This window comes from Myzus persicae, unplaced genomic scaffold, assembly GCF_001856785.1.
Source record: "Myzus persicae strain clone G006 unplaced genomic scaffold, MPER_G0061.0, whole genome shotgun sequence".
Taxonomy (NCBI): Eukaryota; Metazoa; Arthropoda; class Insecta; order Hemiptera; family Aphididae; genus Myzus; species Myzus persicae.
Genome location: NW_019104095.1, coordinates 15,664 through 87,752, shown reverse-complemented (window position 1 = coordinate 87,752; position 72,089 = coordinate 15,664). Strand labels below are relative to the sequence as shown.

At 29.2% G+C, this 72,089-nt stretch overlaps 6 protein-coding genes and 1 long non-coding RNA gene across 10 annotated transcripts; 3 read left to right on the top strand and 4 right to left on the bottom strand.

Annotated features, from left to right (window-relative positions):
- Positions 1–1,716: 1,716 nt before the first annotated feature.
- LOC111038681 (homeodomain-only protein-like) lies at positions 1,717–7,079 on the bottom strand. Its single transcript, XM_022321883.1, has 3 exons — positions 6,533–7,079; positions 4,440–4,600; positions 1,717–1,899 (listed from the first exon to the last, which is right to left on the bottom strand). Exons 2-3 carry the CDS (start codon positions 4,593–4,595, stop codon positions 1,828–1,830), a joined length of 228 nt encoding a protein of 75 aa, XP_022177575.1. The 5' UTR covers positions 4,596–4,600; positions 6,533–7,079; the 3' UTR covers positions 1,717–1,827.
- Positions 7,080–17,383: 10,304 nt separating this feature from the next.
- LOC111038678 (probable prefoldin subunit 4) lies at positions 17,384–18,990 on the top strand. The gene is made up of 4 exons (XM_022321881.1): positions 17,384–17,616; positions 18,012–18,116; positions 18,403–18,525; positions 18,598–18,990. The coding sequence occupies exons 1-4, from the start codon at positions 17,578–17,580 to the stop codon at positions 18,745–18,747; spliced, it is 417 nt and encodes a 138-aa protein (XP_022177573.1). The 5' UTR covers positions 17,384–17,577; the 3' UTR covers positions 18,748–18,990.
- A 382-nt stretch (positions 18,991–19,372) lies between these two features.
- On the bottom strand, positions 19,373–22,340 carry LOC111038677 (zinc transporter ZIP9). Of its 2 annotated transcripts, none has more exons than XM_022321880.1 (5): positions 21,910–22,340; positions 21,723–21,837; positions 20,079–20,207; positions 19,680–19,969; positions 19,373–19,604 (listed from the first exon to the last, which is right to left on the bottom strand). In XM_022321880.1, exons 1-5 carry the CDS (start codon positions 22,003–22,005, stop codon positions 19,389–19,391), a joined length of 846 nt encoding a protein of 281 aa, XP_022177572.1. In that variant the 5' UTR covers positions 22,006–22,340; the 3' UTR covers positions 19,373–19,388. The 2 variants fall into 2 exon arrangements, with proteins under 2 accessions (XP_022177572.1, XP_022177571.1); XM_022321879.1 differs by having other exon boundaries at positions 19,680–19,975; positions 21,910–22,339.
- Positions 21,408–21,716, bottom strand: LOC111038679. The gene is made up of 2 exons (XR_002605002.1): positions 21,557–21,716; positions 21,408–21,500 (listed from the first exon to the last, which is right to left on the bottom strand). It is a non-coding gene; the product is annotated as an uncharacterized LOC111038679 (long non-coding RNA).
- A 260-nt stretch (positions 22,341–22,600) lies between the features above and the next one.
- On the top strand, positions 22,601–27,481 carry LOC111038676. Its single transcript, XM_022321877.1, has 8 exons — positions 22,601–22,883; positions 22,955–23,115; positions 24,246–24,406; positions 25,114–25,281; positions 26,512–26,571; positions 26,639–26,756; positions 26,829–26,956; positions 27,043–27,481. The coding sequence occupies exons 2-8, from the start codon at positions 22,987–22,989 to the stop codon at positions 27,140–27,142; spliced, it is 864 nt and encodes a 287-aa protein (XP_022177569.1). The 5' UTR covers positions 22,601–22,883; positions 22,955–22,986; the 3' UTR covers positions 27,143–27,481.
- A 4,289-nt stretch (positions 27,482–31,770) lies between these two features.
- On the top strand, positions 31,771–37,044 carry LOC111038684 (kelch-like protein 18). Of its 3 annotated transcripts, none has more exons than XM_022321885.1 (11): positions 31,771–31,978; positions 32,207–32,478; positions 32,555–32,685; positions 32,776–32,916; positions 33,724–33,919; positions 33,986–34,143; positions 34,547–34,683; positions 34,758–34,980; positions 35,118–35,334; positions 35,760–35,929; positions 35,995–37,044. In XM_022321885.1, exons 2-11 carry the CDS (start codon positions 32,263–32,265, stop codon positions 36,218–36,220), a joined length of 1,815 nt encoding a protein of 604 aa, XP_022177577.1. In that variant the 5' UTR covers positions 31,771–31,978; positions 32,207–32,262; the 3' UTR covers positions 36,221–37,044. The 3 variants fall into 3 exon arrangements, with proteins under 3 accessions (XP_022177577.1, XP_022177576.1, XP_022177578.1); XM_022321884.1 differs by having other exon boundaries at positions 31,771–31,912; positions 35,995–36,220; XM_022321886.1 differs by having other exon boundaries at positions 31,771–31,916; positions 35,995–36,220.
- Positions 37,045–47,051: 10,007 nt separating this feature from the next.
- Positions 47,052–51,102, bottom strand: LOC111038685 (tachykinins-like). The gene is made up of 2 exons (XM_022321887.1): positions 50,566–51,102; positions 47,052–47,403 (listed from the first exon to the last, which is right to left on the bottom strand). The coding sequence occupies exons 1-2, from the start codon at positions 51,077–51,079 to the stop codon at positions 47,354–47,356; spliced, it is 564 nt and encodes a 187-aa protein (XP_022177579.1). The 5' UTR covers positions 51,080–51,102; the 3' UTR covers positions 47,052–47,353.
- Between the last annotated feature and the right edge of the window lie 20,987 nt (positions 51,103–72,089).

The window sequence follows — 72,089 nt, the reverse complement described above, 5'->3', positions numbered from 1 at the left end:
TTATATTTCATTTTTATTTTATTTATTAATGAAATTCTTGAATGCGCTTTTTTTGTCGAAAACTACTGTTTCTAATTCCAACGAATATGTATCAACAATTATTGCGATTTTTCTTCTGAAAAAATACTCCGGCTCTTTGTAATATGTAAAACGGGACGATCGACCCGCATTTTAAACTATTGTAATTTAGATTGCAAGGAATGTTGTTATAATTTTTAAAATTTTAAACTTAAATATTTAATCAACTAACTAAAATCTCTAAAATTGCGCGATTGATCCCTCATAAATATTGTGGAAAATTAAAATAATTTTTCTAAATACAAATCGATGTTATCTTTGCGACGCATTATTTGAACCAGAGCCGTTAGTGTGTGTGAAAAATAAATATATTTTCTACACCACCAAATTATTATCTGACATGTGAGTGCGTGCGTGCGAGATACCTTCTCGCTACTACTATTCGGGTTATTATACTACTTACGATCATTCGCGACTAAATACAATTACAAGTCTAATTGTATTGCTGAATGTATAAGAAGTTGCATAGAAAATGTTTCTTAGAATCCAGTAGTAAGGAGGCCCCTTAATCGTTTTTTAAAATTAGTTTTGAGTTATTATTGATCAATTAATACAATTAATAAAAATAGTTTAAAAAAAAATCATTGGACTGTTTATCATTTTCATTATAGTTGTAATTGTTTAATTTTTATTTTTTTTTATTCTTCATCACATGTACGAATCTGCGAAACTTCTTTTGGGGACGAAATATTGGTTTGCAAATTATTACAACCACCTTGCTACAATCGTTGCTAATTGACTGCTAAATGTTGTCTTGAAAAATATATTAATATTTTGATTGGGGACACGTACGTCATTTTTACTCTGTGTAATTTTTCCGGCTCCATCGAGTGTCTATGTTTTGTTTACTTTAAACGTTCCAAACAACGATGGGAAGTGTGCAGTATGCGGTAACGAGAATAACTCTAGATCGTATAGTGCCCAAATAAATATTTGTGTTTGTTTTAATATACAACAATTTTACAAACCATTTACGTGCAAATGAAGATAATACAATGAAAATACCATGAAAAACTTAAAAAATAATTGTATTCAAACATTTTTTTGTGGATATTTTTAAATAATTGTATTGCACGTGCACGATAACAATATTATGGAATAAACTGATAAATACAGTAGTTTTGTAATATACAAATACTACCCAAATAAACCTTTTAAAACAAATTATCATTCGATCGCAGTTTTCCAATAATCTTCACAATAATCGTCATCCAAGACCTAATTCGATTGTTATAGTCAATTATAATTCTTATAATAAATTACGTATATTAAGTAAGTACTATGTAGTAAAAATAAATAAATACGACGATTAAACTCATAAATTAATATCACTTACTACATGGTTCGAACGCAATGCAGAATATCACAAATCACGGAAAATATTTTAAAAGTTGTGTGTCATCGCTTTTACACATTTATTGAACGACGTCGATTTCTATAACCACTATATTATTAAATGTGAACATGATCGAAATAAATAATAATAAATAATGTTTTGTTAATTTACATAATATATATTATTAGAAACACATCGATGATTTAAAATTCGGCGAGTATAAAATAATAATAATACTCATAACATAATAGTCAAAATAAAACAATGAGTGCTAGTAACAACTAAATAAATACAAAACAAAATGATATATAACTTTACCAAAATAGTAAAATCACTGTAATAATACATGCATAACAAACATCGACTTAAACAATATAGTAATTATTATAATTTTTAGTTAGTGTGTTTTAAATTCACAATTGCCCAAAACAATCTGAAAGTCCTTGGCTCCTTCTCCATGCCGCCAGACGATGAGTATACCACATCTAAAAAATATAAGAGTATTACAATTTACAATTGTGCAATAGAACCCAGCCAATAAAGGTGAATAATTATCAATACCAATACGAAAAAAAAAATTCACGAATTGACAGTTTATGCTTTCGAGACAACATGATTTTTAAAATATTGTTACTCACTGTTTGTGGAAAATGGGAAAACTATACAATGCTTGTGTATCTGCTTTTGCCATTCTGCAATGCTCTAATATAGGTAATATAACTAACGGAAACATAAATTTATAAAAATGATATGTTCATATGTTTAAGTCCATCGTTGATAACAATTTTTCAAATGATTTGTAATTTTGGTTAATCTAATATTATTATTTGGTTTTTAGTTGTTCGTGATTTTCAAATTAAATCTTCGGCAAAGTAAAACTATTTTGAACTTTTGTTAGTAACCTTTTACAGTTTTAATAGCAAATATCATGAATAAGCATCGTTGACTTTATTTCTGTTTATTTATAACCAAAAACAGGTACCTAATACCTAGTAAAAAACGTAGTTTAAAATTTTTAATACTGCAGGTTTAATATACTTAAATGCAAAATGCTAATTATAACTTAATATAAAATAATGTATTCGATAATAAACCGCAGCCGAATGATTTGAATATTTCGAAACAAGGAAGTATAAAAATATAAATTTCTAAGATTCATTAATAACATTGATAAATATTTCGTGTATCACAAGTATATTATCTGTTTATAGTTGAATTGTTAATTTACTAACAGCTGTCTACGAAATCGTACAATTAATATAATTTAAACAAGTTGTCAGGTTTTTACTTTCTAACAAATTAGTTATATTTGGGTATTCTACTATTTACAAAATATAATTGAAATCAAATGGTCACTAAAATAATTACTTATAAAAAATAAATAATAATATCCACATTCTAATGATCGATAATACGCATTATTGTCCTCGCAACTGATAAACAATAATTAAAAATTGTAATCAATGTTTGACGTATATAATGTTTACCATTTCTATATTATATTATTACATGGATTTCATATGAATTTGAGTATGTAAATATTAAACTGCAATACATGTTTACTATTTGTTGGAGAAACTGAAACTTAATAAAATAAAAATTTTTTATGTAATGCAGGTTATAATATATTAAAACATAGACCTACCAATTTTTTAAAAACTTCATTTCGTTTTGTAATTTGAATATTATGTTATACATTTTATTAACTAAAAATAAGTAAAAACGTAAACACGTACATACTATTGGCACCAAATTATTGGCTAGTCAACATTTTATTTTTAAACGTAAAATAAATATTAGAAAATTAAAAATTCCTTCTTAAAATGAAGTTCAAAATTGTAAAACTGAAACATCCACGCACAAGTCACAACACACACATTGAGCATCAGAAGTTTAAAGATTTTTATAATCAGATTGATGAGGTGATATATATATATATCTTATTTTTACCTTTTAATATACCATTGTAGTATAAACTGACTGATAACTGATAGACAATAGAAAATTAATTTGTACATAGCATTGAAAATTATTGGAATTCTTGTCCTAGTAATCAACATCAGAATTAATTTTGCTTCACTTGCTTAATATAATCATAGAGGATCACTACATCTGCGTTTAATAATTTATATATATATATATACATATTTATTTAAATCATTCTTACACTACAAAGGTTAAATCAAAATAGATACAAGTGTTTTATTTTTATAACCATATTATTATACATTCATTATATTATACACTTTTTCCTATGTGTATTGCATACATACCGTTAGTTTTAATGTTATAAATTTTATTACATTATCAAATTAGATAAATATCTGCAACTCCAGCCATATGTAACTAAAATTGTGAATGTCTTAAAAACTAAAAACTTAACTTCAAATTCTCATAAAACCTGTGGTTTTTGCTCAATTTTTCCTTGATCGTTCTGCTGAAGTCAGCTCTATAATAAACTTTTTATATAAATTTGCCTGTATTGTGTATTCGTATTACATGAAACACCGGTTATAGCTGTTTATTACTATAATAAAATCATAAATATATTATTTATTTATATTATTTATATGTACTTTAATGTATTATGTACCATTTCACCTATCTATATTTATTTAATAGAAGAGAAATTATGTGTAGTATAAATTTATTATTGTTGTCCTGCAACTTGCAAGGTTGTTACCTACGAAACGTCAAACAAAATGAACACTTGTTATTGAACAATATTGTTCTTAAAAACCCATAAAAATCGTGTTTAAGTCTATGATTGGTCCTAAGACTGATGGTCGCTTATTTTAATAATCTTTTGATTAGTCACAATTGCTTGTAATTAAAACAAAACACCATGTTACCCTAATGTAGGTTAATAGTACCTACAAAAATATTACAAGAATACAGCTGCAATGTGTGGTGTGACATATTTTTTAGTTAAATGCAATGTTATAATTTATTTAATTTTTTTACCAATTAGATTGCTGGAATAAATTGTCAAAGTATTACATTTTATATGATATATTGATATTACCTTAACATCATTATCTCTAACACCCAACTCGGCTGCAATAATCTCTAAATCTGTAGAATGAAGAGTTTTGACTTTATTAAATTGAGACTCGAGAACTTCTAAGACTTCGTCAGAGAGTGATATGTTGTTATTTCCAACTTTTTTAGAATAATCCATCGCAGCTAATGTAAAAAGAAAATACAAAAATTTATATTAAAAATATAATCTGATAAATACTTAAATTTTCTCCAGTAGGTACGTAAGTACTTACAGTTACATTATGTGAAATAAATATCTATTTTAATATACATTTTTTAAGACATAATATTATGATGTCCCAGTTTTAAGAACAATAAACAAAAAGTTAGTTGGATTAAGTTGATTGTCAGTATATTTATGTTAAAGTATGCTATAACTCTACAGTTTTCTCAAAATACATTATATGTGTCACGCATTAAACCTTGACCGCAGGCTTTAATAAGTTTTATAAAATTTTAGACACATTTATAAGATGTTATGAACTTATTTTTATACAGTCTATTATAGTAACTAATGGTAAAAAGAGTATGTAAAATTTTAAATAAACTCTTTTGTTGTTATTTTTTGTATACAAATAATTATCAATTTTTTTTAAACTGTTGAACTAGATTGAAAGGTGCTTTGAGTATCCGATAAAAATTTAATTGTCTACTCTCATTAACAGGTACACTATATGTACAAACGCTAACACATTTACAAAATGGTCCAAATTTATAATTTCATAATATATGGGCACATTATAATATCGTTGCCTTTATCATAATTCATATAATTATTATTCAAATGCCTTAATAGAGTTGTAAATGTAATCAAAAAGTGAATTTTGTCTTTTGACTATTTATCGATTTTGCAATAATATCTTTATATCGAGTATAGGCTAAATATCAGTATGAGAAATGACAAGATTGTTCATACAATAATTATGACGTTTTATATGTCAAATAAATTTTGTAATATAATATATATAATTATATAAAGTATAAATAATGTAATATATATATATGTCTTTTAAGTATAATTAATAATTTTATTGAATGGGGTAAAAATAAATTAATGCTTTGTAACTGCCTGATTAATTGTTTACAAAGTGCAAAATAACCGCGTTCCTCGCGGTAACCTCCAAATTTAAAACTGTTGGGTTAGGGTTTTCACGCCATTTTTATCAATTATTACTACTTACTATTTAGTAACTTTATACTACTAAATAGTATATATATTCATATATATATATTACTGAAAAGTAAATTTGAAATTTCCTATTATATTTATGTACATTGCACACGTTGTTTAGAAATTCATTTTTAAATCTAATGAAGTATAATAACGTTAAATGGTCAGATTGGCTTTTAATTACTAATAACAATACAATTACAAGGTAGGTGTGTCATATTTCTGATAAAATAAGGTGTTTAGTTGGCTTTCATAAATATTTTGTGTAAACATGTTTTTCACACTTTTGTGATCAATATAACACTTATCAATACAAAATCCACGTGGAACGTGCAGAATAAAGATAAGATATACCTACCTAATAATATATCTGTATTAGGTTTTAGCCATTAGGTATGTACTATGAATTGGTTATGTACTTATGTCCACTTATTATTATTATTATTATTCATTATTTTTTTAATGAACATAATCTTTGAAAAATTAAAATAATAATAATAATTGTGTGTATTACAACACGACAAAAAATAAAAATAAAGTCTTTAATTGCATATTAGTTTAAAAAAAAACTTTCACGCGCAGACTATACACACGGAATAATATGAAAAAAAAACATTTAATTAAGATTATTTCGGCAATCATCATGATTAATGTTATTATATATCATGGTTTTTGTGAAATCGTGCGATGCAGATGTGTTTTCTCCAAAAAAATATCAGCTGTACTTGTAATGCTATAACCTAACATAATAATATATCTAAATTATTATTTAATACTTTCGAGACGATATAGGTACTTTTGCATCCAAAAATTACAATATTATCGTCGTAAACCCAGATGCAGTCTATGCACGGATAAAAGGTTTATAAAACTGATGATTAAATATGATTATATGAATCACTTACGTCTATAATATTATATCCGTAGATCGAGAGACGTTTGGTCACGGCAATCTTCGGCTGGCGTAATAAAAACTTTACGAGAGCTGTTCCGAGCGGTCCCGACGACGGACGACGACGTACTGAGTTCGAAAAACAGAAACCGCGGGCAATTTTTCCTTCAATTTTCCGCTGCCACGCGATTGCGATAAATTATGATTTCGCAAACTATATTTATAATTATTATCAAAGCTCGCGCGCTCGAGAGTAAAATCGGAATGTGGGAAACGACAAACCGCGAAGTGTAATATTATAATAATTATTATAATTATTATGAGTGTTTTAATATTATCGTCGTCGTTGAAATTTGTACGGCGATCGTCAATTGCCCCGATCAATTCGGTCGGTGTGGATTTTTTTTCTGGCTCTCGAGCGCGGTCGAAAAATTTGGCAAGCCGACAGACTCGCGTACACGGACCGCTCTCGACGGACGGCTGCGGCGGTGTAAACCGTAAGGCAGGTACCTACATAATATTATTATGAACTATATTATGCACAAGTATCGTGGTCTGGGAACATAATGCGCGCGCGAGTATTTGTGTAATCCTATAGCCGGCCACCTCGGGAGTAGGTCGTACGTCTTCGGCCCCCACCGAGCAGACACCTTTTATTATTATTATTATTATTATTATTATTATTATTGTAACGCAGGACTTTTCTCTTCGTATTTTATCGTGTACCGCTCCAAGGTGTACGCGTACGACAAGTGACAACATATTAAAACACGTAATGCGCGTAGAAATATGATTCTTCGTCGATGTATTCATAGTAATTATTGGTTTATGATATTTTAATTGTATGAATTAGGTACGCGGCAGTTTTGCATCCGCGCGATGACAGCACGTCGGCACATTATACTGGTGGGACGAGGTGCTGGTAAAATCAGCTGGAGGAATAACGTAGTATATTAACGATTGTAATATTATTAAATTCAAATCTATCATTGTAATTTATTTTATAATTCGACGGGAAATGATTCGAAACATCACGATATTGCCTGCAGTATTTTAACGAGATAACAAATGCTCATAAGACAACGAAATGTGTTTATTGTTGAAAACAAAATAATAAAATAACTATTAAATCATATTATATTGCATGAATATATTTTTTTTCGAAGTCTTTTAATCTTTAAACGATCATTGCTAAAATAGATTGATTTATTGCTAAGTGTTAAATACCGATTTTATTGCAAGTCGGAAAATGTCTAGAAAATGTTTAATGATCTCTAGTCGAATACTAGTCCTTTCAAATCGTGGACGATACAACGATAGTGTAATAGTTATGGCTGCCTATAATATTGTCATATTTATATTATATGTAATATATTATCGCTCCCGAGTACCGAGTATACCTCCATAATATGACCATATGACCATATAGCACTATCTTTCTTCGGGGTGACATGGATCCAGCATAGGGGTGACATAATAATAAGTGTTTATTGAACCTTGAACTAAAATGTATGTATAATTATTACTCTTCTCGGGACTGTATTTTTATTTAAATTGTTTAATATATTTAATATTTATATTAGGGAGACAAAGTGTTGGATTCTAGTATCTAAGGGTGACATATAACAAAAAAGGTTGAGAACCACTGCCACATAGTGTTGACCATAATAAAACAAATATTAATAAAATATGCATATCGATCAAGGGTGGATCCGGGGGGGGGGTCTGGGGGAAAGTGCCGATCCAGTTTACAAAAAAAAATATAGGTAATATAATTTTTCATTAATCATTAAAAATCAACACATTAAAAATGTTTTTAGTTGAGGTGTCCCTCCGTACAGAGATTCTGGATTCGCCCTTGATATATCGACTGCGAATTAAAACGAACTCGCTTTAATAATATAACGCGCAGTTAAATGTTTTACTACATAGGTGGTAAATAATACGGCATAATAAATATGATTCAAGTCAGCGGTGGAAAAGAGAAAAAATTCACACGATATGCGTATTGTGTATCCTCTTTGTACCTTCCTGCCTGTACTTTTATATATTATGTGTATAAATGTATAATATAATATTATATAATATGCATTTTATTATGTACGGCTCCGCGAAAACTAGATCTATTGTGTTCAGAAAACCTGCACCCGCTCGACAGAAGTGTCACTATGTATACTGCACAGTGCACACGCAATAGTTTATATTAATAATATTATAGTGAACGTCGTAATACTATACATATTATCATATACATATAATACATACAGTATATAACTATATTTAGATTAGACATATATTATATATATATTATATTTATATGCGTTGTATACTTATATTTACACGTGATTTATGTATAGTATAATATATATTATTGCGCACACAATGCGCATGGGTATAAAAATACGTTACACATAATATTATTATACTATCATTATTTAGGTAGGTACGACTTTTTATAAGTGTGCGGTGTTATTACGATCGTGTTCGGATTTAGTCGGTATTTCGATACCGTACTCTGCATGTACGTTTGGTTTTATTTTTAATAGACAGAGAGACGTTTCGAGTTCAATACTGGCTTATATAGTTATATACCTCTGCATCAGCTGCAGCAATACTATTATAGCAGTATTATAGCTGTACCTATGTACACGAACGAGGCCGTACGAAATTCCAAGCTTAATATCCTTATTTAAATGTCAGAGCGGCCAAGACCGAAATGCTGCACACGCTGCTGCAGTTAAAGTTAAAGTTTTTGCGAACGACGACCACGGTCTGCATAATATTATGATATTATTATATTTCCAATTATATATTTTACGTCCATCATACGATGTATATCTATACCATAATATATTGCTCTTTATGCAACGCATAAAATATATTTTGTGAATACATTTTGATTTGATTTGATTTGTTCAAACGTTCGTCAATTTTTCATATTATATTCGTATACGAATTTGGCAAGGTTGCAGACGTAATAACTTGTTAAAAAGTTTAATAAGATACGCTACATTAAATTCTAGGCGTTTATGGCAGTTATATACATAATATAATGTTATAAATTTGTTTTTATTTGATCAGCAGCAGAAAGTAAAAATTAAAACAACAACATTAATAATTATTACTATTAATAGTATTCACAGTTTGGCTTTCGAAAGATTCAAGATTTATTTTTTCACATGTAAATCCTCATTCTAGAAGTATCGGATGATAAATTATCTAAAGTTAAAAATATTCGTAAGTCATTAAATCTTGCATAATAACACATATATTCATGTATTTTAATTTTTAATCTTATCATTTCGTACGAGATTAATTGCGTATTCGAGCACAAACAATCATTTGTACACTTCGTGAATGCTTCCATAATATTATAATAATATAATAAATTGAAAATTGAAAAAGTGCTACTGTAGGAAAAAAAAATGTTTTCAATTTATTAAACAACTTTAGTTTTGTACTGACAAGTGACAATACACATTTCGGATACTTATATAGATGGCATTAGTAGTTATAGTCCTACTATAACAATATTAAAAAATAAATAAATAAATCATTACAAAATCTTTCATTGTTAGGTACTATCTAATTGTAATACCTATAGAAGGTACATGGAAACATATTATAGTGTAGCGCGCCTATTATGTTATTTTAATATCGTGATACGCCCTCGAGCGTTGTCAAGTCTCCATGTGGTTCTATTTATATAGATAGCCTAATTTAATATCAATGCAAAATATTACGAAACATGTTAGACAACAATGATTTTAATGGAGTAATTTAATATCAATAGAATAAGGTAAGTGCTTATTGGACGAGAATTAATTTTTAATTTTATAATTTTATATACGTGCGCTTAGCTTAATCGCAGAATTCCTCGTTATTAATATATTTCGTCATATTATAAAATAATTTATAATATCGAATAAATATATAGGTGTAATATATCGTAATTTTAAAGTATAATATATTGGTCTAAACTTCTAAAGATGTAGATAATATATTTATGACTGCAGCAGACGAGAGTCTTATTTTTTTTTATTGTTATTATAATATATATTATTACGCGCTCGTACAAAAAATTTATAGTTATATCGTATTGGCGTCTTGTCCACAGAGTTAAATTCAATATAATAATGAATATAACTATATGAGATAATATAACACCATGCGTCCATACACGATACACATATTATGTTCATAATTCCTTTGTCCCGAGGACTGAACTCTTATCAAATATCATATTATAATGTATGTTAATATATTATTATATTATATAGGCTATTGCGCGAACTAGGCGTACCTGCTGTACGCGCCACGCGGTGGAAATTATTTTTGAAAGTTCAAACTACGTACATTTATTTCCATGAGAAATATTGCAACCTGTAGCGTGCACCGCTGCGTGTTTGGTGTATTATATAGGTATAATTTTACATATTGTGATCACAATACAATATAGTATGTACACAATGTACATGTATATTGAGTTACACGAGTGGCTTGTGTTTAAAAAGTTATACCTAATGCCGACACTGAGCTGTGCCGTTTTGCGAGCACACATATAATTAATATATTATATTATATCTATATTTCCATTATACGCAGTTGGCGATTTCTCCGACGAACCTTCAATGTTTCACTGTGTTTACTCAGATTTTTTTTCGAGTTGACATGACGTATCTATATTATATATAACGCGTCTGTCAAGTATACAGACCTAAAAATAGGTACTGTTATAATTTATTGTATAGCCTATACCTACGATAGTCAATTATAATTCTATACATGAGGAGCTTATATAGGTACCCATTAATCGGAAAAAATACGTTAATAACTATTGGTCATACTGTTCTACAATTAATTTTTAAAGCATAGGTATATTGTTAAAATATATTATAACTTATATATTATAGTCGTAAATATTTTTATAATGATATTATTTATAAATAAAGGATCTTAATACAAAATTAATTGGTTTAAGCACATTGAAAATAGCACCCAAACTGTTTTCTTACAACCACGCGATTTACAGAGTTAAACGTTTGTATTAAAAAATAATACATCACGACTTTCATGTGAATACAATTATATTTAATTTAGCAGGACGCTGTCAAATATTTTAAAAAACAATACTTCAAGTACCAGGAATTTAAGCCGTAACTATATCGTACAGTAAATAGATTTGTCTACCCATAATCGTGATAAAATGTATTACATTACATGTCAATATTAATTTACATTTTTTAAGTTATTGATACAGGTATAATGGGTAAATAGTCAGTAAATGTATTATAGTAAATATTATGTGATAAGTTCTGCAGGTATGCATTTTTAAACAGATAACAGATCGTTCGTTCGGTTTATGCAGATGAACCTAACCTAACCTTGATGATATGTTTAAATAATAATATGCCTACCTGCAATTAACGCACTAAAATGTGTAAAATGTACATGGAAACAAAAATGCGGCTGTTTTTCTAGGTCGAAGAAGGTTTAATGACAGCAAATTATTGTACCGGTCAAACGATTATGCTACCGCATCGACAATCTTGTATAGGTTAGCCGTTAGGCTTATATACGACATACGTATAGGTATAAGTCATTAAGTACTCTATAGCTGCGATTTCCAAAACCTTCATACCCTGGGACTAGGTAATAATATATTATACCGGGTGTGTCTTAGGTCACATTGAACGCGTTGCTTTTTTCGATTGTGGATCGATTATATGGGATTTCGAAAAAATAAAAAAGACTTGTTTCTTTAATTTTAACAGGTTACAATTTTTTATAATAATTTTAAAATTTTTGAACTCTCTGCAGTTGTACAAATAGCAAAATTCACTATATTTTTTTATATATGGTCACAATTGTATTTTTTAATGGATTCTGCAGGTACTGATTTTTTTTCTGGGAATTTTGACAGTCAAATCATTAGTTTTGGTTCACTAGTTTATTAACTATGGTCCTAAAAATAAAAAATCTCCACATGATAAATCGAGTGAATATTCAATGTTGTAAAAATTTCAACTTCAAAGTTCAAACGCTTATAAACATTTAATTTGAGACTTTCCCAAAGAAATTTTATTTTTTGATAAGGTGGACAAATTTATAAGGAATCTTGTATTAAATCTTTAAATCTTAGATATAAAAAGAAACATTTTTATGAATTTCTAACTCAAAATAATTTGATAATTTTCGTAATTTTTACGAATTTTGTCAAAATTCTAAATTCAAACTCTCATAAAATAGAACCTAAAAATCAATGCATTCATCGCTTCTCCCAGAATCTAAAATATAGTTTTTTTTTCAAAAGTATTGTTTTTGCTACGGAAAATTATGTAAAAAAAGTTTTCAAAAACATTTATACATTTGGAAATAATGAGTGTTTACCTTTAAAACAATTATCTTGTACATGGTATATCTAACTATACATCTAAATAGATGTTTGAGTACTGCAGTCCAAGAATATTACTCACGGTTTTATCCCTATTATATGATCTTTTCGAAATGGACTTACTACTACTAAGTAAGACGTAAGTAGGTATCTATAAGTACTTTAATAATTGCATCTTCTACTCGCGAATATTTGTCGTATACATATAGGTACACAAAGAAGTTTCCTTATGTATAAGCCAATATTCTGCAATCGATTAATAATATAATGTAGGTTGAACACGTCTTGTATACATACTACATATAGGCACATTCAAGGATGTTTAATAGGAAATAGGCGTATAATATTAGTTATAAAATATTGAAATAATTTCGTTGATTATATTAATTCACCAGTTGCGATTTGACTCTTATACAGAGTTATCATAATAATAATATAATATGTAATATGATTAATAACTTATTATACATAATATATTATTATGTAAGCTTCCGGTTCGGACACTTCGGTGATATATTATAGCAATAATAGTTATATAGACGGTCAGGTGGGTAATATAGGTACGCGTGTTATAATTTATAATAATGACCACAAAGCGTTAGTGCACTATGCCACTATAATATTATCAGAAACTATAAAAAGAGTTAGACCTGTAAACCTGTTACGTCTTTTGATTTTTGAGCATTATAATAATTTTAGGTAGGTACTTCTAAAAAAATAACGTAAAGTAGATTAATATAACAGTAATATTTACTATCAAACAAACATTGTTTTGTTTTAATTTGACCACGAGTTAAATATAATACATATAATTTTCTTTTTAAATTGAGACACTTACCTATTTATTTTTTTATGGAAGTATACTTATCAAGGATCCTTGTATTTTAAACAAACTCTTCGCTGTGTTATATCTGTAAAGTGTTTATAAAAAAAAGTTATATTTCTATGATAGATCTATAGCATATAAACATTATGTGTACACTGCTCTTAGACTTATTTAACAAGCAATAAGGCAGTACTCGCACCAGTATGTTGTATGTGATATACCACACCTTAAATGAAACTCTTTATTAAGTACAATTAAGCAATAATTAGATCGCCACTTTAATAGAAGGAAGAACAAATTACAAAAATATTACTCTATATGGCTCACTTCTTCGAATTTAATACAATTATACAGAAGAGCATTGTGCATTGACCCTTGTTGCGTGTAATATATAATTGTTTAAATTATAGAAATATTTTATAATATTTTTTTTAAACTTTGAGTATGACAATAATTATCATACAAAAAATATATAATTGTTAAATTTGAGATAATAACAATAACCAAATTACATATTAGAAATGTTATAAGCATAATATTATATTATTATACACCTATAATAAGCATATACCTATTTAGCTACAATTATTTAAATTTGCTAACCTATTCCTACCTATTTTAACATTACCTATACGGCTATACATATTCATAAATTATAAAAATTGATATTACAATTATTGATTAGGTACAGTTGTATATATTTTAATAAAAGACAAAATAATTTATTTATAAATAATATCATTGTATACAATATTATTTGATACAATGGAAAATCAAAATTAGCTAAGAGAAAAAATATCAAGTGGTTATTTCAAAGGTTGAATTAAATTGCATACCATGGAGTAAGTGAAGAACACTCAACATTTCAAATGCTGTAAACATTTTTAACATAATTTTAAGTTATTACACAAAACAACAATGTCACTATTATTTTTTAGTTTTTTAAAAGACATTATATTATAATTCATAATATATATTTTTAATTTCCTCATTTCAAAGCAGATTATATTCCAGAGTAATTGGATGTACCTATAAAAATCAAATTTTAGACTAGTATATATTATAAGTATATCATAAATAAGTATTTAAAGTTTAGATTATTGAAGTGGAGTGGCACATGGGTACCCAGCAAAATGTTTTTCATCTAAATTGCGAATAATAATAAAAAACTAACTATATTTGTTCAAAACTTGATTTTTATGTAACAAAATGATCCAAGTAATATTTTTTTTTAGGAATATGAAATTAAAAATGTATGTTATCATTCAAAGAAGTAATAACTTTAAAAAAAATATTTAAGAATGTTGTTTTGTAAGAACTTAAAATTATGTAAATAAAATATTTTCAAAAATGTTAATAGTTAAAATATTGAGTAACTGAATACTAATATAATTATCACCTATATAGCTAAATAAATTGGATTGAGATGAAATTATTTTTAGTTTTAATATTTAACAGCATTCCTCAACAACACATAACACTGTATGCACAGTTGTGACAATTTTTAGTTTTCATAATTTCAAATATAAAAAGCCAATAGGTATTAAAAAATGTTTAAATAAGAAAATAATATCATCAAGATATTCAAAAAAAGGCGTATTGAAAAAAAGGCGTATTCAAAAACCAAGGTACCTACAATAAATACCTACTAAAAATTTATTCATTTCGTTTTTTAACTTCAAAAGTTGTAAATACTAACACTTCTTAATTTTTATCATAGTAGATATATCATCTACGATAGGCTTATAAAATAATAATAATTAACAGTACATTTGTTTATTATGTTTATTGGTAGTTTGATGTATAAATATAAAGGTGCATGTTACAACTATATATATATGTATATATATATATATATATATAATATCATTAAAGAAAAACTGTATGTACATTCTGAAAATAAAAAAAACGAAGGAGAAAAAATCGAACATTTCAGTTCAAGGTTATTGTAAAAAGTTTCAAAATATTATTATTTTTCTAACAAATATTAACGTCGAGTATAACCAAATACCTAGTATATCGATATCTAATTTGATGGGTTTATTTACCTAATGAACAACTATATATTATAATTTATAACTATATAGATAGGTTATGAATAAACGAGCATTATCATTTGAAAGCGGATGCCTGCCAGCGCTTTGTAAATTATGCTAATGGTTCCAGAAATGAAAAACAACTATTTTAAAAACTAATTTTTGTTTGATTTCTCTTGTATTTATATACTGAACGAGCCGGATGCATGATAGGTAATTAGGTAGGTTTTATATAAATTCCAACTTCCAAGCCACGGAGCGGGGAAACTATAATATGTATTGGTTTTACGAAGGTATTAGTTGAGAATTATTATGTTCTTAGAAAATCTATACGTCTATTATTACCTTTGATGTTCTAAGAATATCTTCAATAATAGTTGTGTCTACACTCTACACATTGACCTATCAATCCAATTATGAATCATTGTGATTTTTAAGTAAGAACCCATAGCTACCTAACTTGCACTATATAGCCTCTGCAGCTATCGTGTAATGTGCAAGTGGCATGACGCGTACTTTGGTTTAAGATAACAAAAAAGGACAGTAGGTGTCTATGTCTATCTACTCCTGAGATGGAACATATCGAAGGTACCTAGGAATGCACAACTATACGTGACGTGATCTCGGACTCTCGGACGGAAATGAGATTATTTGATACCGACATACCGTCATACCGATATATATTATATAAAGTATTTGGATAGCTATATAATATGTTAGGCACCTATAGCTTATGGGTAGGCGGCCTATATAAGAATTACAATTTTTTTTTAAGTTCAAGTTTCTTACTCGAAGTCTAGAGTTCAATATTTATGGTACGCACATATTCGATATTGAATGTATAATATACTAAACCGTATATTGGAACTTAGAAGTCACTACTAAACTAATATAAGTATTAAAGTAAATACTTACCGCAATAACATTGATTACATATACTAAAAACTAAGAGCATTGAGTATTAAGTACATTTAATCAATGCTAATAAGTAATAACTAATGAGAAATTATATACTTATAGCACAGGGGGAGGGGGCGCAGGAGGACTCTGCCCCCCTACCTCTGGCGGCGGTTAAAAAGCGTCCCCTTTAACTAATTAGGATTTTATACATTAGACATTATGCATAAAATTATAAATGGAACGCTTAAAACTATATGGAACAATATTAGTCCCCTCTGGAATTTTTTCCCACTTTAGACCCTGCTAATATATGTTCCAATGGTGACCAGTGACCATTGGCTATACCTACTTGTTTCACGCAATTACATAGTTCTTTGATGAATGGCGAATGGTGCAAGATTTTCAAGAAGAAAAATTCGATACGTATCGATACGTAATAGTTTCGTACCACCTTGTATCGGAGTTCGAGTCCGATACGGGTCGGTACGTATCGCTTGTATATTGCACGTGTAACATCTTGAACGCTCAAAATTGACCCGATACGTACCGATACACTCCAAATTCTTTCTTGAAAATCTTGGTGATTATGAGACTACGCGACTGTGCCCGTGTGCGACACTGCGACCATTCTATGGAGGACTCGTGATTTATATTTACTTTTATCTCTTATCACTCTGGGAGAACTTCCGTATCACTGGGCTATCACACTATCACATCAGTTTTGGAACATTAGAACAACACATGGACAGTGAACGTTGAGGAGCATATTGAGTAGCCCGCTTGCAGTCAGTTCTCAGTAGGTGTAAGTGTAAGACAATATCATCTGAGTTTACGAAAAACGAGTATTCGTCAAATCAAATAACAAAATACGAACAAATTAAAATCTTAAAAAACTATTCAAAATGGCTTCAGCGTCAGTGTCTAAAGGAACGTTTCAACCGGTAAGTTTTTCTACTTTTATTGCAATGTTAAAAGTTATTGGTAGCAATTGCAAACTTCATATATTTTATTACACAGTATGGATAGATGTGCAAGTGTTTTGAAACAAATAAACATAAACATGAAATTATGATTCTTTTTGTTAACACTACAAAATATGTCCATTTTAATTTTCAAGTTTTAGAACTTATGTAGGTACTCCTCTTTTTTTTCTTGATGATGATAAATTGATTACACTTCTTGAATGATTGTGAAACTACCTATGATTGACTAAATTGTACTATTTATATATGTAAAATGAACTATTAATTAATACTGAGTACAATTTTTTTAATTCGTAACGTTAGTTTTATTGTTATTTAATATTATAATGATTATAATTTGTATCAATGAATAGGATTCTGATGTCCACATCACATTTGAAGATCAACAAAAAATCAATAAGTTTGCTAGGCTTAACGCACGTGTTGATGAATACAGGGATGAATTAAAATCGAAACAAGTAAGTCAAGTTTAGTTGTTAATGTTATACCTTCAAATCTGATCATGAGTAATTAAAATTATAAAATCTAAATTACTTGTAAACCATTTATATAAATACACAAGTGGGCTGTCTGGTTGTGTACCCAATTGTATTGTTTTGTAAATTATACAGTCTTAGACCCAGGTAAGAATACAAAAAAATTCAAGATGACATTTAATCTAATTTGATTTATTGTTAACATAAAAATACTTACATGTCTATTTTGTTACACTGAGACCAACTCATCTTCAATTAATCTGTTTAGACAACATTAAAGAACTTAGAAGATGCTTCTGAAGAGTTAATGTTATTAGATGAGGACGATTGTCCAAATCTTCCATACCTTTCTGGAGAAACTTTCGTATACTATAACCTAGAAACTGCACAGGTATGCATGACATCATTTTTATCATTATGTAAAAAATAATGTTTTTAACTGTTTGATGTGATGTCTGTATAGAACAATTTGGAAGAATTGAAGAAAACTGTTGGAAAAGAGATGAAGGATATTGAAACGAAAATCAAAGATACTTCATCTACAATGAGTGATTTAAAATCACATTTATATGGAAAATTCGGTAACAATATAAACTTAGAAGCTGAAGATTAAAAAAATATATGTATATTTCTTTAAAACAATGTTATAAAATTTCATATTAAACTAAAAATATAATCACATAAGTATATTTATATAAAAAAAACTTATAACCCAGCTTTCAATTAACATTAAAAAAAAATATAAACTAAATTTAGATACAACTTATATCATAACTTTATTTATACATTTTATACCTATTAAAAAAAGAAAATAGTATTAACATAGTAACAATAATAAACAATTTAAAAACAACTATAAAATGCGTGTTCATTGTATTCATTAATTATGGTAATTAAAAAAAAAACCACAGTTCAAAATGCTTTGGTCATTAAAATAATGTTACTTGAACCTAATTATTTTGAAATTCAAGTTCTATTATGTGTCGGATATGTAATACGATTGATACAGAAAAATAATGGCTACAATATTTTACTGAAATTCTTAACAGTTGACAAAAACAAAAAATATCCTTTATTTGTTTTGACTTCATGAATTTATTGAATTTTAAGAGATACAAAATTAAGGTTCAGAAAAATTGTAGCCTGTAGAAAAGCTCGTTAAATTTATTATTTAGTATTAAAGAACTGCTGAAATATAATATAATCATGTAATAATGAAGAAACAAGATATAAAAATGTATTTGGTCTTAGCACTTAGTGACCGTGGTGGACCGACAACATTAATGGTGTCACAGTGCCACATACTAAGCACAACAATTGTATTGGGTTAAAGGTATCACTGCCCCCTTTAGAAGCTTTAACCATTAGTTCTGGAAGTACATGAACTGTAGCAACATACAAAAATGTTCCTGCACTGAATAACATGGCAGCTCCAGTGGCATTCATGGACGATAACGTTTCTTTACTTTCCTGAAATGTATATCCACAATAATTTAATAAGCAGGTCAAATAGGTTACTATGTATCTGTATCAAATGTCAATTACCTGTCCTATGCAAAAAAAAGTGAGTAGTGCACCTACAGGTGCTGCCATTGAAAATACTAACAGATGTCTACGTATTCTTTTCTTGTCAAGTCCGTGGTGTAATAAAATGGTGACTAAACCAAAGGCAGCTGGTGCTTTATGCAACATTATTGCAATAAAAACGATCATTTCCACTTCTGTTTGAGTCGAGGCAGCTGCAGCACCCAAAGCAATACCATCAGCAGCCGCATGCACTACAAGACCTAAGGTAGCTGTCATGCTACCTGAGTTGCGGCTGGCAAATCCCGCTTCTACATCTTGATAGTTAAATAATATTAGTCCTCAAAAATAAATCTTCACAAGCCAACAAATTTAATTTGTATTGGTTAATGGGATATGTTTAAAACATTAAATACTTGCCTTTGGTGTATTTTGATGACAGCTGATCTACTAGCAACATTAGTGTAAATCCTAATACTAATGTAACTCCAATCACTGAATGAAAATTTACATCACTAAAGTCTACAGCGACTGTTATATTATCAGCACCTGTAAAAATGAATTATGGTACATAATCGGTGAGGTATTATTTACACGAATGATTTAGATAAAATAAATAATTGTAAGTCTTTAAAAGACATGAACTTGTTGACATTATGGTCAGTGTTGAATCAATTGTTGTGTCAGAAATAATGAAATAATTTTAAAAATATTTAAGTATGACAAACTATGTTTATAAGCAGGGGTTGGCAACCTTTTTGATAAATAAACATATAACTATTCAAGTGTCACAGTTTGAATATACTTTATTTTATTTTGAGCATAAATGTATAAAATATATAATTCACATCAAATAGTTGATTTAAGTTCATAACTGTTAAGTTTATAAATTTTCCAAGATATTTACAAACAAAAGTTTTCAATCTTTACTATTTTTTTTCAAGATTTTTATACAAATTATAAATTTTACTCGCAGACTAAACACATTAACAATGAGGGCTAGATGCGGCTCGTGGGCCATAGAATACGTTTTATAATATTTCCCATTAGGTTATCAGTACTTTTTATACTTTTTTAGAAAATGCCACCCTTTTAGACAGGAAAATTAGGTTACACTAATGAATTTATAACAATTTTCATATTAACACAAAAATGTAAAAGTCAACTAGTCATGTTTTTATTGATAGAGGTGTGCTCTAGATTTAAAGATCCCAAATGTAAAACCAGCCATATGAGATACAAGAAATGTAATAAATATTACAATAAAAAGATGATTAGCAAGTGTTGTTCCTTATTCTTCATAGATTAAATACCATTATGACTCAATAGATAATATTGATAGTATATTCAGGGGCATATTCACAAATTATGTATCATAAAATTATTATAAGTTTAGCAAAGCAATTCATTTTTTATGGTTTGTGGGGGCAATAACAATTCACAAACTAGTACCAGAGAATTACATACATTTCTATAACCTATAGAACAGGGGTCGGCAAGTAATTTCTATTGGAGTACTAAAGATTAAAATAATAAATCAATGTGGTCCAGCGGAAAAAATCTTTTTCAAATCTTTATATTTTAAAAATAACAATGCCGTTTTAAATGTCCACTTTGAATAATAGCGACAGTTGAATTGTAAATTAAACAGACTGGAATGGCTCCAACCCTTTCAGGCAACACAAAACAATATAGTTCTGACCACTCGTTCATAAAATTCCTATTTTTGCTGTCACTTTTTGCGTGTCTTACTCAACATATTGAACGAATAATAAGAAGAAATAATATACATGTTGACAGGGTTCAGAGTTTTGCCTTTCACGATCCACCAGTTTCCGAACCCTGCAATAGAACATAATTTAATGACTATGTCAGCATGGATTGAGCCAACCACACACTTCCATATGTTGACGAAATGTCCCAGTGTTTTATAATTGCTTACTACCTATGCTATTATGCACTTTCAATCAAAATATTTTGACTGTGCATAACATTTTTGGTTGTCCTGTTTAAAAGTTAACAATTATCAACACTTCATTTACACCTATTAATCAAAGAACAAACTTTTGTGTGGCGTCACAGTCGAATAGAGGGAATGAATTCCTTCGGGTATTATCACAGCCAACGCAGTGCCGACCAGGAGGCCAGCTCCGAATAGAGACACGAGTTCCAACTTGGCCTATGAATACACAATATAGGTATGTGATATTACGACAGGTGTGAGTGAGAGCATTGATTATAATATACTCACTTCTGACATGGGCATCACTAGCGGCACACTGCCCGATAAGTAACTGGCCACCAACATCAGGACGGACAGCAGCATCAGGAACGTCGATTCGTCCATGGCGGCGAGTATCAAATAAAAACAATCACGGATTTAAAACAGAAATGCAGAGGCGCATTCGGTTGTGGTGGCTTCAAACCGACAACTGTGTTGAGCGCTAAACGCGGGATTTTGTTTTCTCTTTAGGAGCGCAAAAAACATGTTTACACATTCAGTTGTTTTATTTAATTAACTGAGAAGTTCAATAGCGACTAATTGTTGTCATCCGTGTTAAGTAAACAATAAACGGCAGAAGAGAATTTTTTTTTCAAATTGTGCGACGCCGCCACATAGTGGCATGATAGCACTGTTATTGGGTCAAATCATTAGGAATTGAGTAATACTAAATACTTCCAATACAGACAATACAGTATTACACTACAATGCCTACCTATATATAATAGTAATATTACTACCAATATTCATACGAGAAGAAATTATTTTAATAATGTTTAATAAACGACGACGTACTGATAACTGATATCCAACATTCCAACCACGGTTGTTGCCACGATGTAAGTCATTTCATCATTCGATCATACGATTCGTAGTAAGATTCGTGTTTAGTTGTTTCATGTTTATCACGATTTGAGCGATATTGATATCGTTTTTAGACATTCAAAGTGATAAAGTAAATACGGTTAAAAATTCGATTTTACAGAAAAGTAATAAACAATAAGTAAACTAAAATAGATTGTTTATAAATTAATCTAGTATTACCGGTGCACATTTGTCCATACGCTTTTCCTTCTTGCGATCTTGCCAGTTGCCAGTTGACACTTGTCACTGTCAACAAATGATGTCAAATTGTATGTCGAAGTTTCTATGAAGGGTAACGTAGGGGTAATGTAATTGTGTACTTTATAGGAAGTACCGACGTAATGGCGACTGGGTTGTAGGTGAGTACTATAAAATATAGATGTATAATATTTTAACAACGCCATTTATGGTATATTAATATTGTTTTCAGATTTGCAGAGTAAGCACTTACCTACAGAAAAAATGGATTTTATGTCAACAGATTTTGATTTGGCAGAAAATATCTTTTATTTCCATAATCCTGAAACTAAAAGTTTGGCATTTGTGCTCAACTGGGATACAAAAGAAAAATTCTACTTAAACCTTTTAAGGGTAAGTATCATTATTGTTTGTGTTTGGGCCTCTGTACTAAATATTTGTGTGAGCCCTATACAAAACTTTTAGTAATAAAATATAACCCATAACAAGCGATACGGGTGTCCCGTACACAATAATTTATAGGTTATCACTAATCACTTATCAATGGTTAACCCACGACTATTTAATACAAATTAAGTATAAATATAAAAACTACAATAATTACAAATTCATTTCATCCCCATAAAATAGCAGCGCCCATGTACTCCAGGTACAACCGCCTCTCCCATTGTGTGTGCTCTACCTGTATTATATATTATGCATAATAAATATATAGAGATGGGTCAAACCCAAAAATATGGTCTTGAACCAAATTTTTTAATCATACATCAAACCAAACATTTTTAGCTTATATCGTACCAAACAATGTACTGTGATGTCAAATTCAAACCAAACATAAGAAATATTTAGTATCAAACTGAACCAGGTATATATATATATATATTTTTGCTTCTCGTAATTCACTTATTACAGCAATACTCCATACATTAAAATGGTAGGTAATAAATAATAATAATGCGGGATTCCTAGCTATAGGTAGAACACATAACATTGGTTGACAGCATACTTCACTCTTATTCATTGTTAAGTAGTACACAATACAAAGGTAGACTTCATATTGGAAGATAGCCTGTATTTCAATTTCATAATTTTATTATAAGAAAAATTAATTTATACTATTTACTTGAAAAATGAAGTGTTTGAAATTTTTGTTGAGTTAGTACATTATTCTTGTTTATACCAAACAACTAAAGTTTGGTTCAATTTTCAAACTTCAAAACGTTTTTGACTCACCTCTTTAATATGCCTTGGTTTATCTGGTTTAATCTACCTACTTGTTTAAGATATTCAAGATATTGCCCAATAATCTTAGTTTTGTTAAAAATAAGAATTATTTTTTAGTAGCTACCTATTAGGTATCACAGTAATAATATTTAATCCTTGATTTTTATAGCTATTGAAGTAGGTATTAGGTACAACCGTATCATCCATACCTCCATACCTACCTATTAGTATATTTTAATTAAAATTATTTATATGCAGATAGTTAATGTTCAAATTCCTGTTGAATTGTATTTTTACAGAAGTCCTATGCAGATGTAGTTGATACACCAAATGATCATTCAATGGTACTTACAAGACCTGAAAAACCAAATTATTTTCATAAAAAGATCCCAGCATTTGATATTAAATACATTGAAGATTGTTTTAAAATCAAAGACTATCCTGATCCGACCAAATATTTGTGAGTATTGCCATCATCATTTTTTTTGTTTTGGAGAAATTGTAGGATAACATAAAAAATTAGTTATAACTATAATATGCTCATTACTCAAGCATGTCTAAATTTCTGAGCGGGTTCAATTTTATGCAAGTCTATTATTTTCATAACAAAGTTGTAATTTGTCTTATGTACAAATGTATTTTAATAAGTATGATTTTTAAATGTCTAAGTAGATCTACAACCATACTAGTCACACCAGTTCGGCATTTAATAATATGTCTTGCTCCAACTTAAGTAGATCATTGTTACTATATCCATGAATATTAGACAATTTATTTCTTATGTCCATGACTGAAACAATGAGTGTACTATACTCATTTTTGAATGCGCCAACTGTTTAGTGGACTGTTGTTATTTTTTCTCTTTGAAAACATACTCTCATCATTTGATACAATTTTTCGCCAGCCCCCTGATTTTTTTATCCTTTTTAATCATAGATTTATTTATTTATTTAAACGCCCAAAATTATTGCTCAGAACAGTTATTTTTCTTTAGATGCAACAAAAATTAAACATAACAACATATCTTAATATTAAATCTATTTAGCATTTAACATATATTAGTATTTAATTCTTAAAAGTACTTGTTAACATTTAAATATTGATTTCAACCTGGTTAAACTGTCATGGAAAAATTGAAATCATTAAGTATTGTTATTTATTTTATAGAATTAAAAACACAAGTCTTTCAAATTATACAAAAGATGATATACTTGATTGTTGGCTTTATCAGAATAAATCGTGGTCTGATTTAGTCCCAATTCCCAAAAACAAATATGATAATTGGATAACCGCAAACCAACGGTCGTCTTCCAATTCTATTTCTCAAGTCACAAGGTATGTACTGCTATTTTATTTTGTATTGGAATACATTGGTTATCATCTTATCTTATATACACACACAGTACAAATAATTTACAATGACACTGGCTGTAGTGACATGGTCCCTGCAAAATTCCTATATTTAATAAGCAAATTGTAATCGGTTTTTATCAGAGTTTTTATGAAATTCTTACTTCTTATAATAACTACGGATGAAATTACGTTTATTTTTGGTGAATTTAACCAAATATTTTACAAAATGACCACACAATTAGATTTAGGTCATTTTATTATCAACAGTTAATATCAAGAACACATTTCAAAATTAGGCTAAATATTAAACAATTTGTGTCAAATTGGCTATTGTTAATAGAAAGTTCAAAAATAAATTGAAAACGTTGAATATAAAATACAACACAATTCCTACATGAAATAAAACGTGTTGTAAACAAAAATAATAGATTTTTTTTATCTTTAGTACATAATATGTAAGTGATGAAATTACACTTTAATTGTTAATTATATACTTAATTATACTCTAAACATATTAACATCTTAACAAGCGTCAAGTATAGAATTAATATTTTGTGGTTAAAATATTATATAGTGTAATTATATACTGTATTGGAATAACTTTTTTTTTAAATGTTGGTTTTATGACTTATTTTTCCTGGTTCTTTAAATGTTATTATTAATGTTTTCTACACATACATTTACCAATAATATTATGTCAGAAAAAATATTTTTGATACCCACATTTATTTTGTTACTAAACAATTATTAAGGTCAGCGATTAATAAGTATCGACAGATAAGTACATTTTATCTTGAATCTACACATCAGTGCTTATTATTGTCACCGTCGTCGTAGTTTACTTGTCGTTTCGTATTGTTATATTTGCTCTCATACAGTCATCAAAGATATGTGCCTATGATTGTGTCTAAGTTTAAGCCTATGATATGTAGCCTATGATATTTTTTATTATTGGCCGGAAAATGTTACAACCTTAATCGTGCAGAATATTATAACTCTATATTATGGAATTTTCCTTTTTATTCAACTGTATGGAAGCCTGCCTAAAACGGATATTTTTATTGGTCCCGTGCAATTCCGCACGAGACAGGTTTTACTGTAATTTAAAAAATTTTATATCTATAATTACCATTAATATGTGAATGAAAAATCTATAAATGATGTATTTATTTTAACTTGCATATTTTTGACTGAAATTTTTTTTAATTTTAGCTCTAACAATAATATTGTTCCGTCTAACCATTCAATGAAAATTGCTCCATCTAGTAAAAAGTAAATATTATGCATTTATTTAATATTGTATGTAATTTATGTTAAAGTTTAAATCTTTTTTATGAAGCACAAGATTGCCCTATACTCACAAAGAAGAGATGAATATTGTTAATTATATCGTTAAGAATAATCATGCTTTAGATGTTAAAGGGAAAGCTATGTGGCAACAGATGGAACATGACAACGTAAGCTAATGAAACGTATTTGAACTGTGTTTTGAAACTTGTAACACGAGTCATGTTCTTTAAATCTTGTAGATATGTAAACTTCGTACATGGCAATCTATGAAAGAAAGATATTTAAAATCCATTAAATATGATTTGAATTCAGGAAATCATAGATTTCCATTTCTTACACCAAAAGATTTGAAACTATTGCGACAAGGGTATGTACCTACTTAGTTTTATTTTTATATTGATACATATATAGTAATATTATAATGAAAATTATTTTTATTAATCTCTATTTTAGTTTAAATATTGAACAACTTAGTGACAATGAGAAAAAAGCAATGAAATCCCGATTCAATGAAGAACGAATTAATAATTGGTCATCATCGGAGAGTTCATAAATTTAATTGGCAACAAAATGTATGCATAAAATACACTATTATGATGCCAGAAATTTTTTTAATATTCTTTTGAGATAGTTGTTGAACAATTTCTAGCGACATACAGAATATAATATAAAACCTAAAGTTATTAAAAAAATGTATTATATCATAATATTTTTATTGAAAATTGAATTTTATTAGTTTATTTAAGGTGATAGGTATTTAAATAATTAGTTAATCAAAATTAAATTGTATGTAGCAAACTGTATTGTATCTAGTTTAGGGCTCAACAGTCCAAATGATTTTTTTCGGGAACCTATGTATTTCAACAAGTTTAAATGTATAGAGCCATCAGAATTTGTCAGTCTAACTTCGTTTTGAAGTCATAGTCTAAGAAGTTTTTGATTGTGTAATTCTTACACATTTCATCGTACTTTTAACTGTGTTTATACATTAAGCTATAATAACTATTTTAGCAATTATCTTTGGGTAAACAACAGACAATCACCTAACACCTGGCCGGGTCGCTTAACTTGAGGTCATACAGACCTTACCAGTTAAAGTTAAGTTATTTAAAAAAAAAAAACTATTTTATAATCACTACACCACCTGATTAAGTAACAAATTTAACTCAAAGTTTATTTTCATATAAGTAGTGGCATTTTGTATGGACAATGAAATGCAGGGAGGACAGCTATGTTCTGTGTATTATAAAATATATAAGAACACAATTCAACTTGACAATATACTGCTGAGTGTTCACATACCTAATTACAAATGAGTCTTACAAGTCATGCACTTGGCAACACTTAAAAGGATGGCTTTAATATAATATAATCAAACGTTTCCTGACTAACTGACTGATCAACACAGTCCGTAAAGCCTAAACAATGATAGCTTGAGGCTTGCAAGTTTTACTGTCCCATTATTGAAGTGTGAACTAAGAGAGTATTTTGAATGTGGTGCTTGCAGATGAATTTTGAGGTTCAAGATGATCGATTAATAAAAGCATAAAATAACTAGTTTATTAGTTGATACTTCAATATTATTTAACAACACGGGTACCTATGAATTATGATGTGTTTCCTAGCTATAAAATTAATGTTAAGACTTGTGTCAAAATCAATTAAGTTATGGTTTCAATTGTAGTGAATAAATTATTTCCTCCCCCTCCCCCCTAGATTTGTATTCATTTATGTCACTGACTTGTTTAGTCACTCGGTATGGTTGTAACAAAAAGATCTGAAAAAAAAAATTATGCTAGTTAAACGTTTGATAAAAATTGTGACAATTCTATGGATGATAAATAATTTAAGAAATATACTCATTGCAATAAATTCCAAAAATAGTAATTATGAGGATTCCAAACACTTAATTTTTCATCAAAACAACCTTAGCGAATGACAACCAGTAACTACTAATAACTCTATTCTGTGCTACTAAGGTACTTGGTACTTCCGTAGTGTGTGGCATTATTTTAAATGATTATATTATGTATGTAGGTGTGTGTTATATACACAGACAGGCCCTGATTTACGCATGTGCAGGCGGTGCACTAGCATAGGGCCCCCAAATTTGAAGGGCCCCTTCGGCCTTCCTATTCTATACTTTGCTACCATAAATAAAAGATATTTTTAATACGATTTAGTAAGTAGTAACTATAACCTATTTAAGGAGGCCGCCGCAGCATGCTTAGTTTTCATACGGTTTACACTAATCACTAATAAGCCAGTTGAAAAAGTCATTTCTTGGTAATAATTTTTTTCAAGATCCCCATTATTGTTTGAAATATATTCGAAGAATGAATATTCGCCATACTTTTTCCAACTTGGACATTATATTACAAATAATATATTTATCAATGCCGTGCACGAATTGTTGTAGTGAACGTTCATTCTCTGTACTCAAACGTATAAAAAATCGAATGCGCTCTACTTTAACACAAGAAAAACTGGACTCTTTATCATTACTGACAATCAACTATGATGTTACTAAACAGTTAACATTTGAAGACAATTGCTGAATTTGCAAAAAAAAAACAAGAAAAAAATGTCTATTATAATTAAATAAATGAATTGAACTTTTTATTGTTAAATATGTACCTATTATTATTTTTTACATTTTTTGTTAAAAAAGGCCCCCAAAGTTTATAGTGCACAGGGCCCCTATTTCACTAAATCGGGGCCTGTACACAGATATATATCTGTGGTAATATACTAATATACGACCAGCATTTTCTTGCTAATGCAGACGTGTCTTACTTAATCATAGATTTTAAAAATGTGTATATTTATTATGATTTTAAAAATACGTAAAAAACTAAAACATATCTTATGCGGAGTTGCAGTATCGAAAAAAAACCCATTTGTTCGTTCTTATGGAGTTATTATGGTGGCATGGTGCTATATCTTATTAAAGGGCGGTGATTCACAGTATTGTGTTTGGCAGTTACGTTGCTCCCGTTTATTACATGCGATTTTTTTTTGTATATATTATTAATTGTACGTACAGTGTATTCCTAATAGAAATATGTTGGGGTTGTCCTTTATCCTACATTCTTTTAATCCTACGGAAAGCCATCCCGCGCCATCTCCACTTAGGGTTCAGACTTATAGCACATCTAGCCATCTAGGTTGCAAAAAAAAAAGCCACTAATCACTAAATACGTATATACTATTTTTAAATATTGTTATGTAGGAAAGGCTTACGTTTCTTGTGTATGTCTAAGTCTGTGTATATTATTGTTTTCCCCATTATCTCCGAAGCATAAATAAAAATAAAATATAAAAAATACAACTAGTACCGTACCTATGCGTCTTTTTTATGATGGCCCTATCAGACTAGTAGTATTTTTATTATATTTATAAATAGACTCGAATAATCTGGTGAATAAATTATTCAATATTGTTTATAAAATCTAATAATGGTGTTTTAAATAATTGTATTGTGCTAATTTTATTATTCAGTTAGTTTTAATAGCTCATTATTATATTATTATTTATTTTATTTGTCATTAGTTGGCATTGAATGCTTATGCTTGAATAGTCATTTGTTTTATATTTGTATTTTATTTGTGTTCAATTAATTTCTTTTGTGACTTTGTGAGTGTGTATACAAATATTATAAAATCATACTACATAGGTCGCAAGCAGGCGCGGATCTAAAACGTATTTACGGGGGGGGGGGCATCTTAAATAAAATTTCAGGCTATGAGTCTGATAAAAATGCAAGTAATGCAAGTCCATTTAAGCGCGAGTCTACGGGGGGGGGCATGGCCCCTTGCCCCCCCTGGATCCGCGCCTGGTCGCAAGTAAGCAATTGACCAGTCTGCGCTTGTCCAAATTGTGAGTTCCTAATTGTATAATACAGTGGTTCCCAACCTATGGGCTGCGGCCCATTTGTGGGCCTCGAGCAGCGTGGTATTGGGCCGTGAACCATATAAATATATAATATTTAATTTTATATATTTTTAGTACATGCCCAATAATATTTCTGGTTATAATAATATTTATCAATATTACCTATCTGTCCTATCTACACTCTGTAGTGTCAAATTAGTGTCAAATAAACGCTAAGTATAGGAATAAACTGAATGTTGAAAATGATTTAATTCTAAAAATATCCAGTTTTCATCCTGATATTGATTCTCTCATGAAGGACTAGTAATGTCAAAAATTAACTGATTGTTAACTGCAGGTTTCTCGAATTTCCGAGGTTTTTGAATTTTATTCGTCAACTATAATATGATGGGAAAAATTAAAAATTAAATTTTTCATTCAAATCAATAAATAAATAATTTTACATTTACCGGGAATACCTTTAGTTTCAAAAAAAACGATTATTGAGCGCAATATATTAAAATTATCGTATCGCTCGTATCCCAACATATAATATAGTATAGTACATATTATATAATATGTAACGATACGGTCAATCAAGCCATCATAATATTTTCAAACCACGAAAATCTATAAGGAGTTGTGGGTTGTATACAGCAAATAGGTACATAAGGCTGCGAGTACACTGCATTTCTATTTTCCTTTTTAGATTCGGTGAAATTTCAAATTTCAAAAATTTTTCCAAAATATGCATATTAAGCACAATAACGGAAAAATAAGCAGTTTCCGGCAAAATATATGAAATATGCAAAAATATGCACATTCTAATTTTAGACTTGGTATCATGGTACTGAGAAATGAATTTTTTTCGCACTCTGCTATATTTTACAATAAATAAAAAAAGTATGCAAATTCTATAAGTCCCGAACCTTGCTTATTATAAATAAACCTAACCTAACCTAAGTATTTAATACTTATATTTATATATAACTATGTCAGAAACTCAGAAACATTAAAACAAGTTATTAAATAATTAAATAATTTATTAAAACTTTTTAATACTATTAAATACTTAAAATTATATAATCTCAATAATCTCAATATATATTCATCTATTTTATATCTAGAATTATATATTATATTAATTAATAAATAAATAATATTATGATTATTAAAACCCCTTTTAAGATATTATGCATAAGCAATTTATAGATGTTTTAGTATTTGTTACCGGCTAATCGTTTTCTCTTATCACTCCCCAGCACCCTTGGTATCTTTAATCATGTTGGGAGCAGCTATCATACTTGATACTTCTTCAGAAATTCAGAATTTAGTATCAACTATCTAATAGTTCGTTCTTCGATATCATTTGGCACGATTCAATGTATTCAGGTTTTACTATTTTAGCTCAACAATTCAACTATTTCATTAAAATATTAATTATTCTTCAGTAGGTACTTCAGTTATTTTTTATATTTAAAAAAAATTGTCAATGTGTTTAAAATAACAAAACAAGGTATATGATCTAAGAGCATGTCCCACAGTATTTAATTTAATTCAAAGGAAAGAGATAAATTTAAGCAATGCTATTATTATTAAAATGTCAGAACCACAAAATAGTTGAATTTTCATCTATTCTGTGTCAGGACTATCAATGCCTACAGGCGTTATAAATAATTACTACTATTGGCAACCAAAATGTACCAGCTTTAAACAATCAGTTCCATCTGTGTGTTGTTTGTAGATTTTTGTGCGGTTGTTGTTACTATCCCTTCCTGCGTTATTCACCTTAAAGGACAGATGCTTTTCGAGATGGCACTAGAGGCGACAATTGATCAACAGAATTTAATGTTCAACCCGGCCAAATTGCATTCTTCTATAAAGATACCGTTTCCGAAATCTTCGTCGATTGAAAATGAATACTTTGTTTATCATCAGGCTGATCTGTTTTCTCAGAGTTTCTCAGCGATTGAAGGCATACGCCGGATGGGGAAACTGTGTGATGTCACACTGAAAGTAAGTTAATTTACTGAAAATAGCCATTGCTTTTTATTTAGTATTATTAACTAGGTAACCAATTGTTTTTAATCAGGTAGAAAACATGTCATTTAGTGCCCATCGCATAGTATTAGCTGCTACGGTACCCTATTTTAATGCTATGTTCACGCACAACATGATTGAAAGTACCCAGAAAGACATTGTGATGCATGGAATTGATCCTGAGTAAGATTTGTTATAAAACTAAAGACATTTTTAAATATAAAAAGAAAGCTACCTATAAATAATGTTAAAATTTTTTTTTTTTAATTATAGAGCATTGGAAGCATTAATTAATTTTGCATACAGTGGTCGAATATCAATAAATGTCAATAATGTTCAGTCACTATTAATTGGAGCTTCATTTTTGCAGTTGAAATGGGTGCGAAATGCTTGTGCAACATTCATTAAAGAGAGGTAATTAAAATTTGATTTTGTGACAAAGCACATGCTACTCAACAACTATATAGCTTAATTGTTAAGTTAATACTAGATATAGTAAAAATATTAATTTTAAATTTTAAATTCTGTCCCAAGATTTTCAAGGAAGAAAGTGAAGTGTATCAATATGTATTGACATTGATACAAGTAGGTACATATCAAATTTTTCTTCTTGAAAATCTTTTTTACAGTGTACTTATAATACAAATAACTAGTAAAATAATGTTTGTAAACTATGGTTATATGCGGTTTAAAATAGCGTACTCATGATTAAAATAATTTATTATTTCAACCATGAGCTTATCCTACCTATGTTATTGAGGCAGAGTAGGTACTTTAAAAGTCAATAAACTTAACTATACTAGCAGCAACCACAAATTGACTAAAACTTATGTAATCTGAGTCAATAAAATTCTAGTTCTACAGTATTATTGCAATTTGTAAGGTTTGCTTATCTACATAATTTAATGTAATATTATTTTAATATTTACAAACCTAATGTATAATGTATAATTAATGTACTTTATGTTGTCAAGATAATAATAATCATTTAATTTGTTCTCGCATCCTATTTGAAAACTTTAGTATGAATCTTAAATAAACATATTATAACATTGTTGCAATATAGTGTTTACTAATGTAATACTTCAACGTTTAAATATGTATTAGTATACATACATTTAAAGTTAAAAATACAAATAATTGTTATATGTATATACTATATTTTAGTCATGTGGTTTGTTAACCCTATTTCATAACTCATAATAATGTTTTACATTTTAGGTTTCACCAAAATAATGTTTTAAAAGTACGTACATTAGCTGATTCATTGGGGTGCTATGGCTTAATGACTGATTCTAATAGATATATAGCTCAGTATTTTCCTGATATATCACTATCTGAAGACTTTTTAAATCTCAATATTTCTGAAATAATTGACATAGTCAATAAAGATGAACTACAGGCATCTGAAGAACAGGTAATATTAACTGCAATAATTACATAAAAGATCAAATCGAAAAGTAACAATTCAAAATTATTTTAGGTATTCGAAGCAACTATTCGCTGGGTGAAACAAGATGAATTGAGACAAGAATGTTTTCCTCAATTGCTTGCTGCTGTAAGGTTACCATTACTTTCACCTCATTACTTGGCTGATCGAGTTGCCACTGAAGAATTAATTAGATCATCTCACGAATGCAGGTTAAAAATTTTTGTCGTGTATTAGTGCTACTGGGTTTTTAAATAAAAATTATCATATTTTATTTGTCATGAATTCTGATGTTTAGAATTGTTGTAATATTGCATTTATATTTACTTAAAATGATTTAAAGTATTTGGGTACCTATATCAAGTATTTATAATTTGAAAAGCAAATGACTCTAAATAAATTATTGCAAAAAAATATTATTTTATTTATTAACACATTTTCAAGTTGATTGATAAACACATTTGTATAAGACAGTCAAAATCAAAATTTCATAGGGAGATTTATACTTATTACTAAATCTTATGATCTAAAACAATTATTACCTATAATAGTGTAATTTGTTATGTTTGCAAATAATAGATTATAATAAATCCCATTCATTTATTTATTGTTTAGAGATTTATTAGATGAAGCTAAAGACTACCATTTAATGCCTGAAAGAAGACTTTTGTTACAAAGTTTTCGCACTAGACCTCGCTGTGTCAGTTATATACGTGGACACATATATGCAGTTGGTGGACTTACAAAATCAGGTATTTGTGTGTTTAATTAATTTGGATAACATTTCTTACTTTTATAATAAAACATAACAAATTTTTGATCTAAGGCGATTCACTAAGTACCGTAGAAGTCTATAATCCCTTGACTGAACGATGGGAGCTTGCAGAAGCTATGAGCATACTGCGTAGTAGAGTTGGAGTAGCTGTACTAAATAATAAATTATATGCGTTTGGTGGCTATAATGGAATCGAAAGACTATCTTCAGTAGAAGTATTTGATCCTGCTACAAAATCTTGGAATATAGTTTCACCAATGCATCGAAAGCGCAGGTCAGTCATTCTGATACATAACAGATTTTTTATTTTATTGAAACGAGCATTCGATTTTCTAAAATATATTTATGTACCATAATAATTGTTAAGTTCTTATATATTTCTTAAAAAATTAAAATAATATTATATTTTAGCGCTCTTGGAGCAGCTGCACTAAATGATCGACTTTACGTTTGTGGAGGTTTTGATGGAGTCAGTTCATTAAATATTGTTGAATGTTATCAACCTGATTTAGATCGTTGGACAATCATTACACCAATGCAAAAACATCGAAGTGCTGGCGGTGTAGTAGCTTTTGATGGTTATATATATATTCTGGGAGGTCACGATGGTCTAAGTATTTTTGACTCTGTAAGTTGATAAAGATTTATTAAAAAATAGTAAATAATAGTCTTCAAAATTTAATAATAAATAAAAAAAAATAATATAATATCCCAAGACATAAAAATGTTGATTTCTTGTTCTAAATTCCATCAAAAATTGAAATCATCTTACTGTATTTTTATATTTCTAAAAAATGTTGTACATTAAGTTTTAAAAAAATATATTAAAATAGACATGAATTTGAAACATATCAAAAATATGCTTAATTCATTATATGCAACAAAACTTTGCAAACATTCTTTAAAGTTCATAACACAAATTTCTTTCCAATTCCACAAGTTATACTAACTAGAAAAATTATGTAGTTCCATGAATATCATCCCATTAAGAATGATAAAATAAATTACAAACATTGTTCTTATTAGTAATAAGTATTTGATTTTTACTTACAGGTTGAACGGTATGATACATATACAGGCCAATGGCTATCTGTAACACCTATGTTAATGAAACGTTGTCGCTTAGGAGTAGCCACATTGAATGGTAAACTTTATGCTTGTGGAGGATATGATGGATCAACATTTTTACAAACTGTTGAAGAATATGATCCTCAGACAGACAAGTAACGACACAGAAAACACAATGTTAAATTTTAGTGTAGTTCAATTTACTATTGTGGTTTTACAGGTGGAGATTTGTGGCTTCAATGAACGTGACAAGGAGCCGCGTGGCTCTAGTAGCCAATGCTGGAAAATTGTGGGCCATTGGTGGGTATGATGGATTTCTGAATCTACCCACTGTAGAAGTGTACGACCCGAAAGCTGACTGCTGGACATTTGCAGCTTCCATGTGTGCCCATGAAGGTGGAGTCGGAGTCGGTGTCATACCCATACAAGAGTCAGAAGTTCCATGAATATGTTTGTCTGTTGTGGTTAATATAATAATAACAGTACCATCTATAATATCTACTCGCGGTGAAAGCGGTAGAATAGGTAACAAATGGATTTGGTAAAAACAAAAACAATGTCGTGCATCATATTATTTATTTTGAGTGTTGACTGATAGTTTTTGTCACATTTTGGATGACGATATCACTGTGTAAACTATATTAATTTGTTTATTAAACACTCATTCCAAATAGGGTAACAGTTGATATTAAAAAAGTTGTATTCAGCCCCAAAACAGATTTTATAAGTGTAAATTAGTCTGCTTATCTCCATGAATGTATTTATGTCCTCTGAAAATATTTAAATTGTACCACTGCTTGCCAGGAGTTCAATATTGCTTCTCACTAGTTTTTATTTGGTCAAACTTTCCTGTATAAAATATAAGTTCTTATACTGTGATAAATTTTTGTTAGCTCCCACTCCTATATTGTGTTACCTACCCATTTATTAATAGAAAATTGCTTAAATGATAAATGTATGTGAGACATACTGTGGTATTAAGTAACCAGGGGTATTTTGTAATACCGAATCAAACATGTATATATAAGTACGTAATGTTATCGTTAAATTAAATTATGTAAATTTAAGTCGAAAACCTATTGTCCTAACCTATAACTGTGAAATTTGTTACTCTACATTACTAAAAATGTTGTTATTTTGTTTTAAAATGTATAACATAATGACTAATAATATTACATAATATGTTTTCTGAACCTATGTTGGTTTTGTGCTCTTATAAGAATTTTTACTTTTTTTTTATTTAGATGTATATTATATGTGTTAAAAGTGATGTTATGAAATCTTTTTCCTTTATATTAGATCTTATTAAAATTTGTAATAAATAGGTATTATAAACTTATTAGTATTATTATAATACTAATTATATGATTAATACATTTAAATGAAAAATAAAATGAGACGATTATCATTTATCACATATATTGCGTATTATTTAATTCTCACAATAACTTACTATCATTGCCATCAGCTATAAAAAATAATAATATATTATTGTAATACCAAGTACTAAATCATTAGGAAGAGTTGCTAATTTCTTCATGACTGTCAAACTAATAAAATGAAGAAATTGTTATTTTATGTACTTAATATAATATGTTTGTACTTGTAGGAACACTTTTTAGGTATTGATATGGAGCCACAAATTCATGGACACTATACGACATCATAAGAATGGCACCTCAGGGTTATTTCCAGAATAACAACACAATGATGACATATTATACATAATATGTTAATAGATTAAACAGAAGGATTTTTTTTTAAATCAATTGGTTAAAATGTATTATGTACCAAATAGTGTGTATCTCGCTTATACATGTATGATAATATGATATAATTAAATAACTTACATTATGATTTAGTTATTTGCAGTTATGAAAAGGGCATTGGCTAAATTGTTGGATCATTAGTCTGAGAGAAAAATGAAAGGGAATCTGCAGTATGGCATTTTCGGATTCATATTCATTATTAATTATAAATGTTGATGAATTAATAATAATTGCTAACATATTTAAATAGTTATATACACAATATTTTCTAAACTTGTTATTAATTTAAGTACAAAAGGTTAAAAAAATCAAAAATTACCTACTCATTAAAATTTAGATTTTGAAACGTTAACATTTTTAGAAAATTCATCCACAAAATAATTTACAGTACACAAGAGGATTTACATTTTAAAAACAGACAGTGTATGTATATCAACAGGGCACTGCACTATTCGTACAAAAAATCTAATGAATTCGAAAATATGGTCTTTAAGCAAATTTAAAAATTCCCAAAATTAGATCATGATTAACTGCATTATTGATGAATAAAAGGGTGAGCATGTTTGTGGAATCACCCTGTATGGCTGTATAGTGTATACAAATAGGGAACAAAATAAATGGCAGCCAAGTAGGTATATGATATCTGTAATTCTATAATAGTGATTTTAAAATGTCATTATGAATTATTGTAGCCAACGTTAAAAAATATAATTATTTGAGTAACAATGAAACTAATTAAATACTTATTCAAAAAGCACAAAAATGATATTGTGTATAAAAGGGAATGTCGGCCGTTTTTCAACAGGTTCTATACTATCAGATTTAATGATCATTTAAGTAGGTACCTACATAATTAAAAACTAATGGCCTTAAACTCGCCCAATGCATTTCTGTTGGTAGATAATATAATTTATGGTTGATTGTATGTACACTACAATACATTTATTCCTAATCGATAAGGAACAATACGAAAAATTAAAAAAATGTGGCCAGTTGGTGTCGTCTAAAAGGCTGAACTTTTTTTGTTGAAATGTTGCCATGTCGTTTTTGCGAAAATCATCATTAAAATGTATAAGCCACACTCGTTCGATGTACAAAACTAAAAACCTAGGCAAGAAATAGGTATGTAATATTATGTCCGTATTCCGTTGACCTCTATAATATTGATGTTATTTCAAATGCTTTTAACATTTTTGTATCAATAAAATAATATGTTTCAAAAGAAGGTATTATACTTACACCTATCAACATTCTACGGAGAATATATACTATTATATAATATACATATGCGTCACATTCACTTTAGAAATAAAACATAAAAGCTGGTTTTACTGCGGTATTAGAGTTAGGTATATTTCAAGTAGGACCATTTCCTAAAGCTTTGAACATTTTAATTTTATTTAAGCTTCTAGTTTCTAGAATAATAATTACTAATATATTGTACCTAATACCGTTAATATAATTTCAGGAATATCGGATGTTAAATTAATAATAATATGAAACCAAAATAATATGATTTTTTTTTTTGATAAAAATATATCGTTGGTTTCCTTAAACTAGTTAAACTGGACGAGTAGATTAAATACACTTATTAAAATATATTAAATATTACGAGGTGGATTCGTTCGGCTTCCTACTTATACAGTGTAGAATAGGTAATTGACAAAAATGAATTAGCCGTCTATAATAATTACACTTTTTATCTTTGTAAAAGCCGTTCGGCGTAAATTTATATCAATTAAAGGAATAAATAAATAAACTATTTTTCGTCATTATTTTTGTGTCTTTTCAACATAGTGATTTTGATTAAGTTTTATTATTTTTACGTTTTTTTTTTTACTAACTGACAACATTAATAAATAAACATAAACATTTTAATGTATATTATATTAATCAGAATAAAATGTCGTTGTTTTCTTAAATGCTGATTATCAAATATTGAATATTGAAAAGATTTATTTTAAGTTTAGATACAAGAAGGCACGAGTCAAAATGTGATTTGAGCCCTCATGTTTTTCGTCACATTGTTATTCTTGCTTTCATCATATTATAATTATACTCTTATTGTACAATTCTTTATAGATTCAAGATTATGTATTATCTTGTTTTAAATAATAATAAAAATAAGAGGAGTAAATGATTTCCAGTAACGCAAAAATCTACTCTGAAAATGAATAAGTTTGTCATTGTATCATTCTATATTGGTAATAATTACTTATCATATTTCTATTTTCTATGCAGTATAATTTGTATTATGCGTTTTGACTTATGCTTAGACAGTGCAGGGTCGCTTATGTGTATATTTTAATCATTAATGTAGATACCTAGGTATATAATATAATATTAAAAGTGAACTTTTTCGACCGCGGTATACTGAAAGTTAAAGACATTTCTCGGAATCGCGGTATGATTGAAAAGTACACACTATGGCACTGAAGATGGCTTTAAGATAGTCTGTATCTTGCATTACCAAAAACCATATTAAAGGAGAAGACCTACTTTTGATAGTGATAGGGATACATTCACCGTTGAGCCTTTTCATATTCAACATTTGGTATATGATGAGGTTAGCAGGTTAGGTTAGGTAACCTCGTGAGTAGGTAGTGTGGTTTTCTCGAGGGCCGTACTTTTGCGCGAGCATTATCGAATGAGGGAATAACTAGCAGTTTCCGTTTACATTTTGCCCTTAAGGCCGAGGAAAATAATTTATTGGTTTTTAAGTTTCAAATCTTCATCCTATAAATATATTATCGCCCGGAAATACCAAAAACGTTTTCAAAACAGTTACATTTTTATAAGATTGCCCGTGCATGGTAATACCTACAGCGTTTGCATATTGTTATATTGGAATGGAATTACTGTTGTCTTCGTGTTGTTGACGATAGCGAATCAAATAAAATATATCGCCACAGAAAAACGGGATAATGCGAACCGATGGCCAGTGGGGTAAGTAGACATTTTTAGATAAGTATCAAGTAGAATTGAGTCGAGAATATAATATGGGCACTACAGTGTAGCTATAACTTAATATTTTATACCGGCTTGAACACACTTGATAACTGAACCGTATCTATATTATTAAAAAGCGTCGGAATTAAAATCGCATTTACAATATATTAATTGAATTATATTCATATTATATACGTCACATTCAATTCGGTATATATATATATATTTTTGGAGAAAAGTGCCATTAGTTACGCACACAAATTGGTCATTTCATCAACAAATATCGGTGAGTATTACGGCGTTTTATATAGTATATCGTATTAATAATGTTCTAGGTAGGTACTTCTAAAAATAACACGCCCAGCCGGTGACAAAACCGTATATCGGATTCAGCAGCGTCACACGATAATAATATATGACGTTACAGAAATGAATTCATTACGGAAATCATTTAATATTTAAAAGCGTTGTTCAAAATTAGTTCATATCATAGTATATTGATGAGATATTTGACACGCAATTCATACATTATATTATACGAATGTGTCCCTGCTGCCCAAAAACGATTCGTCAACTCGCTGCGAAAAAGAGAATATCAGAAAAACGATAATTGGTATTTATTATTATTTTTCCAGACGATTTTCAGTTCGCTTTTTTACAACACTGACGTTGTCGTTATCGTCTGCACCGAATCCCGGTGAATCATAAATTCGTGATAATAATTAGTATATTATTATTTTTGTGTCCAACAGTCAATACTACATGGCAACACTTATTATTATTTTCACCGATTGGTCCAAATATACCGCCGTGGTGAAATTCATTTTCGTATTTTTCAATTACCTCCAGACTGTATGTGGGACTTATGGGCGTGATGGCTGGAAGCCAGTGGAAGGTGAGGTTCTTCTGTTATGTATGAACTCATGCACAAATAATTATTGGATAAGGGGTTCATTTTTCGTCAAAATCGGGTTTTAATTGAATTTGGTAAATCAAAATATTACGAATTAATCTGTTCAAGAACGAGATAAATCCGAGCAATCGTGTACCTATAGGAAATATAATGTAACTGGGAGCAGTCTGGGTTTTGTTTCGTTTAAAAACCAGATAGCTCCGGAGGTTTTGTGTGTTTCTTGAAAAGTTTTGAAAAATGGAGCTGTCCGGTTCTTGTACGGACCCCTTTAGTACTATAATATTAATAATATTACAACTATTACTATGTTAGTATACTTGTAATATTTGATATCACATAATATCGACTTCGTTAAATACACGATTTTTCGTAATAATTAAATATGATTGTGTGTATATTTAATATATTATATAAAAAAAAAAAATTTATATTATAAAATCAGAGACTTATGAGTTATGACGAATGATCTGCTGATGAGGCACCTCGCACCTAGGTTGAGAATAGCTGATGTCACAAAATCGCAGTTTAAAAAAAGATTCATAGTCCACCCGCTGCAACGGCCATAAATAGGTAAACTTAAAATTGTGAGCTGCGAAAAATTGTTGTGGTAAGTGTAACAAATATAGATTATTTTATATTATTATTATTATTTTCAATATTGTTATTTCATGTTATTACTACTATAACATTATAGGCATCCTCTCGGGTTAAAATTCTCAAATGGGCTATAGTCAGGGAAAGTTGATTCTTCTTTCCTTTTAAGTTTAATTAACTTCGAGATCCCTCGACGAACTATACGATACCACGTTCCTTTTTATATTCCTCCTTGCTCCTCTAATTATTTAATTAATGAACCGCTAAGAAGATTAATGTTTATTGCCAATGTTGACATTCTTTGCTATAATTAATAATTTGTTATAATATGGTATTATCATTTTTTTTTAAAAAGTTCATAAGACAAATTGTACTTTTGTTATTATTATATGATATTTAAAATTGTATATACCTTATCACAAAGACACAAAGTGTTATATCCGTAGGATAATAATAAAAAACACAAAAACTAGCGTAGAAATATTTTCCTCCACAAAAAATATTTCGCAAATTGTAATTGTCAAAACCATTAATTGCTTCGAAAAACTCGGAACGACCTGTCCATCGATGTATCAAAATCATCGCCCCACGCGTATCATATCAGGTTTTTCGAGTGTCCAGGGGTTTAAGCAGGCCATTCTGAAATAGCTACGCAAGTATAATATAATACTAATATATAGTTTCATGTTCGATTCGTATTTACTAAACGCGATCGCTGCCGGAAGACAAATAAAAATAGCGAAAATCAATATTTCAAACACGTATTTCTACGGCGAAAGAGGTTATTTTTATGTCTTTGCTCGACTACCACCGACAGAGAGTACCTACTTGAATTACAGCGATTGATGACGAGTGTATTATGTATGAGATCAAAAAACCACAGAAGTGGAAAAAAAGCCATTCGCGACCAGAAAATGTTTTATTGTTTTAAATATTTCATCAGCGTTTATATTTTACCTGTGTACCCTGGACGTTGTTGAACCTTCGATATTCAAAAACTGTTGGGTGAGCCAAATATTTTAGGCCATATAAGCACACATAATTTGACTGTATTATTTCATTAGTATTTCAGCCGGTACCTACGCGTCGCGTCTAAATTCTCGTCGGGGTAGTTATAATTTAATTTTTAATTTTGCGTCGAACGGTCTTCGCGGAATTATTGCCGGTCTTCGAACTGTCACATCGTCAGTCTGTTTTGAAAGCTAATTGTTTACGCGATGATGGCATGACCTTGCCGCACAGACGCCACCGAGTTGGACAATCTGCAACTGTAATAACTTACGTTTTGAATTTTCGAAATCCCAAATAAATAAATAAATATAATGTATAGAATATAAAGTATGATACATTAATGTCAACAATTTAATAGGTGGCTTTAAGGTTGATGAAAAATCAATTTACGAGAAACAGTAAGGATTGCAGAGATCGGTGATATTTCTAGATACCTAATAATAAATGAAAAACAGTATAAATGAATTTAATAATAAAAATTGAATAATATGTCCACTTTGAACGTGGGTAAAGAAATTCTCGTTACCAAATGTCCAAATCCACCGTGTTTAGTGCGATAAAAATAATGTAATTTTGACCATAAAATTTACTCGAGAATAAAAGGTATAAAATATAATTTGGCTGAAACTCCATAATAAAGTCATAATAACGTCATATTAAAATCCGTGCTTTAAATCGAAATATATTTTCGATTTTAATTTCAATGTCACTTAAAAGTGATTTATCAAGATTGTTTTTTTCTGATTTAAATTTAAAATAATAGGTACGTTGATTTTATAATTTTATGATTTTTAAATTGTTGCACAATATGGCTTTAATTGTTTAATAATTATTTGATGATATTTTTAATGTAGTTTTTCTTTTTTTTCGTTATTGAAAATCAATTATATTAATTTTTTTAATTTTGATTTCTATGTACAAGAAATCTGTCAAATAGTTTGTGTGTTTGATAATATTTGTCGTTACGCGTGGGTGTGGAACGGGCCTAAGAAAACGAAATATTTTATATTAGTCATTAACTACCTACAATAATTATCAGTTATTAGGTAGGTACCTACTTGCCGATGAACGATATTATAGACCTGCCAGCTATTAGTTGAATTGTATTTTATCAAATTAATTATTTTTTAATTTTAAATCGATTTGTGTATACAAATTATAAAATGATTATTAGTTTGGTGAAATTATAGATTTAAATTTGTTTTGATTCCTTATCAATTTTGACTATTATTGAAAAAAATTTAATTTTAATACTAATTAATTCGATTTTTATCGATAAGTATATTTTCAAATAAATTTCAAGCCCTGAATTTATAATACTGTAGTTGTTATCCGCTGATAAATTAATACATTAAAGCGAGAAAATACAATTATTTGACTGTAAATATAAGAATAATATACGTAATAATAGTATACATTACCGCAAAGGTGCAGTATACTGAATGCGATTATAATATAGGCTTCTTATATATAAGCAGTAAGTACCTGTTGCTCGTTACACGTGATTTAGACTACTCGTCTTCGCCGTGTAGCAGGTGATGGTTGGTTGACTTATCACCTCGTTCTAGTTGTCGGTTAGGTTAGGTTCAACACAAACGTAGTCCAACAAAAACAAAAAGGATGATTTAAATTCGAAATAGACCGTTATCATATCATACAGTCATGTAAAGTGTAATGCAGATTCGATTACAACGGATTTCATTCCTGTGTGTTTTTAAAATTCATTTTCATTTTTTCATATGATACAGATTTAATAAATCATAGTTCATAGTGAATTCTGATGTTAAAAAAAAAATATGTAACGATTGTATACGTGTTATCATAAGCGCGAATTTTGATTGAATGGTAAAGAATATCAAATGTTACTAACATCTTGTCGTCAACATTTACCGATAAGAGAAATACTATAGTTTTTTAGTAAAAAAAAAAATGTTTTTATAAGTATATATCATCAAAGAAATGTATATATATATATTTGAATTTTGTATGAATCATTAAACTAATAATATTACTAAACTCACATCGTTATTACCAATTTTATTTTTTTGCTAGCCTATATGGCTTTATATAATCTATATGACAATATATAAAATTGGAATACATAGTTTGTATATTTATAGACTTTTTTTCGGCTTTGAGAGTACGATTAAAATATTGAGTTTCTCCGTTAGCTTAGGCCGCTTAGGTCATACTCGTATTTATACAATATTCTTTCTAATCTGTAGTAGGTATCAAAATTGCCTACACAAAACGCCGTCATACTAAACTACTTAAAATAGTCGGCCATCTTTGTTTGCTCCTTCCAAAGCCTTGAAATCAGTTACGCCAAGTTTGCAGCAAACTGTTTGCCTTATTACACTGTGTTGATGCATGTAAAATAATAAATCGTAAAATATATTGTTTCGTTATCGAGAGTGGCCAACTCGTTACAGAGTATGAATTAACGTATGATTGATATAATTATACTTTATAATGCAAACCAACCAATATTAAGTTACGATGTTATCATTATAGAGAGTTTTTCGTTATAAAGATATTCGTTATAAAAAATGTTTACTACTGTACTAAGAATAATGAATATAATACTATATTCATTTGGATTACATGACACACAAAATGCATAACAACATGTACAATATGACCCAACTTTACAATTGTATCAAATACAGGCCGTATCGCGAACACCAGCTGTCAATTTTACATTAATTGTGTATCAAAATCAAAGAAATATAGTATTTTTTATTAAAATATCATTGTACACAAAGGTTCCCTACGAATTGCATCGTTGTTGTTGATATATTTTCCTTCGAAATAATTTAGTCTTACCGTACTTCATGTTTCGTCAGCGCTTCTGAGATCCGACACCATCGTGAACCCTGTTACAGTCCCTAAACAGTAGTGTAGTAGTCGTTTATGTACTACCCATATTACATTGACCGGTCAAAGGGTTTATGTCGATTTGTTGTGCACATTATTCACTGTGACGCGTGACCCAGTGACTTTTTTTAGTTTTTTTTGCTAACAGGCCATGATGACCTATAAATAGTACACTAACGCGTGCGATTGGACAGAATGATTTATAATACATTTATTGTTTTTTGAATTTCGTGAACTGAGGTAACGAGTAAGGTTGTCTGCATTTTGTTTTAAAATCAAATATGTTAAAAACGCATAATATTTTGGTGTTTTCTTTTCGTTTTCAGAAACACCAGTATAGCTCCAACCCTGTATCTATCATATTATATCATAAATTATAATTCATAATGGATACTAAAACTGAGCTAGTACCTACTGACCGTCCTTTTTCTAGGCATGTCAATTGGAGATAGAAGGGTGTATTTTGGCATCCTTATTAAAAAACTTAATGGTACCACCCACTTTTGTCTAAACCATGTAGGTAGTAGGTACTATATATTTAAACGCTACTTATATCGTTCACTCAGATGAAAACTTATTCTTAGCCAATATTATATTTAAAACATAATTTTTGATTTATCATAAATTATTATTCGTTTTAATTTACTAGTGAATGTTGATGCATTTAAGAAAAAACGTCATCGTGATGTACCCTTATATTGTATACTATACTACAAGAGTCTTGTAAAAGGTACTTTTTAAAAGTACTCAAGTATAGATACTTATTTTGAAAATTATTTGAAATACGTATTTGAATACTCAACCTTAGGCTGCTTCTGCACTACTTACTGTTGATTTTGAAATAAACATAATATTTAAGTTAGTATTAATCTTTTACTGAAATTCATGAGGCCACACCAGTATGAATTATATAAATTATCATTATAGGTATAAATATAGGTACCCATACTATTATGAAACCGATCGTTGGCTATTATTTTCAGCCAAAAATTGTTTCCATCAATATTTTTACCAAGTTAAATTGTTATTAGTGGTGACTAATGGTCATATTTTTATTTTTATATTTTATATCTGAATAACACGCCGGATAAAAAATAATGTTAAGAAAGATTAATGATTCGCCGAATGGGTGTAACTAACATCAATGAATTTATTTTCCGCACAATAATTCATAACATTTATATTTTTTTCCTTCAGATGACAAATTAAATGGATAGAATAAAACGCGGAATTAATAGTTGTAAACAATATAATATAATATAATTATCTAATATAATAATATAATGTAGACAAACAAATTAGTTATTATGTAGTTCCTTTATACAATCAATAAAATGTTTATTTAACGTCATAGATATTAACTACTAAATAAGTCATCTTAAACAATTTTAAATAGCAAAACTCATATTATATAGTAGGTATTAATTTCATGCTACGGTAATATTATTAAAAAAATAAATTAAAATTCAACGCATTTCTCTTTCTTCGTCGAATTTAGCCGCCACCAAATTTCGCTCTGAAACATTAAATGAATATTATACGATCTACATATTTATTATATTTTCAAGCTTCAAGAAACAACTGACCACCAACGTATTTTTAATCATGTTTTGTTAGGAAATGTAAGGCACGTACGGGTTTAAGTGCGTACATTCGAGTAACTATAGGAAACAATCAAATATCATTTCGGGACCAGCACGTGTCAAGTGCGTGTATTTAATAGATTTGTCATCATCAGTGTGTTTTGTTATGTACATTTAGCAACATTTGTTTGTTAATCCCGACAGACCTGATATTTCAAGTTTATAAAGATTACATCTATGATTCTAGGCCGATAAACTTCAATAAATTTACATTATACTCGTTAAATTTGTCAGTGCTAGATGATGTAATTGGTAGACACGAATAAAGTAAAAAAAAACATGAAAAACCTCTCAGTAAGTCGATAGGTATAATCATTAAAAATGTTAGTTGTCTGTCATAGTTGTCCATGATTAAAGCGGTTCAGATTTATTTTGATATTAATTATTGATTCGATTAGGTTTAAATATATATTTTAATTATTGTTTGTATTATTATTTGTATACCAGTTAATTTAAGAAAACATTAAAATACACGATTAAAAAAATGCACTTAATGTTTTCTATAATTGACGAAATATGAAAAATATTAGTTTTAAGTTTTTGATTTTTAAACTCATCATTGTATTATTATCAGAATGGATTTCTTTGTCTCTTATTAGTCGAGAGCATACAGACGAATATAATATAAAGGTATATATAATAATATAACTCTCACAACTTCCGAGCCTTAGTCATAAATATGTCATTAATATATTATATATATATATATATATATATATACTTGGCGTCTCCCATATCTTGCCATGGCAAGTACCAACGTTTTTGGAAAGAGATATAGCCTATACCTTTGAATTTTGGTATTGAAATAGGACCTAAAGCGTTTATTATCTATAGAATTTTTTGTTGTTAAGCTTTCCTCTCTCTTTCTATCTCTGTCTCTCGCTACTGATAGGAGTGTAGATACATCATGTTGTATATTTTTCTAAACATGTTGGCCAAGGATCTTCTCTTTGCTATCAGTTTATTTCGTTATATGTATCTACTCCAGTTTTAACCAACCTTTTTAACCTGGGTACAAAGATAGTTTTATCTAGGAATTAGGAAAACGATTGGGTGCATACATTTAGGTACACATTTTTTTCAGACATCAAAAATGAACAAAACGTTTAAGTACATACATTTTTTTTAAATACCACGTTTGGGTAAAAGTTTTAAAACATTTATTTTTACTATTTTACTTTTTAGAGCCTATTAGCTTTACCCAGGAGACACCGAGGAGGTTGCCACTTTATAGCTAATAATATTGTCTCCCGAAAACTTTTTCGAAACTTTAATTTAGAAATATGTTGATCATTATGTATTATATTAAATCTATAAAGTTTTTTTGTAGCTTAGTCGATAACAGTACGTGAATTACGTACCTATATATTATGTTACCGTTCATTTTATTATACCCAGACGTATCGTGTTTATGTGTACCCAATCGTTCTTTGCTTTTCCAGGTAAAATTATGGTTATGGACCCAATAATATATTTTATTTTATATTTTTATGCGTCGAAACGTTGTGTCTATTACCCAAAAAGTCAAACGTGTTGGGTTTTGGGTTAATGTATCCAAATATTTAATGCCCTCAGTAAATATTATTATTAGCTAATAGCTTGAAATTATGTGTTCATCTAGGTAATAAAAACTCGTGTAAAATCATATTCTTATTAAATTCATAATATATTACATTTTACGTAAAATGTTTACTATTACCAATTAGTATTATTAATAATTACTTCGGAATTTCGTAGAGCACAGGTTGAGAAACATTGCTCAATATAGCACCAGCTAACGTCTAAATCGCCTACACGAGCCACCGCCACGGGATGATAATTAAATACTCAGTATATATTCATATGCTTCTAGATATATGAGTTCAAGTGGGTTTATATTTCCTCACGAAAGAAACCGAACTTAATAAAATTTATTCACTGTGTGTTTTTGCAAAATTTGTGTCTGGTTAAAAATAAATTTATCTGTTTTTGGTAATAACTATATTCATTTTAAACATTGCATCGGTTATGTAAAATTGATAATTTTGTTTGGTAATAAATAATAATATTGTATTTAGGTATATATTGTGATAAATAAATTAATTGGAAAACATTGATAATAAAGTTTTATTTATGTAAAATTATTTTTAGTTATTTTGTTGTTTTGTCTTGAGTCCTACTCATACCAGTAGTCCAGTGTTTGGAAAGAATGTCGTTCATGAAACCACGTTCACACTTTCACGTCCATATTAAGTTCATCACTAACGATGTTTATATTTCAATGAATTTGAACGAATTTTAAGACACTCAATTTATTTACCATTTAATAAATATATGTTTAAAATACATTGATTAATTATATTACATATAGTAATAATTTCTTGTTGTAATTATTATTAAAAACAATTTTTTAAAAATTAAGTGAACACATTCAAAAAATATAAACGTGAACGAGATCCTTTTTAAGGACTGAACGTGAACATATTTATTTATTTTTATTGAATGTTCCGAACACTCCACCACAGAGATAGACTTTAGTGAGTAAACCAACCTGCTTGTAATATGGGGCGTCACTGTTTTCCGCCAAAATCGACCTTCCGTTTACCGCCAGTACAATAATATATATTTCTTTTATCCACCACCACAAATTTCAGTTTTTATATTTTGGTACCCCTGATTGAAAGAATTAAAATATTATATAATATGCCTATGTATAGTTTATCACAGATAATATGTTCACAATAGTAGTTGAATGTGTTTTTGTAAAATCATATACCTATTTAATTAAAAATTGAATACCTAATTATTTTCGTTATTTTAAAAATTACCAATTATCAGTAACTCCACTTGTTTACATGATAAGGGGTTACCAAAACATAGAAACTGAAATTTGTGGTGGCGGAAAAAGGAAATTTATATTATTGTGCTGGCGATAAACGGAAAGGTCGATTTTGGCGGAAGAGTAGATCACCCGTAATATGGCATGTTATCTCAATTGTATCAACCTTTTTGTTGTTAGTAAATAAATATTATTGTTACGGAAATAAAACGCTCACCCCGGTTCGAAAGGTCCGACTTGAGTTCGTCGATGATCCTGTACAGGATATAGATCGGAGACCATTGGACGTCCGCGTCGACGGCGTCATCGTGGTCCGACCACTTCTTGCCACGGACGCCGTAGAATGCGTCCGCGGACGGAACCTTCTTGCCGCGCATGCCGAAGAATCCGGCCGCCGAGCCCTTATTATTGCTATAGTAGTCCTTCTTGCCACGCATGCCCATGAACCCCATGCTGGCCCGCTTGAAGCCCTCCGCCGAACCGCCGCCGAACACCACGGGCCTGCTGCCGCCGTCGAACATCGGGCGCCGGAACACCATGGTCCGCTTGTCCAGGTCGACCGCGGCCGAAGTCTCGTCTCCGCCGCTGCCTCCACCGCCCTGGTCGCGGTCTTTTTTGCCCCGCATGCCCATGAACCCCATGCTGGCCCGCCGGTCCACCGAAGGGTCGGCTAACACAGTCGCCGCCAGAGCGGCCAGCGCCACGAGGCCCACATTGATTTTGTGTGGCATTTATCGGGCTCTGCTGCACGCCTGTGCACCGGAAATATGACAAAAACGATCGTAGTGATAATATTTCATTTTTTAAAAATGCAGTTAAAATAATTCAATATCCATTAAGGGGGCTGTAGCAGGGACAAATAATCAAGTCAGACAGGCCAAAAACTAGGCAAAACTGTGCTACTTGGGTTTGACGGATCAAGTAAGTAAGAAGAGAACAAGTATTCAAAAAAATGAATGATTAATTGTCACTTATTTGGCAACTCATTTGCGTACACTATTAGATGATATGTATTTGCTCGACGTATTTTGTATTATGCAAATAAGGTATTAATGTAATGTTATTATCGGTCAAATTTGGTGTAGAATCGACAGATTTTATGGACGGTTGTTCAACGAAATGGCTTGTGTACATACGTTAATTAATGGTGAGTTGTCCTGTACAGAATTATTACTTCTTAAAGAGCATAAACTTTAATAATTCCTGTTTTTAATTCAAGAAATAATCTTCGTTTTCTAGTGCTTCAATGATCAACAAATATAATTGAATTTAGTTCGAAATATCACCTATTAGATGCCTGTACAAAGGTGCCATTTTTTTTTTATTGATTCACATATTAAATTTAAAAAACACATCAATATGAAATCAATAAATTCATCGCTCTGCTCAAAATTTAAAATTAGTAATTTATGTATTATTTTGTATTATTTTGTAATAATTCATTATTCTACAGTGTAACATTATTGTATACTGGTACTCATAACCAGGTGGATTAAAATAAATAAATAATATTTTAAAAAACAATTAATACATCTGGTCAGGATTTATTGTTTTTGTTATTTGAATGGAAAACAGTATTGAGAAAAATAGAAAAATGTTTTTCAACATATTTTACTTATACAATTATAGGTTGAGGTGCTATAATGCATAAGTCCATTTTTTATTTTATCTACCTGATCAGTCATTACATCGAAATTTGGATGACATTTTTTTCAAAGCTAAGAAATATTAAGATATGTATCAAAGCTAACGATATGAAATGCAAAGATTTTCATTTTGAATTTCCGTCTTAAAAAACACGGTCATTGTTGTTAATATACAATATTTTTCTATTGCTTGTTCTACCATATCTGAAAAGCATGTATAAAATATGCAACTTCTTAAACTTTGGAGCCCTAATGACAACTAAATATATACAACTAAAATTATACTAAGTATAGATTTATGTATTCAACTTAAGAAAATTATGTTTCACTAGCATCTAGGATGGTTTGATTGTAGAGATTTGAATGACATTTTAGAAAAATGTTTATTTGTTTGAACTCTGATTAAAAATAACTTCCAGTTGACCCCATGCCATCATTAAAACTGTTGGTAGTTATTTTTTGTTATTACGGAATTATAGTGGAAATTAATTAAACCATGGTGATGCATGATAGTTGTAGAACTACTTAATTATTGCTTCTTGTTCAATTGTATAGCTTAAGAACTTTTGATAAAGATGAAAGATAAAAACGTTTTTGAGGGACTCTCATTTCGGTTTTTTGTTACGTTAAGTATATTTCTAAATTAATATAGGTATTCTCTTCTTCTTTAAAATGATTGTAACTCTTTGTTAAAATAACATTTCATGAGAAGCAATGCCTTTAATAATGTTAGTGTTTTTCATTTTCATCATAGGCATAATACTTCTATAATATAATACTCGCTGTTAAATCAATTTCAGCCGATCTACGTCAACGCGCAGAACATTGTTGGTGTTATGCCCTCTTATACATACAGCACCGAGACAGTCTATTAGTATGACAAACGAAACGATTGAAAAAATCAAAAGTATTGCATTTTAAGAACGAGTATTGTAAGTTGTTTTTTTACTTCTATTATCTCTCTTTATTTTCTACTTTATTCAATAAATAATATGTTTAATTATTATGACCGTTACATTTACTTGGCGACAGTTTAACTCGTCTCGATCGTTTTAAATTGCGCAACATTTCTAAAATTGTTTACGTTATCACAATTTTGATGTACTGTTAATTAATTTAAAATTCACCGACGAACTATATATAAACGTTCATTGCTGCAACACGCTACGGGTTTTGGTTTATTATGCTCCACAAATGCAGTAAGCTCACTCTCACATAATTTTGGGTTTATTAGTTCTACACCAGTTTGTGAACTCAAGACAGCGAAGGGCCCCAGAACCATGAATTTTTTTTTAAAAGTGTAAAATAAACTCCAATTCTAGCTAATAAAGTACTTACTTTGAGGCCCATTGATATTTGTTGATTAAACGATTGTCGAATCAATCTATAGTCAATAAATTTTTACTCATCGATATTTTTTGAAATAATATTATCACTATCAATATACTACGGCAAAAGCAAACGATTAAAATGTCAAACACGCATCAGATCAACCGGTAGAACTTCCGCAGTCGGGAATATCTTACCGACAAGTTAAATTAACAACAATAATATATTATTTCATCGATTTCATGTGTTGTAATATTATCTATACCCCGTTCAAGTCAAGAAACGTAGTTGGCGGCTACCAGTTTTTGTAGGGCCGCAGTCGGGCAACACCAGTTTGTCACCCCCATCCTGCAGTGGACTATCTTTCTGCAGTATACCTGCCTCGTAGTATTGCCACAGTCCTGCGCATAAGCCGGCCGCCTACTACGTTTCTCAACATGAAGTATATAATGTGTATGATTATCAAAATACTAGCAAAAATGGCATTTCAGCTTAAAAAGTCTCAAAAATGCGTAAAAGATATATATTATATAGAGACATACATGCCGGTAGACGTACATGCTGCAGTATGTGTACCTAATTTTTTTCCTCCAAAAAAAGCTAAAACAAAAGGAAAACGATATATATATGGTAAATTAAATTAAATTTGTGTGCGTTTTTTATTTTACGACCCTTGTCCGTGTAACGACGAGATGTGTGCGAGGAGTGTTATCAGCACTATAATGCTATACTGCAGGCCCTCCTGCAGTACGGTTGTACGTGATGCTATTCCCTACTGGACCGTTTAAAAGGGCTGAACGAGCGAAATAGAGAAATTCATTGTACACATGGATGAGTCAGTGGGTGGGTAGGCGGCGGCGGTAGAGGGAAGGTACACCGCCGCTTGTACGATATGGCGCTCTGGATGGAAGTACATTTTATAGGAACGGTTTTTTTATTTATTTTTTTTTTTTACCGTAAAAATTAGTCATGGATGTTAATCGCGTTGGCCCCTGTTGGCTCTGAACAAATATATTCCTAACGGTTCTGATTAATGGCCGACGACGGTATTATACAAATCGCCACTCGGGGAGACGTTGGATAAAAACATTCACAGAGTTTAAATTGAAAAACATTGCTTACACGTATTAACGTTATTTTTCTCGAAATATTTTTTTTTTGAACTTTGTCAACTATGCGATATCAGTTCGTGGCGATTCGAGACGACGCAGTGAACACGAACTCCGAAAGAGTCAGATTGTTACGATCGAAACGTCTGTCCAAACGAAACCTACGATGAGTAACATGCCACGTTCCTCTTTTGACATAAAAAAAGCATATAATCTCTTGACCTTGGCATAGTTTCGTTTTTTTTTTTCGTATGGGAATGGGATGTTTTTACCGCTATTATGACGTTTTCTTCGGTAGGTACATAATATAGTGATAATGTTGTCAAATTTGATAATTCAAATGACACGTCCGTTGTTTTCCTCTGCAATTATACAGTTTTGACAGAACGGCGTCCTGGATTGGCAATCTAAGTACACCACTTGTAGTTTTTCCGGATTCTCGTATTGGCCCTACCTATTATTATTATGATTTATGATGTATGTTTTTTTTATAACTAATTTTAATGATAACAGACCAGCACACTCGCGAGTGTTCTGCTATATCTGAACTGTTATAGGAGGATTACACTTTTACCACCAATTTACCAGTAGTGGAACATCCGTGTCCGAACGTGACCAACTATAATTTATAGATATATAATATTATGTACCAAGCGCCTGTACCACCTGACTCCGTTGACCTGGACGTACATTAATTTAACGTCGAAAAAAAAGTACAATGTACCAGGTGCACCGGGGTTACAGTTGTATTATAGGGCGGAATTCTAAATTTTATGATTTACCAACGTTTGTTCAAAATATTAATAAGTATAAATACAAAAAATTGCGCTTTAGAGAAATACAAGATATAATTCGTGTTTAAACGAATGGTATTGTATTAATAAAGTATGTATTTACTTTTAAAACAAACAGCTCGAGGCGGCTGAGGCAAAATATAATTTCGCTTAAACGTCAGCTTTTTATGCATTTTATAAAATTGTTATGAAATATTTAAATAGTTAGTGTAATATTAATATATTATGCTCTATGATTTTATTCTTTTGTATAACCGCTGAATATAATATATTAAAGTTTTATTAATGCATACGTGCATAGATTTTCTCGAGCGAAAGTCAAGATGGCGATTTTCGTATTTTTATCATTATATTTTCTTGGTATCTATCTTCAAAGTATAGTTTAGTATAATAAACTTTTCTTCATACTATATATAAGTCTTCTTTGACAAAGAGTTAGTGATGCGCTGCATTATAGGTTTTCTTTTTGTATAACAACTAATTTTGAGATTATAATTTGTATAATTTGGAAATATTTCTCATCGAGAATTATTATATTATTATTCAGACGTCAACTTATCCAAGCAAACGTAACTGTTTTAAAATAAAAAACAATTCCTGTCAATATAAGTCATTAATTATCTCAATTTATTTTAATATTAGTGATAAGTAAATACCCTGTAATTGTGGTATGTATATATTAATCTATTATGATTTAAATGTCAAAACGTCCAGATAATATAATGATGTCTAGTGTATAAGTATTTTGTGTTTTATAACTATATGTCGAAAAGAACGATGACCACCATGGTTAACAACAATAATTAGATTTATTTTGAAACAATCAATTAATATTCAATTAATTAAAATCAATTATTGTTATTGCTATACACACCTAACACACCTAATTGTAATTATAATAATTATCGGCGCGCGTCTTTAATTTGACGTACCTACATATATATATATATATTATAAAGCGTGTATTATATATTACAGAATGTATAATAACATTTTGAATACTCTATTTCTATAAACTAATTGTAGTTCATTAATCTCTTGAAATAATAGAGTGTAGAACCAACGAAAATGTCAAGAAGTTCAATAGGTAGGTACACTGGAGTGTGTGTAAGTTTGTAATTAAGTGGGCAACGATTTGAAGTGATCACAGAGTTAGCTTGTTGTAAAGCCAAATTTGAAAAAAAATCACACACATAGTTATTACAAAATGTCAATAAATTTACCGTAATTACAATTAATCCGTATTGATCATCAAATTTATAGAAACGTCTAGAAGGGTTTGAACTTGAACATTTCACACATAACGTGAATTCAACAATGAGTAATTTACATAGTCATTAGTGTTCGTGTTATTAAGTTACGTATTAATTACTCCTACATAGTAGATGACGCAACGGATTCATTTTACTAATTAAACAATATTCCTATACAGAAATTGCACTGCTGTTTTTTATTTCAATACAATGCTTTAGGCCGAACTTAATTTTTAATTTTATTATTCTATAATCATTATATTTTTTAATCAATTATTCGTAATACTCCAAATGTATGAGGTAGGTGTACCGTATAATTGTATATATACATTTTATTTTATTCACGTTCAATTTTATTTTTTATAGTTCAAAATATTTCGCCATGGCGTTCATCACCCAAATAATTAATTATAGTAAAACATTAATGATTATAAATTAATTTTTGGTATTTGACTATGAAAATTTAATATCAACTGCTTCTAAAAATTCTAGAAATACATTTAAATTGATTAATTCATATACATTATAAAGCAAAACGTGTATTTTCATTATTGTTTTAATAACGTACCCATTTATTGTATTGTTTATTAATATACATTTATACAGACAATGATAACAATAAAAATCTGACCTTTATATTTGTTGAGTACATTTGTGTATGAAATACAGATAATAAGAGAAAAAATATTTCTGTGTAAAATTGATTTTAAAAAGACTGTTTAATTGCTATATAGAAAGAATACAATGCGAAAAAGGTTAAACATTTTATCTTTTGAAATCAAACATTAATGGCATTTTAAATACGGAGTAAATCTTTTAAATAGAACGAATTATAAAAATGTAAATTTTAGTTGGATGTATTATGAAACAATAAATGTATATCTTAGCCAATTTAAAGTTGTATGATTACAATAGCTATTACAATAATTTATTGTCGTCGTACGTGATTTCACTAATTTAACGTCTATTATATAGTCACAAATCACAATTTTCACTTTACGGAAATAGTGTTTCACCAATGTCATGATAATATTATAATTTACAAATTATAAATCAGTACAAAAGCAATATTTTGACCGGTTTTTGGATGAGTTGAAAAAAATTAGTTGTTTTAATTATCAAATAAATGTAATACCTACTTGAATACAGTTACTCAATAAAACTTCTTCAAACAAAATAATATTGATACACACGTAATGCGGATATATTTTTAATTTGTTTTAAAGACAAACATTTTCCAATAAAGGGTATCGATCGATTAAGTCTTAAAATGTTCACAAGCAATTTCGGAAAATCGCTTGCTGCACAAAGATTTACAAAAAAGAATGAAATGAACAAAATTGATTAAATTAAATGCCGAGCTAACTGAAATGTCCCCCCATACACCCATATATATATATACGTACACATTATACATAATAGTTTACTAGTTTACGTTATTCGAATCATTTAAGCATCACTCTGACTTGGTATTTTAAAACTTATTATAAACTGTTCAAAAGCATAACGTTGTCTGGGGAATCAAATTTTAAATTGTACGGAGAAACTTTATCAACAGAAGACAACTACTACGATAGTTTGATTTAATTCCAATACTTGTGCTGAATGTATATTATTTGACGACGATACATTGGTATGTAACGAAATGCGTTTGATGAACTATAGGTACTTATAAACAAGTTTCAAAGTACCGCGCAAATCAAAATGTTTCATGCAAACAATATTGACACGTTTTGAAATGTACTTTACGTGAATTTATTTTAAACTTCAGTATTAACTGCAATTCGTTTTTAATACTTCATAAATAGGTACATTTTTTGAAACTATTTTATTTAATATTTAACATAATTAATCCACATTCATTTTACTAACTCTATACTTTATTTTTAATTCATAATTATATTTAAAATGTTTGGATTATTTTACTTTTGAGATAAGTTTTTAATTTTTTGATTCATATTGTGACAGTTGGAATTAGAAAAAACTGACCAGTTTATTATTGTTGATACATGCACTTTAATAATTATTGTAAAGTGTGTTAAAAACTTGTTTCCGTGCATTTCATGTAATATGTATTTATCTATAATACTGTCGAGTATATATTTATACAATTAATTATTATTTATGTATATTACTAATAAGTATTGTGAATCAATGATTGAAACGATACTGAATAATAGAACGTCCCGAAAATCAAAATAAATAAATTATTTTTGGGGCTGGGAGGTTAATAATATTTCAAAGTCGGGGGCACTAAAGTCAGGGGGGTTGTCTCTGGCATAAAAATAATTCCACTCCGGGGGTGATTACACATGACGTGTTCAGGGTCTCGGTAAATAAAATTTGGGCAGCTGACCATTAATTCGCGTTTGCGCTATACTCGCTTTCAACCTACCCGGCTACCCCAGCCATATTTCAGACAGTTTCCGTGAAAAGCAAACTCACAAACGGTCGGGACGAAAACGCACACTTTTCCAAACCACATGCACGGATCCATTACAACCACACGCACAGCCGTTTATAATTTCCCCTGTTTTGGGCATGGCGTTTGCTGGTTTCTAAAAGCCACACACTTGTCATTGCACAATTAACGTTAGGCAAGTTTAACGAGAGGGGGAAAAATAACCAGACGAAAACAAAAACGATTTACTACCGTTGTGGTCGGTATTTGCACGCGATTGAAACGCTTTGCAGTAGAAGAAACTGAAATGATATAAAAAAAAAAATATGAAAAAAAATAGAAACATTAAATTTCAATAATACGACAATCAAAAAACAAAATGCTACCCATTATGAAAACCGTTTAAAATAAAAAAATAAAATTAATAATATTTATCTTAAGAATAAAAATCTAAAAAGTGTAACTTTAAAAAACCGTGAAAAAAATTTTACTCAAAACGTTTATTAAAACCATATTATTAAAACTAATGAAAGAGTAGAGTTTACATTGAATTTCCACTAACAAAAAAATTAAATTAATATTTTATAACAAAATAAACTTTCTTATCCTATAATAATATAATCGTATAAACCAGCCACTTTTCGTTTTTGTTTTTCGAAACTCAATAATAAACAACAAAACAAAAATAAACAATTAACACGTTCATTTTTTAAAAGGTTCATTCGAGTCGTTAATTAATGGTTATTAACAGTCAATTATTAATTTAAACCGAAGATTTCAATGCTTTCTGATATTTTAACTAAATGTTCAGATCGAAAATGTAATAACATGTCTAAATAAGAAGAAAAAACGAGTGACTTTCAAACGATGGTCATACACTAAGGCGTCGAATAATGGATAGGTATACTAGACGATTTCTGTATTCTTAAATTGTGCAACTTTTCTTGTTAAAACTGTACGGAGGTAGGTATACAATTTTGGCTACAAATTCCAATTTATTTTAAATTATACGAATATATCCTACAAGCAAACTAAAATAACTAGAAGTAGGACGAAATGAAGTACTACGCAGTTCTACAGAAATAAATCGTAAGTTGTACATTTTTAAATTTCAAAGTTCGAGTTAATAGGCCAAATTTAATATTTTATTTCGCTATCTAAGTTTTACCCATTCAGCTAGGATAAATTTATTTATTATAAATGGACAGTTAAGGCCTATTAAACGTAAGATATTAGTATATTACGTGTGAACGACTGAACTGTAGCACATAAAAGAAAATATAATAAACAATAGCGTACCTAAATGGAAAAAATAAAATCACATTATTGACTTATTGTATTAAAGTAAACTTACACAAGTAACAAAAAAATAATGAATGCTATATTAAATCAAAAAACAGTATGTATGCTAGGGTGTTCCTTAATTTTAAATTTTAAAATATTTTTGGTATTACCCCCCTATATGAGTGTGTAATGTGTATTTGTATAAAAATTAACTACAACAGGTTTTAGGTCTATCATAGAAATTCAACGCGTGCCGAGTTGGACTTTAAAAATAAACTCATTAAATTATTCAATATTTACGAACATTTTCCACGTTTCCATAAATATTTCGTTAACTTATTTACTTTCAAAGTATTGAATTTTTTTGTAATATATATTATAAAGTAACTTCAATTTTCTACAACTTTTATAATATTTAATTTTTTAATATCTCCAATAAAAACAGAAAAATTGTATCATTCTATTAAAGAGATTCTTTAAAAGACAATGTTAAATATATAAAATATTTTAGTTAACACAAACTTTTTCAATAAAATTCAAACATTCTATGTTAGTAATAATATTTTTTTCGTAAAACTTCGCTGTAAAAAAAAGGTTGAATTTAAAAAAAAATGTAAATACCTGAGTTTTGAATTTTTCAGAGAAAAACTTTAGAACACACAGCATGTTATAAATAATGTGTTAACATTATTTATTTATATTTCTGGAAATTTATTGATATAATAAACATTGGTTTAAAAAAACTGAAAAAATTATATACATAAGTATAGTTGAAAATATTATACCGGTACATTCAAGGTATTGGTGTGTAAGTACATGGTATATAATAAATAATAAACAACACAACTCTACATTGAACAAAAATATTTTTTCATGATAACGCTTTATTCTGTAGGTATTGGTTTTGGTCCAAGAAATTATTCATAACGTCATTTTAACATATTGTGAGTGAAAAACGAATACATATAACGTGTGACAAAGTTCCAACGGTTTGATATCGTAATAAAAACTTGCTAGGTAACGCGAAGCTTGTTGTTATTAAAAGCTTTTGATTTAAGTTATGCGCATTTTTATTTACACGCGATAAATGTTTTAGAATGTCATTGTATTCTTCGCTTAGAAAAATATATAATACTTTATTATAATAATATAACCTAGGTAAAAAAAAAAATGATTTTTACAACAAAAAAATATTAAACAATAATGTTTTATACACTACTTTTATAGAAGCCATTTTGCTGTCGTATTTTACACGTATGCGATGATTCTTTACGTAAATCTATCCATTGGTAAGCCATTAATAACCTTACTTACTTAAATATCCCCTGCAATTACAGGCGTTGTTAAAATTCAGTGTTTCTTAAACTGTGTTCCGCGGAACCTTGGGGTTCTGTTTAAATCACTTAAGGTTCCACGAAATTTAAGTGCTATTTTTAAAACATTTAAGAAAACTATTTTCAAAAATCAACAGACTTGATTCCGAGCATTCAATAGGCCTTCATAAGCCTAATATCAAGTTTATCTGTAATAATACAAAATGTAATACCATTCATCTCATTAAAATTAAATTTTTAAATTCCAAATCGTCTGTTATTTTAAGAATGGTTTTTAATATTTGAAAATATTTTTTCAAATTAAATGAGTATTATTATTATTTAAAATAATTGTTATTTTTGTTGTAAATTATCTTAATACAATGCAGCATTGAAACAATTGAAACAATGTAGAGGATCGAGCATAAAAAATAGACATTAAAAGAGGTTCCATTGATGAAAAAAACATTAAGAAACATTGAATTCTAAATAATGGATTTGAAATTATAAATCTGAACAATAAGTTTTGATCGCTATGAAAAACAAAACATTTCATTTTTCGGGTATAAATCATGTTTTTAAAGCCGTTTAATTTTACTCAACACAATTTTCAAAAGTAATCCGGCCGTCAAGAGAGAGCCGCGACTTAGGTACATATTATACACGTGGATTTCCCGGCTATATTGCTTGAAGTTATTTTTTTTTCAACAACCATTTACGGTATAGGATCGTCAAAATGGTAATTACATGGATTCGACATTGTTTAAACAGTTATGTCAATATTTTAATAAATTATTATTTTCATGCATATAGAGGTATTTTGACTGCTCGAGATGTAAATTCTACTCAAACCGCCACATCACTAAATGAATCATGTAAGACTTATGACGTGTTATGGTTATCAGTTATGATACGCAGTATCTGATGATTTTCAAATTCTACCTATTCAGGCATACAAAATAATCTATTAACACTTAATTTGAGAGTGATGACAACTACACATGATATTTGAGCCTAACCTCTTGCAGGTATTACAAATCGCCGGAAACTCAATCGGACGGATATTGTCAAATAATAATAATATGATAAGCCAAAAACAATTTTAACAATTTTTTTGATTTTCAAATCATTGCGATTTACGTACGCTTTTTTTATAGTTCACAATCCTCATTACATTTACACGAATAAGATAGTTGCAGATTTTGTGGTTTTAGTGTGATATATTTTCAAACATAGATCTCGCAACAGTTTAGGCAAACAAATGATTTTTGCATACCGTACTTAGTTTAAGTCCATACACCCTGGAGCCGTAAACAATTTTTTCTCCGGTCGTCCAACACTATTGGTTGCCAGTTAGATGTATCGACAAAGTCGGGAGATCACGTAAACATATTATATAGATTTTCTAAGAATGCATTAAAATTTGATGAACACATCCGCGAGAGTGGTCGATGCTCGACAATTCCTTACGATTTATTTTCAACGGTTTCCGTTCACGTTTTCGATCGCTGTTTACGTAATACAGATATTGACGATATACGCTATTTGTTAAACGGTTTTCTAGTATTTTTTTTTTTTGTTTGTTTGTGAAAACACCGTTAAACTACAATATTCGAATTTATTGCACATCATCAAACGTGTTTTTTTAGTACTGAAATATCGACAGTTTTGGTACTTATATTATACTCGATATCCGAACACGTTTCCGTCGCACGCAAAAAGATCGTGCGGAATTTACTCGAATTATACATACGTTAAGGTACTTAGGTATATCCTAGCTATACTATTAAAATATTATTGTGATCATGGATAATTATTAATTAGTAAATAGTTTTTTGAATAACGCCCCTATATTGTATAAAACTATGAACTATAAACCTTTGTAGCTGTAGTACTATTTTATATTTTTATCGGGTACCTATCGAATATCGAAAATATGAGTTTATGAGCAATATTAAAGTATATTAAGGCAGATATAATAAACATACATTTTTAAATTTTTATAAGGGTATATTATACAAATACTATCTAAACATATTACATATAGTGCACAATAATTAATAATCATATTATGTGACAAGAGAGTAACAAAATCGGGGTCACGCGAACAGAGGTTACGCACAAGTAACAAGTAACACATGGTTTAGGATTATATCTAAAAAAAGAGAGAAAATGAACAAAAAACTTTAAATTAATATGTCATGAAACCACTTTTTTGTTTGTGGTGAGGATTTTTAGAAATAGTCAAAAGTGTGTATTATGGGCCTTTTATTAAGAGATTTTGGTGATTTTCTTATCTACGTATAAATGAATAGTCATCATACGATTATTGCTGCTACCTCAATTGTTTCAATGTTTAGGTCTCTATGAAATATTATTTATGAGGAATTATAGGGGCCATTGGCAATACTGTGCGATATGCTGCCATGATTGGTAGTATAGTACATCCAGGGTTTAAAGTGGGAAAAAATTCTAGAGGGAACTAATGTCTCCTTATAGTTTTAAGCGTTCCATATATAATTTTATGTATAATGTCTATTGTCTAATGTATAAAATCCTAATTTGTTAAAAGGAACGCTTTTTAACCACCGCCAGAGGTAGGAGGGCTGAGTCCTACTGTGCCCCCCCCCCACTTTAACCACTGAGTATATCCATTCGAGTATATCGAAAATCACAGGAAAAACTATAACAGGCCCGTACTTTAAAATCATTTTTTTTAAAATTATTATATGTGAAAAGTAAACACAGGAGTAGAAATAAATAATACAATTCGCAAATTAGATGAAGGTTCTCAGTATCAAAGTATAAACATTTTAAACAAAACTGTTAAAATCTAATATAGCCAACATAGGAGATCCTGATATAAAGTGTTTAATAATAGAACAGTATCTATACGTATACCTACATTAGAGTAAATAAAAACTGTGTGCATACATAGTAAAAAATAACTCGCTTAAAATAGCAAAATAAAATTCTTATAATTTAAACATTACATTTTCATTTTTTAGTTCCGTTGTTTTTAAAATCCAAATCGAGTTGAAATTTACTACTGGAAGCAAACATACAATTATTTTATACGCCATATTTAAATTAGACTGAATAATACGAATCGATGATCAATTCCCAAACAAGTGTATGATAAATGTTATGTAAATTTCGAATAATATTTTTCAAATCGTCAAGCCAGAATGCTAAAATACCAAATACTACCTTATAATATTATTATAAATAGGCTCGTTTCGATCAGTGTGCTTCTAACTGAAAAATTATAATATGGTAACCATTGTAGGGTTGGTTGCCACTTTCACAGCTACAAACCTATACCTATGAATAATATAAAAACTAAGACATAAAAAATAAATAATACCATTGTCAAAAACCAATTCGTTCGTCACACCACTCGGGATCCAAAGCTGTTATTACGAAAGTACTTTTTCAAATAAAACTATTCGTTAACAAACTATAAAAAACACTTAAGAAATATGTTGGCTCTTAGCATAATGCATATAGTATAGGTACCTACCATAGAAAATTCGAATTTTCAACGTGACACGTCTGTCAGTCGTTGCATTGAAAGCTCTCGTAATGTTATTTTAGTACTTCAATACATTAAATCGAGTTTTTAATATATTATGTGAAAAGTTTTTTCCGATATTTCACCATAAAATACTCAATAAAGTGATTAAGTATAATTCCCCCGCCGCCGCACCGTAGTATCGTTTATATTTACTACATGATGACAACAAGTCGCGGCTGGTATCGAGAGTTTCTAAATATAAACGTTTCGTAACTTAAAATATATAGCTTTCAGTGGATAATTACAAAAGTTTCGATTAAAAGAGCGTTTTAACTATCCGAAAATATATGTCTTAATTGATTGAGTGTGTCGTCTATTAACTATTGGTAAACAGGCTGATTCACCGAGCATGCTAACCCTCATTTTTTCATTTAATAATTAATTAATTCGAATTCTGATTTATGAAATTTTAAAATACATTTATACACCTTATTTTAAAATTGTTGCGGTGTTTTTACTGCTTAAGGAGACACTCCGTCTTGTGCCGGTACAAACTTCGATTTTTCAAATGAGAAGAAGCCCCCTTTTTACTGTAAATTATTTAGTGGATCATTTTTTCAGACATGTTGATGAAACTATATAAGTATACCTAATTTAATGTTCAAACGAGTAGTTTATCAGTTATTAAAATCTTCGCATTAAGAATATAATAATGCCCTTGAAAATAGTTTTACATATAAAAGTATTTTCTAATCTATTTAGCCTCTAATCACCTTAGCTCCTCCCTGAATCTACCGAACCCCTTATCATGGAACTATTACCCGTAATACACAAAGTTAAATTACTCAAAAATTACTATTTGAAATTTGAAAATAGACGATTAATTTATTGTGAAAAAAGTGGGTTGTTATTTGAAAAATAAAAGTTTGTATCAACATAGTAGGTACACTCTTTTAGTGATAAAAAAATGTCAAGAATTTCAAAATATGGCTTTTAGACTTATTTGTATAACACTATAACAGCATTGTTGAAAACAGGGGAGAGCATGTTTGGTGAATCACTCCGTAGAAAACCTCGTTTGAGCATATGTGTGTGTGTATCACGTCATGAAATTTGGTATGGGCGAATTATATAAAATATGAGAATTGTATAACAACGTATGGCAGTATGTATATTACTTTAATCAAAAGCATGTAGACATTTTTTTTCATCCTATAAAATATTTTATATTTGATAAACTATGACGTTTCTCTAATGCTGGGGCAAAAATTGAAACGCAGTTACGGTCAAGACCACCGTATCCGATAGTCTTTCACAAACTTGAATGGTCATTTTTATTTAAATTGAAAAGGGTTTATGCGTTGATGTTCTTTACATAAATGTGTGTAATACGAAAAATAGCAAGCAAAGTAGGCGCATTCACAGTAAGAATATAATAAATGTATGTTTATGCATTCAAAGAAGAATAATATATTAATATTTAACTCTGTTTACGTTTTACCTTAAAAAAAAGCATTTTTATTAGAATTTTATTTTTTTTACATGATCTGACATTACATATAATTTGCTCAATGTGTCGTGTCGACCTGTAAGTTGATTTCATTCAAGACCAGTGTTTTTACGCAGTCGTAAGACAAAATCGAACAATATTATTATTATTTTAATGTCAAGCGATAAATACAATTTCGCTACACCGACCAACCACCTCAGAACTTTTTTCCATAACGGATTTTTAAAATCATTTTAACCATTCAAAATATGTACGACTAGTGTATTTGTACCTATTCGCCTTTAGTCGGTAATTATTGACGATTTGTATTCAATGCACACGCTACGCGCAGTTTTGTATTATTCTATGAACGAGTGTTTTGCATATTTTAAAATAATAATTGCAGTGGGCGTGTTTTGCTGGCTGGCGATGACGAGATAAAAGATGTTTAAACATGTACAATATTATATGAACAGACTTTTAAGAAATTTAGAGTATTTTTTCGATTCTTTGGCTTTTAAATTTGTAAGAAATAATAATTTTTATATAATGTCAGCGCTTTATTTGCTTAATTGCTTCCTTTCTCTGACCTATATGTGTTAGGGTATACAGCAAACTTTCGTTCAGAAAAACTAACTTTGTGTTGTTAGCTTTAGTACCTACTAGAACTTTAGGGTGAATTGATCTATTATCAAACTTAAATTCAAGAACAATATCTGTTTTGGTTTTTTTTATGATATTTCAATTTCAATGCAAGATTTGTGTATAAGTACCTATTCTTAAATTGTAACACATTAAAACTAAAATATCGTTTAACATCTTTAGTAAGAATACAGATAACATGAAAAATTTGATTTTAATATTAGACCAATTTACTGATGTTGGGTTTTTGGTACTGCTAGACAATAATTTGCCATGTTACTCGTGGGTTTGAGAGAGAAAACAAATAGAGACATCCTCTTAGACGTCTCTTAGATTAAATAGTGTTTGAAAGTCGTATATTAAGTTCACGATCAATATAATTTTAGCTTATTATGCAGTCATGTTGTCCACGCCGATGTATCAGAGTTGTACTGTAAATAATAAAATAATATTTGTATTTTGATTTTTATGTCTAAGACCTATTCCAATGATTATTGGTACTGGCTAGAAAATTATGTTTGGCTGCGATCTGGGCAAGATTAGGGAGGGGTTGTCAATTATTTGACCCCCATAGTTTTGTAATTGTTTAAAGGTTTAAAGGTAAATATAAAATAATAATATTCAATTTAAATTTATACATAATATAATGGTATTTTATTTTTACTATTTATCTAATATAACTTTGATAGAAAAAAGAATTGGTATTTTTGTGTCATCGAATCTAAATAATAAAGGTTTTTGTGCTGTTCACTGTTTAAATTAAGAACTTTTTTAGGCACTTAATTTTAATCATTACCTACTTAACATCATTATCAATGTAAGTCACGATATAATTTAGGTAATTTCCATTTTTATATTGCAACTCCATATGATGTATTATTAACCGATTACATAGGCTATTTACCTATAGTCCATTATTAAGTATATTAAATAAGTAGAAAATTCAAAATATTAAATGTTATAGGTATTATAGTCAAAAAATGTATTGTCCTATATATTTATTTGAGGCCCCTCAATATTATATTCCGCTCGGAGGCCACCCCACGCATTCCCAAAATCTACCCCTGGCTATGACCGTCTTTGACATACACATAATAATAATAATAATAAACAACCGAAAAACTAGGGGTTTTAAAATAATCGAATTCCTTATAATACTACGAAAGTATCTTTGTAAAAATACGAACAAATAATATGTAAATCGTGTACGAAATGATAAACCATAATGGACATACCGTTATAAACTTTTCCTAGAAATAACGATCATACATGGCGAGACCGTGTCCGATATCGATCAAATCGATGTCGATACAATACGACATTTACAACTGCAGTGTTGATATTACAGCGAATCCGAGTCGATTTCACCTATCCAGAGCTGGATAGAGCTATCTGTTAAATTTTATCAATTTTGTGCACAGAGAACGGAATAAAAAGGATTTAAACCCACAACGTACAATGCTCAGACGGACTTTGATGTGTTTTTTCAGTGTTGGTTTCTGGACAAATATTCAACTCGAAATACATAACACATCATTATCATTATAGTCATTACTATTGTATAGTTGGCCTATTTCGTTTCGCGAAATATATTTTAAATTCGACGAAAAAATGTGTACAAAGAACAATTTTTTTATTTAACGGTTTTATTTTAATATTGTGCACGGAAAGCGCATGACGGTTATCGCTTCTTAATGGTTTTATAATGTCGGCGTAATTGGTGTTTTTCTTATTTATTTCGCCCGGAAATGGAGTTCGCAATGTCCGTTTTACATGAACACTTTTAAATGTTTACAAGTACGCAATAAACGTCATCGTTTTTAACGATTCGTCGTTCGAGAGACGAAAAAATATCATTTCCTCCGTATACTTTACTCTATACTTAAAACCAAAAAAAAAAAAAACCATGGCTTATATTATTTTAACTGCGGTTATTAGGGTGAGTCGGGTCGGATTCGAGCCCGGGCAAACATTAGAGTTTAATGAGTAAAATATCATTCAAGGTGGGTACATGCAATATCATATGTACCGAGCTCTGTTGCGTAGGTAAAAATCGAAACCAACCTTTGAATAAATGAATCGGACGTTTGAAATATTAAATACATAATTACCTATTCACGGTGAAATGTGATGGAGTGATGGTAAAGATTCCCGAAGAGTACCTATGGATATAGCGAATAATTGAAGACTGTGAGTTTATAGACGGGGCAGTAGCGGAAACGGGAGGTTGTCCAAAATCGAACGAAAGTATACGAACAAATATTATGTGTGCTCTGAAGTTGTGGAGATGTGAAAATTGTCAAAGAAATATTATTAAGGTTTGCCGGTTGCCGTGCAAATAACCGAGCCCGCAGTGTTCCGCGCACGCATTTAAATTACAACTTTTCGTCAATAAAACACCTGTATATCGTTATTGGGCTAGGTTCGGTAAGTGTTACATAAATAAGTCCAAGCACACTAATTTGAGGACCATTTTTATGGCAGCTGAAAGTGCACAAAATTATTATTAATGGTACGTTTTTTTTCGAAATTCAGAATCAATAATACTTATGGACATAAAACATTATCATTGCTTTTTTTTTTTTTTTTAATACAATTATTCCGATTTTGAATTTAAATAATGTAGGTTTTTGTGCAGTATTTACGTTATTTATAATTTTATAACAGACTAATGGGCATTAACGTGGTGCGTTACTTGATAAATAAAAAAAATGAATCAACAATATTACTTAGATTTAAATGAAATCAGCGGATTATAGTTGGCTAGTCTGTCAGTGTTACATAGCGTGCATACAGTGTTTCTAAAAAAATGCCATCAGCTGAATACAAAAAAAAAATTGACGTTTGTAATATAATATATTACAGCGCGCTGCTGTTTACCTACAACTTTCAAAACAAGTATGTTTATGTTTTAAAATTGGTAGTACAATAACCGTCATAACAAAATATTTTAAACACAAAAAAAAGTTTTTCTTGTATCGTTCGTACACAAAGAATAGTGTAAGAATGTGCACAAAGACTTTGACTGGATATTTTCTAACAGTAGTGATTGTACCATTGATAGAAATAACTTCTAGAAACTTGACTGGGTACAACAGATGATTTCTATTGGGTTTAATTTTCGGAAATCGTGTCCTCGCCGTATAAAATGAAGTATGTATGGGCAGATCATATACAGTAAAATAGTACATGTTACCAACTTAGGCTATTATGGGCGTATGATATTAATGTTGACAGTATTATTCATAAAATACGATTTTTACTGTACATTTTAATAATGTGCTTTCGAATAACATTTTGGAATTACACTATACTATACTATCATTTTATACTACTAGTGATGTGAGAGAAAAATGTCTGTAAGAAATCTAAGAAATTTCTAAATTTCTCAAATATGTTGTGATAAAATAGCAATACTATGCAAATGCTATGCTACCTCGCAAATATTAAATATTGTTTTTGTCTCTGTGATTGTTAATTATACTTAAAAAAATATATATTTAAATAAATAAAATGTGTTAAGTATATTTTTAATGTTATAAAATATCCCTACTTCAAAATGCAATGAATATTTCTAGTTTTTACACGCCTTCAGTAAAAATTAAGCTGTATAAAAAAAATTTAATTTTTCTGAAATGTTACATCTCTATAATATATACTACATTACTGCTATCATACTCTATTGCCTATTGAATATATGTTTTTTGGACACATCACTATAGCTGATTGGGTGGTGTCTTACATTATATTATATATTTATATCAAACAAAGAACAACACAATTTGGTTTAACACATGTATTTCATTTTATCTCCAAAAAACCAAATATGAACGAAATTTAACTTGGATACATTTAAAAGTGATGACTATAAAAACAGTAAAATTTTCAAACAAAAATTGTTTTTTTTACTTGACTAAGGCAATAATATATTGAATTATTATATTAACAATTATTTAATTTTATTATTTTTTCAAGCAGTTGTAAGTTACTATTGTTACCAACAAATCACGTTTTTGAAATAACTTGAAAATATTATAATTAATTAAATTGCTAAGTTCAGTAGCTATAACTGTAAATTTTAAAGAAAACTGTACTGGCCGAAAGCCAAAAAGAGAACTGTACGTTTTGGCTGAAAATGGAACTGTGAGTGTTGGCCGAAAAGGGAGCCGCCCTTTGTGATACCCTTCATATTATCTCATTTGATTGCCATTTTTGTCCACCAAACGTTTAATCTTATTAAATTCCCTAAAATCTCTTAAAATTCATCTTCACCCCCTTAATCTCTAAACAATTTTGTTTTTGTTATAACTTATAATTTTATGTTGTATAATTATTATTCATTAAGCTATTATATTCATTAGTTCATAATACAGCTATTATACATATGAATTTTTTAATTTCGATTAATTTAAAGGTAAACATTCATTTTTTCAAAAAGTTTTTATATTTTTGGAAATATTCATAGTTTTGGGAACGACGACTGTTTACTGTTGAATGAATCACTCTGTATGCATGATTTGAGACAATTGCATAGAGAATATTTCTGTAAAAGTCTGGCAACAATTTAAATTAAAAACACAAATCATTGTAAACCAATACAATCGCTATGGTGAAAATCCAAAATATAGTATTTAAAATAACATTTGTCGTTAATTCGTTAGTATATCAAAATATGCAATCTATTTGTTATTACTGTTTATTCGATAAATCCATGTAATGATAGTATTATTACTTTTGTCGCCACGTGCTTTAAAGTTTAATATAACTTTTAACAGAAATGCTTTGTCATTATTTTGCTGGCTAAAGTTGTGTGACAAATCTAAACGTATAATTAAACCACCCGAATACAATATTTAATTATTGTGTAAATATTTTGTTTTATCATCTAAAATACAGCTATAATTAAAACAATTCCATGCGCAAACTTAAATTATTATATTTGGTCAACTTAACCAAGACAGTCA

Excerpts from the sequence above, each read along its gene's own strand:
- LOC111038685 (XM_022321887.1), bottom strand. The coding sequence starts at position 51,079 with ATGCCACACAAAATCAATGTGGGCCTCGTGGCGCTGGCCGCTCTGGCG. Across the intron at positions 47,404-50,565 it reads GTCGGACCTTTCGAACCGGG|AGCGAAATTTGGTGGCGGCT; the intron begins GTGAGCGTTTTA and ends TTAATGTTTCAG.
- LOC111038684 (XM_022321885.1), top strand. The coding sequence starts at position 32,263 with ATGCTTTTCGAGATGGCACTAGAGGCGACAATTGATCAACAGAATTTA. Across the intron at positions 33,920-33,985 it reads TACAGGCATCTGAAGAACAG|GTATTCGAAGCAACTATTCG; the intron begins GTAATATTAACT and ends AAATTATTTTAG. Across the intron at positions 34,144-34,546 it reads AGATCATCTCACGAATGCAG|AGATTTATTAGATGAAGCTA; the intron begins GTTAAAAATTTT and ends TTTATTGTTTAG.
- LOC111038678 (XM_022321881.1), top strand. The coding sequence starts at position 17,578 with ATGGCTTCAGCGTCAGTGTCTAAAGGAACGTTTCAACCG. Across the intron at positions 18,117-18,402 it reads ATGAATTAAAATCGAAACAA|ACAACATTAAAGAACTTAGA; the intron begins GTAAGTCAAGTT and ends TAATCTGTTTAG. Across the intron at positions 18,526-18,597 it reads ATAACCTAGAAACTGCACAG|AACAATTTGGAAGAATTGAA; the intron begins GTATGCATGACA and ends ATGTCTGTATAG.
- LOC111038676 (XM_022321877.1), top strand. The coding sequence starts at position 22,987 with ATGGATTTTATGTCAACAGATTTTGATTTGGCAGAAAATATCTTTTAT. Across the intron at positions 25,282-26,511 it reads TCTATTTCTCAAGTCACAAG|CTCTAACAATAATATTGTTC; the intron begins GTATGTACTGCT and ends TTTTAATTTTAG. Across the intron at positions 26,957-27,042 it reads TTGAAACTATTGCGACAAGG|TTTAAATATTGAACAACTTA; the intron begins GTATGTACCTAC and ends TCTCTATTTTAG.
- LOC111038681 (XM_022321883.1), bottom strand. The coding sequence starts at position 4,595 with ATGGATTATTCTAAAAAAGTTGGAAATAACAACATATCACTCTCTGAC. Across the intron at positions 1,900-4,439 it reads TTAGAGATAATGATGTTAAG|ATGTGGTATACTCATCGTCT; the intron begins GTAATATCAATA and ends TATATTTTTTAG.
- LOC111038677 (XM_022321879.1), bottom strand. The coding sequence starts at position 22,005 with ATGGACGAATCGACGTTCCTGATGCTGCTGTCCGTCCTGATGTTGGTG. Across the intron at positions 20,208-21,722 it reads GACTGTGACGCCACACAAAA|GTGCTGATAATATAACAGTC; the intron begins GTTTGTTCTTTG and ends TCATTTTTACAG. Across the intron at positions 19,605-19,679 it reads CTTTTTTTTGCATAGGACAG|GAAAGTAAAGAAACGTTATC; the intron begins GTAATTGACATT and ends TATACATTTCAG.